This window comes from Pseudopipra pipra, unplaced genomic scaffold (genome assembly GCF_036250125.1).
Source record: "Pseudopipra pipra isolate bDixPip1 unplaced genomic scaffold, bDixPip1.hap1 HAP1_SCAFFOLD_274, whole genome shotgun sequence".
Taxonomy (NCBI): domain Eukaryota; kingdom Metazoa; phylum Chordata; class Aves; order Passeriformes; family Pipridae; genus Pseudopipra; species Pseudopipra pipra.
Genome location: NW_026990753.1, coordinates 1 through 50,535, shown reverse-complemented (window position 1 = coordinate 50,535; position 50,535 = coordinate 1). Strand labels below are relative to the sequence as shown.

The window sequence follows — 50,535 nt, the reverse complement described above, 5'->3', positions numbered from 1 at the left end:
CAGGAGCTTCAAATTAGGTTGTGCATCCCAGGGATGTGCAAGACCTTTAGGAGAAAAGAGTGGGATGCTATGTTCTCAAATCTGCTTTCACTCCCTCTGTTCCTTTCTGCCTGTCTTCTTTTACCATCCTCCTGGGTTTTATTCTATCTGGTAAGGCCAGAATGAACCACAGGGTGTGCAGGGCACAGCCTTGCACTTCAGGCAGCAGGATGATGTCAGATCCAGAAACCCCAACTCCAACGTAACACTGCGGATTAGAAGGAAAATGCCCAAGAAACAGGAAAGGCAGCACACAAAAGTGCCAGCAATAGGGTCACTTCAGCTGTACTGAATAACCCCAAGAAACGGAAAAGGCAATGCACAAAAGTACTAGTAATAAGGTCACTTCAGCTGCATTGAGTAGGCACTGAATGAATGACTGTTCCTTCTGGTTAACCCAAGCTGATGCATTGCCACTTACAACGGAAATGCTTCCCCAAGTCTGTGGGATGAATAGTAAAGGCAAAGTAGTTTCCCTTTGTAAGGCGAAGTAGGAACACATTATTTTTGCATTTTAGACATTGTCTCATTAGAGGGATTTCTGCGTGTGATGAACTTGTCATTTAAACTGGAGCTTCAAACTGCAGGTCTCCTCTAAGGGGAGTGCTTGTAACATATTCAGCAGCTCACACATGTACAGTGTGAGCCAGCAGGAGGAGGAGAGCAGCCTTATTCCCCAGCTGCTTTTCCTGGCTTATTTGGAAGCAGCATCTCCTGGGTCCATGCTCTCAGGATGGCAGCCTGGCTGTTTGCCCAATCTCAGTCATGTCTTGCTAGAAAGATGGAAGAGGAAGCTTTTAGGACCGTGTCTATGTACACTTGAAATTTAAAGCAAGAAGATGACTGTCCTTCCTGAATTGGTGAGAGCTGGGATGCTTTCATAGGTTTGATTTGTCCTTATGGATAAAAGGAGTACTGGCAGGCCTGTAAGTACCTGTAAATTCCACTGAACCTACGGGACACTAAATAGTCACTTAACTGCAGAGGGCTCAGGGAATCAGAGCCCTGGTGTCCTTTCCCTTTCTCCTCACTGTTATAAATAAAGCTTGGCAGGAGCTTAGCCATCCCCTCAGACCTGCATCATGTTACTGTCCCCCTTGCTGAGCACAGCAAGGGGGGCAGTATCTGTCCCCATGGTGACCCGAGGGGCTCAGCAAGAACTTTGCTTCCATGGTGAGGCATCTATGCTGACTGGGCTCCATAAAAAGGAGGAGAGTTTGGGAACAAAATCATGTTGTTGTTGCTAGAGCAAACTTTTAGGCTTGAAATGCACAAAGGGCTATTGAATAAGGGGCTATTTTTGCATAACCCTTTCCCAGGTGTAGCTGCTGCCTGGAGCTAGGCTTGCTGTGGGCTTTGCTGCCTGCCAGAGAGCAGCAGTGATCCTACTTCTCTTCTCCCTTGCTCTTCCTAATTCCTCCTTACGCTCTCTTCCCCCATCAGACAGTCAGCAAACTGGCCATCCAGGAGGCCAACAACTCAGCCATGTACAAGTGTATTGCCTCTAATAAAGTGGGTCGAGATGAGCGGCTGATCTACTTCTACGTGACCAGTGAGTACTGCAAACCTCCCCTCTCCCTGCACCAGCCGAGCTCTCTGCTGGGAAAAGGCAGATCCCTAGAGCTGCTGGGTCCTGCCCTTCACAGTTAGGACCTTCAACAGTGACTGGGAAGCCAGAAGGAAAGCAGGGCTGGCAGCAGATAGCACAGGCAGAGTTTGGCAGGCAGACCTGGGGGCGAGCCGGGGCTGCCTGTGCCTAGGTTCTGGAGCAGCCCTGGCAGGTTCTGGGCAGGTCCTGGGCTGGGGATAGACTGCTGGCTCAGGCCCAGGCAGCTCCCTGGTCTGGGGATGTGCCTGGTCCAAGAGCATCCTCTAGTGGCACCACCCGACCCACTCCCAGGCCATGTCCCGCTGGCCTGAAGCCCTGGCAGAGTCCCCACGGGAGTTTGGTGATGGGAGGAAGATGAGTTCGTAGAAGCCAGAGCCCAGCAGTGTGGACTGGAGTCATGGCCCATATGGGGCTGCATAAGCCTCCTGTCAGCAGTACCCCGTGCTGGCAGGAGTCTGTACCTGTCCATTGGGACAGGGAGTCCAGCAAGGGCACAGCAGAGACTTATCTTATGGACAGACCCCAGAAGGCTGGGCTCATGGCCCTCGTGGTAGTGCCTGTGCTGTCAGATCCACCAGCTGTTGTGGAGCCAGGTGCACATCTTCAGTGGCTGCTCCAGGAATCTCCACACGTGCAGCTGTCCAGGCTGCTGTGTCACTGCCTGCACATGTAAAAGCAGGCATGTGTGCAAACCAAAAGGGTACAGCTGAGCTGAGAGCAGTAACAGCCCAACTGAGACCTCCCCAGGTTGCTTCTTTTGTGACCCCATCTTAATCTGACCCGGGGACTTCAGAATATCCCATAACACTCGCTGGGCTTAAGCTGTGCTTGCCAGCAGTTTGCATGTCACAGTTCTACTCTGCAGTGGTTTTGTTTACCCTGAGGACAGGCGGATCTCAGAGAGCTGAGCCCAAGGAGCCAGTTTCATTGTGTCTGGCAGCTCAGCCATGAAAACTCATTCACATGTTCATTTCCTTCCTGAAAGCCATTCCAGACGGGTTCGAGATTGAGTCCCAGCCCTCAGAAGAGCCCATAGAGGGGCAGGACCTACAGCTGAGCTGCAATGCAGACAACTACACCTATGAGAACCTGCAGTGGTATCGGCTGAACCTCTCCAAGCTCCACGATGAAGAGGGCAATCCCCTTGTGCTGGACTGTAAGAATGTCCACCACTATGCCACCAAGATGCAGGGGGAACTGCGCTTTCAGCCCCACTCCAATGATGCCACTTTGCTGCTCACCATTCCCAACATCTCCCTGAACGAGGAGGGAGACTACGTGTGTGAGGTGCAGAACAGGAAGACCCGGGAGAAACACTGCCACAAGAAATACATCTCTGTGCAGGGTGAGGGTCCACAGGGCTGGTGGGAGTGACAGAGGAGAGCTGGCGCTCTTGCTGCCATGAGCTTCCCCCAGGGGAAGCCACACAAGCAAGCTAAACTCAAGGTGGCAAAGGCAGGGCACCTGGGTTCTCAAGACACCCTTCAGCAGGGGTCCGAGACCCAAAGCCCCCCAGGAACACAGATATTCTTTTGATCAATCAGTTTCCCATTTTCCCCTCCTCCTCTTTGTGCTGCTCCTCCAGCCCTGGAGATCCCCCGCCTCAAGCAGAACCTGACAGACATTTGGGTGAATGTCAGCGACTCCATAGAGATGCGCTGTAAGGTGGACGGCAACCACATTCCTGCAATCAGCTGGTACAAAGACGAGAAACTGGTGGAAGAAGTGTCAGGTACAGTGGGCTGGGGATGAATCAAAGGCAGGGCATAGTGTTCAGCTGTTGGAGATCTGAACACTGCTGAGTTCTGGGAGTTGCTGTGCCCAGGCAAAGGCACTCGTTCTCTGAATTGGCCAGACTTGTTTTAATCAAATTCTGTCCCAGTTTGATGCAGTCTCACTGGCCAAGTCTATGCCCCAGGGCCTGGCTCAGTACTGTCTGTGCATGTGCACGTGCAGCTGGAGAGCAGAGAGATATAAATCATTCATGTTCTTACTCTCAGCCCAGTGCCTGGCATCTCTGCTTAAGCAGAGAGCAACCCAGATCTCATGGAAGGAACCTGGGAAGGATCCAGGCACGTTGCATAGGGAAAAGGACAGATCCTGAAGCTGAAGCAGAACTTGACACAGCAGCTGAACTGCCTGGGCACTGTCCCTATCCAGCATGCTTGGTGTGGGATTTGTCCCCTCCATACATTGCCTGGCAAAAGCCTCTATAGGGTATTTCTGAGGCCATCAGGCCATAGAAGAGCCTCTACCAGCTGGTGTGATTTCATTCTGACATCTAAAATGAATCAGCCAAAAAACAGGAGCCTGATTTTGAGCCTGAGTGAGTCCAGTATACTAATGTTCCCTCCCTGTGAGTGACCACCACAACCCTCTGTGCCTTACAGGGATTGACCTGGCGGACTTCAACCAGAGGCTGAGCATTCAGAGGGTGAGAGAGGAGGATGCTGGGCTCTACCTGTGCAGCGTCTGCAATGCCAAGGGCTGTGTGAACTCCTCAGCCAGCGTCTCCGTAGAAGGTACCAGCAGCCACAACTCCCCTGGGGATGAAGGGACAGAGTAAGAGTTGTGGGCAAGGTCCCACACCTCTTCCCTGTGACAATGGGAGGCAGTGAAAGCCCCTTGGCCTTGCTGGTGGCATGGTGCTCTACTCTGTAGTCCAGAGCATGTTTAGCTCAGGCAAACTCATCCCCAGTCACCTGATGCAGGCCACAAGGGATGGCTGAGCTGGGTCACAGAGTGGGAATCTCTGAAGCTACAATTTCCCTCCCATTCCACAGGCTCTGATGACAGAACCAATGTGGAGATTGTCATCCTGATTGGGACTGGTGTTATTGCTGTTTTCTTCTGGATCCTCCTTATTCTCATCTTCTGCAACATCAAAAGGGTACGTGACTGTCTCTGTGCCAGGCAGGGAAGGTGACATAGCAGGGCTTGGGGCAACACCACTGTGGTGATGTGGAGCTGCATGACATCATCCACTAAAAAAAGAAGGTCACTGAGTGAAGCTTCAAGTGCTCTCACTGCCGAGGAAAGGGTGCATAAGGGCAGTGGTAAAGGAGGTGACAGGGAATGGCCTTTGCTAGGGGGTAGCAAGATAAGGCAGGCAAAGAATACAAATCCCCTCTGGGATTCAGCACCCAGGGCAGGGAGGGCACCTCCTCACCCTTTGTGTTGGCTAATTCCTGCAGCCTGCCCATGCAGACATCAAGACAGGCTACCTCTCCATCATCATGGACCCCGGCGAGGTGCCCTTGGAGGAGCAGTGCGAGTACCTGCCCTATGATTCCAGCAAGTGGGAGTTCCCACGAGATCGCCTGCGCCTGGGTGAGCCAGACCCCTCCCTGCCACTGCATGCTGTGGTCAGGACTTCCCACCAGCCCTTCAAACTCACCCTCCAGGTTTCTTACACACTTCTGTGCATTTAATGCTTTCTCTCTGCCTCAGGCTTCCCATCTTCTTCCCCAGACTGTCCCTAAAGCCCAGCTGTGCCTGGGAAATCTCTTTGGCTCTGACTATGGACAGGTCTGAGCCAGCTGTAAGCCCAGACTCTTTCAAAGTACCCACACAGGAGTCTCTGAGACCAGAAGACCCCTGGGCATGCTTTAAAACACATCCCCATATTCTCCAAGTGGCAGTCTGGACAGAGCAGTCCAGTTCACAGCAGGTACCCGAGTTCGGCACCAGGACTGCATCCTTTATTGTCCTCGTGCTGACACCCACCTGCAGCCCCCGTTCTCTGTCTGGCAGGGTTTAAAGAGCAGCAGACTACCTTTGAGGCACAGAGCAGTGACATTAGCCCTGGCTGCTCTGTTGCAAGGGGTCATGTTTACCTTTCCCACACACAACAACTTGTTGCTTGAGGGCAACAAACAGCCCCTCACTTCTGCAGGGCCATTTCCTTCCTCTGCTTTGTCCATGCCAGCTCTGTCTCAGTTCCTCCCATCATCCTTTCTCTTATTCTCACCAGCACAGCAAGCAGCCACCTGAAAGGGCACATGTTCCATTCCTTCCTTTTCCTTTATGATATTTTTTTCTTTCTTCTTCCCGTGGTTTCCTGTTGGGATTTTTGTTTTCTTTCATTCTATTCTGCCTGTTCTGCACCTGCCTTTCTTCACACTGCCTCTTTCCTTGTCCATAGGTAAAGTCCTGGGTCACGGTGCCTTTGGGAAGGTGGTGGAAGCATCAGCATTTGGGATCAATAAAAGTAACAGCTGTGAGACCGTAGCAGTCAAAATGCTGAAAGGTATGTGGACAGTGAAGCAAAATATGTAGTGTGTGTAGACAGCAACGAATGAAGCACCTGCCAGGAAATGTCCACTCTGCAAATGCCTGTCTTAATTAATGGCTTCTTGGCCTCAACACAGTTGATGCTCATGTCATCCTCTCATGGATGCTTTGTCCCCATTCAGCTGCACTGGGAGGCAAGTGGCAGTACAGACAGTAGAGACTTTGGGAACTCAGCTTTCAAGGAAATTTAGCTGTCTTCAAAGGCAAAGAATGAAATCTGTCTCAAAGGACAAACAGAAATCTGAAGCCCCTCTTTGGCAGATCACTAAAGGAAGTGTTGCTCCCAATTGCCTTCTTCCAAATGTGCTTGTATTTTGTGTTTATGGGACAGATTCAGAGCTGGGTAAGGAAGGAGGTTGCAGCTCTTACCCAGCTCTGAGGGCTAAATTGGCTTTGCACCCAAAGCCTGGTCAATCCAGAGTGAGATTTTAAGATTTTATAGCTATTCTTTCAATCAGGCATCCAAAACATTATTCTGTAATTTGGCACCAAATGAAACACTGAGGCAGTCTCTGGTCAAAAGTGGGCTGTATGTGGAAACCAAGTCATGGCTCATCTGAGCACTACTTACCACTGCAAGTGTACAGATGCTCTGCACAGCAATGCAGGGGGAAGCCTGTCATGCAAGATTGCTTTACAGTCCTTTGAGGCATGGCTCTCACCTGGCCCATCAGCTACAGCTCAAGAGGATGCTTCTGTATCTCAGGCTAAATTTACAAACTCTCAACTAAGACAAAATGCATATGGGGAAGTGAGAAGTATGAAAAGGCACACAAAACCAGAGAACACACCCTGAGGGTAAAACAGAGGGTCAAGAATTGATGTGAATTTGGCGCTTGAGAGAAGATGAAGTACAGAGAGATGGCAGGGGCATGACACTGTGCTTGCTATTGGAATCATAAAAAGATATCTGAGTTTGAGTTGAGACAGCTCCTATCTTCAATTGTGATAAAAAGAATCAGATGTCTTTTGTTCCTAATTGTTTTATGGCTCGTTATTTCTGTTTGGAGGCCGAAAGGGCAGAGATTCAAACGGGTGCATCTGTATGTAAGCCTCAAGTGATCTTTTTCGCTGCACAACTATCACAAGGAAAAATCTGTTGGGCACAGATTGTGTTGTCCTTTGCCCTGGGTCCCTGCACCTGCAGAGAGCATCGTACATGTTACAGCAGGGATCCTGGGATCTCCAGACAAGGCTTGACATTTCATGTGGGAACACACAGTAACAAAATGTACCGAGGCTTTGAGGGCAGAGTCTCCTCAGCAAGACCCATATTAACATGCTGCTAAGAGGAGGGTGGTGAGGGGGAGTGAAAAGCTGTGAGGAGGCATCATGACATGGTCTGTGTGTTTCCAGAGGGAGCTACCGCGAGCGAGCACAAGGCACTGATGTCAGAGCTGAAGATCCTCATTCACATCGGGAATCACCTCAACGTGGTGAATTTGCTGGGTGCCTGTACCAAACCCAATGGTAAGTATCCCAGGGCAACAGGCTGTGCCTGCTCCCAGAGATAAGTGCTTGTCCCATGCCCTTTTTGCTGGCCACATGTGTGATCACAGGGACGTGTGAGGAGGTTATCAGTGTGTTTGTGTGCACTTAGGGCAGATGTCACAGCTCAGTGGGACTGCACATAACATGAGTGGGGGTAAATTCTGACCAGCTCAAGCCCTTACCTCTTGCCCTGACCCCTGGTGTCTTCTCACCAGGTCCACTCATGGTTATTGTTGAGTTCTGCAAATATGGCAACCTCTCCAACTACCTGCGGACCAAGAGGGAAGGATTCAGTCCTTACAGGGTAAGTAGCTTCCTTTGCCCCTAGGGACCTATCCCATGTCTAGGGAAGGAAGATGTGCAGCCTGATGCATGATCTGACAGTGTGACAAAGACACCCTCTGTCCTTTCTGCAATGGAAGATCGATTTAAGAACAGGAAAAGACTGTGCAGAGCGTGGGTGCAGGGGTTACAATGTGTGTTGCCTGCTGAGGGTTTTGATGTGGTCCCCTTGCCAGGAGAAGTCTCCCAGGCTGCGTATCCAGGTGCAGTCCATCGTGGAGGCCGTGAGAGCAGACAGGAGGAGCCGCTCCGGGACCAGCGACAGCGCCATCTTCCACCGCTTCCTCATGCACAAGAGCCAGACAGCACACCCCATCCAGGAAGGTAATGCTCCAGCCTTGGCAGCAGCTCCTCACCTGGGCCACCAAAAAAATGGCAGACTTGGCTAGTTTGGGCAATGGGTAGGGAATATCAGTGGAGAGCTGGGACTCAGCCTTGGAGCTGATCACTGTTGCACGGCGATTCCCTGAACAGGGCTGTGACATCATCTCTTGTCTCTTGTAATAGACTCTATAAACCCAAAAGAGAGTATTAAATTCCTTTGGGGTTTTTTAGCCTAAAAAAAGGAGAATTGAGGGGGATCTCAGTGGGTCCTCCCTAGGACAGGAATGATGAGCTGACCTTCAAAGTCTGTTCCAGTCCTGTTCCCCACAACTCTGTCTGACTGACATGTGCTGGAGGCTGGACTCATTCTCCTCACACTTGAGCAGGTTCCTGCCGTGTGTCTCCTGCCACCTAAGCAGAAAATCTTAGAGGGGAGCTGATTACTCCAGTTACCACTGAGAACTAGCTGTATCTCACTGAGAGACTGGCTGTACCCCACGAGTCCTGGAGAGAGGCAAGCAGGACAACAGATTGCTCACTGTCTAATCATTTTCTTGTACTCCTGGATAGTGGATGACTTGTGGCAAAGTCCCTTGACAATGGAAGACCTGATTTGCTACAGCTTCCAGGTAGCACGTGGCATGGAGTTCCTGGCATCTCGAAAGGTGAGTTCACCCTTTTCTTTGCTCACCTGATCTTTTGTGTGTGCCTGATGAGAGAAGACCTGCTTACAGCTGCTTTACAGGTGACACACGGAGAGATTCCGTGATCTACCTCACACTTCTCAAGAAATCTGAGGTAGTCATGTGTACACAAAGATGGGAAATTAGCCCTCCTGTATTTCAACCTCTCCTTAACCATCCCCTTCTGAAATTTTTATCTTTATCTCCTGCCCACTTCCACCATTTCCCCATTACAGCTCAGGCTCACGGGGGGAGGGAGGTGCTCTGCACTTTCTGATTGTTGTTCCTATCCCTCTGATTTTGCCCCATCCTCTTTGTGTGCCCTCAGTGCATCCACAGAGACCTGGCAGCTCGCAATATCCTGCTGTCAGAGAACAACGTGGTAAAGATCTGTGACTTCGGCCTGGCCCGAGACATCTACAAGGACCCTGACTATGTCAGGAAAGGCAGTGTGAGTGCCATCTTCTCAAACCCTCAACAGATTAGGCCCCTTTGACAAAAAGATGAGAAAGGAGGAGTGGAACCACTTGCGTGGCTGGGACCAGAAGCCATTTGCCCGATGACAGATGTCCTGTCCTCCTCCACCAGTGTCTCCATCCCTCTCTGACCTAACCAAACCTCCATCCCTCCACGGAGAGAGGAGCAAGGCTATCAGCTCTGATTTCCTTTCATCCCTTTCATCCCTTTGCAACAAGAAGGGCTGTCCTACTTCACGTGCCTGACTAAATGCTTGTGCCTCGCTTCTTCCTCCTGCAGGCCCGTCTCCCACTGAAGTGGATGGCTCCAGAAAGCATCTTTGACAAGGTTTACACTACACAGAGTGATGTCTGGTCCTTTGGGGTCCTCCTCTGGGAAATCTTCTCACTAGGTGAGTGCTAATGAGGATATCATGCTGCTGAGGGAAACATCTCTACCCACGTAGTAGTTTGGTGGGTGAGTCTGTGCAGGAGGCCTTGACATTCTGAAGCACATCTAAGGACTTATGGGAAGTGACACCAATGTAGGCAAAAAAAATATGGAGGCCATATCCACCTATGAACAGAGTGATGGGAATGCAGGCGTTCAGAGGTGGCCTCTGCATACCAAGACAGAGAAGCCTGATTCGGGCAGCACCAAGAACTTGGGCTGTGTATGAGAAATGACCACATCTCCCGGTATTTTGGCAGTCTCAGAGGACTGGTTTCTGAGGGTACATTTCATGTTCCCACCCTTCTCTGAACTTTCTTTAGGGGCATCTCCATATCCTGGAGTCCAAATCAACGAGGAGTTCTGCCAGAGGCTCAAAGACGGTACCAGGATGAGAGCCCCAGAGTACGCCACGGCAGAAATGTGAGTCAGAAACCTCATGGATCCCACACTGGTCAGAGCAGAGCCCTCTGTGCAAAGGCAGAAACTTTCCAGATCCCAGCCTAGGGCAAGACAAGCCCCTCTGTGGGATGCAGACCTTTCAGACAGAGTGGGGAATGGGCCAACACATCCTTCACTCTAGTCAGCTGCCTGGAGAGCAAGCCAGATAGGTTAGAATTGGAGCTCTCTAGGTACCTTTGCATGCTGGGATGAGTCTGTAAGTGGGCAATGTGCTTTTCTGCTCCAAAGGGTACCAGAGGTGCCTGAATCAGCTCCTCGTGCCCTCTTATATTCAGTGCATAACAAACCAACACCCTTCCAGCAAGTCCACCTGGCCAGTGTGCTGGGGGTGCCAAGCTTTCCCTCACAGTGAAGCTACTGTGGGAACCATGTGGGTAGGACCTGTGGAGAGAGGTAGGAGGGGGTTTCTGTTGCATAAAACCAGCATCTCTTCTTGCAGCTACCGTATAATGCTAAGCTGCTGGCACGGTGATCCCAAGGAGAGACCGACTTTCTCCGACCTTGTGGAGATACTGGGGAACCTTCTTCAGGAAAACGTCCAGCAGGTGAAAACCTCTCTGTGTCCCTGCTCAGCTTCGGACAGCTCTTTCTTCTCCCATTTCTATCTCTCTCGCTGTGCCCTCTGCTGATTCTGTGGTCAATGCAGTATCTTTGCATAGGCCAACCAATAACACAGGGATACCTGGATCAGAGATCTGTTTCCCAGAGCTGTTGGAGAACTCATTTCTGTGACAGCCCTCTAGCTGCATCCTCATATAACTCCACTCCTTGCAGGGCGGATGCCCTCTTAGTCGTCATTCCAGTATTTCCGTCCTAATCCCCAGATGATTATTTGAAATTCCTCAGCTGAGTCAAGGCCCTGGTACTTCTGCTTCCCACACGCCTGCATAATGAAAACCAGAACTTGACCAGGGTTTCTGAAACTCTGCCCTCAGATTGAAATGTCAGGGCCATGTGAACAAAACAACTGTTACGTTACAGCAGCCAGCTATACAGTTTTCTTTGAAACTGTTGCTAATCACTTCCATGCAGTAGCTCAACAGGACATCTAACTACGACGAGCTTACAGCTCTTTTAACTTTTTCTTGACGTTCCCTTTCAGAAGCTGATAGCTAAATGCTTGAGTACTGTCTCATCCTGACGTCCCTGACTTTAACCTTTCAGCACTGGTTCCCCTCACATGCATGACTAAGCCACAGTGACTAAGCCACAGTTGCCCTGGAGCACAATGCTCTGTCCATGTAAGGCGGAGAACTGTGGTTGTTTTCCTGCTCACACACCTCCATGCATCATTCACAGCTACTTATGCAAAGGGCACAGAAATCTCCAGCCAGATATTTTGTCCCAGAGAAAGAAAATACACAAACCAGAAATTTTCCTTCCCAGCTCTGACAGTTTCTGCTTGTGAAACTCTTTCTTGTGGGAAAGCCTTCCCCTTCTTGCAAGGCCACTCACTGTTCTTCCTACCAGGAAGGGAAGGATTACATCCCGCTGAACGACTCTCACAGCTCAGAAGATGATGGGTTCTCCCAGGTGCCTTCCTCTGCCCAGCAAAACTCAGATGAAGAGGACTTCGACATGAGGATACGCTGCCACAGCCTAGCAGCAAGGTGAATTCCCTCTGAAAAGGGTAGAGAGTGCCCAGCAGGCAGCCAGCAGCCTGAGCTGTAAGGAACCCTGAAGGATAGAGGGAGAACCCAGATGCTGGAAAAATCCCAGGTGATAAGATGTGATCCAAGCATTTAGGCTATAGCATCTTGCTTATAAAAGCAAAATGACTTGATTTCGATAATGAGAAAGAGCCCTTAATGTGTAAGCCTATGACATTCCTTCTTCTGACTCCAGCTATGCTGCCAAAAGACCATGTAAGGAATTTCATCCTATCTGTTGCTAACAAACCCAAACAACAAGGCCTAAGCCTCTTCTCTCTGGAGAGCTGTGATAATGTGATGCCTGGGATCTATATGATGATTTTCTGCTTACCTCAAGTGGAGAGGTCATTAGGGCCTGATTCAATTGGGAAGTCTGGGTGCTCCCCCACAGCAGAAGTAATATGGGATGAAGGGGCCTAAGGTGACCCCATTACCTTCCCAAAATCCACCATTTGGGTCATCCACCTCCCTGCATACTTTGGTTGCACAGTGAGGATGTTGGGTTCAGGTCCTGCTCATTTAGGACATTGAATGCTGGCTTTACTGAACACACTGTGCTTCTGCCTACAGATACTACAACTGTGTCTCGTTCCCTGGTTGTTTGACGGGAGGAAATCAGATCAGATGCCCATCCAGGATAAAGACATTTGAAGAGTTTCCCATGACACACACAATGTACAAGGCACACCCGGTGAGCAGCATCTGGGTGGAGTTGAGAGGGGGGCAAAGAAATGTTCAGCTGTTTTCTGACAACTTTACTGTTAAGACTGTGGAAGGAAGATCAGTCCTATCTCATGTTAGTCTGTCTGTGTCATTCCTGTGAAGTTCATCAAGTCCTGTGCACATTCCTTTCTCCACCTGGCACACAGGGGTTTCTCTGCAGCACAGCTCACACTGCCTGAGTGGGAAATGGGGAGGATAGATCTGCGAACAAGGGGACTATAAAGGACCTCAGAGAAGAGCCTGCTCTTCACCCTTCTCAAATCTGTGAACATAGCCTGGTTAAGCACACTGAAATCCAGCCAGGACTAGGTAAACCCAGAGTGCTTGCCTGCACCCCCCGCATCTTGACCCACATGGCACTGTGCAGTGTGGACGCCTCTGGTCTCTCTGAACTGGACTGGCACTTACATCTCCTGTAGTGGAAAAACTTTGGTCATACCTTTAGTCTCAGAGGAAAACCTCACCTCTCATACACTGGATGGTAATACACCTTCCAAACAGGGGGCACTCCCTTTTTTCCCCAAAAGTGACACTGAACTGCACACAGAAATCCTACCTTTTTATATGCTGCTTTTAGGAAGGTACCTAAGAAAATCAGATGCAGAATGCTGGTAAAGTGTCCCTACCTCTTTTTCCCCATCACACATACACACAATCTCATTTTCTGAATTATTTCTCCTCCCTTCCCACTCTGATCAGTCGACAGGGATGTTACTGATAACTCCTGTTGCTTCCTTCCAGGACAATCAGACAGACAGTGGGATGGTTCTGGCATCTGAGGAATTTGAGAGGATAGAAAACCGACACAGAAAAGAAGGTGGATTCAGGTACTCCTTAAGTCTAGCCACTCAGACCTCCCTGCTGCCAAATGCAGTGAGACCAGGAGGCAGCTTTGGTGTCTCCCCATAGGCTGTACTGCTTGGAGCCCTCAGCTGTGGGCCCTGAGCCAGATAAGTCCATGCACTCATTAATGAGAGGCAAAACACACAAAGAACAGACATGCCTGCTGCTTCCTAGGGTTTAAAAATTTAAGCTGTGCCCATCAATAAGAATATGTCTGTTAAAATAATGAGGCACAGTGGAGTGATGGTGTTAATGAAACTGTTAATGTTTATTGGCATTTTCTGGTGAAATGTGTCGGGGCTTGTACAAGCAGTGGCAGGTGGGATGGACAGAAACTATGTGGCTGCCACCTCCCTCCCTCCCTCAGCCCTGACCCACGGGGTTCAGGGCCCTGATGTGGTGGTGAAGGGATGGTACAGGCCTTAGGACTTCCCACATGCCGATACAGAACCCGGCAGGTTGAGCTGGCACTCCCAGGGCTGAGGAGGTTATGAATGGCTATGTCCTTGTCCCAGGCTTGGAAAGTGGGTGAGAACCTGTCTAGTTTATCTCTGCCTGGTGCCAGAGCAGGCTGGGACCTTGTCTTGGTGACAGTTTGTTGAGCAAGCCATGTCAGCTCATGTGTAGATGAGGCCAGTCCCAAGCTTCTTCCTCACCTCCTCTACCTCCCAACATCAGATCAGACTGGTCATTGTCTTTTTTCTTAGCCACAAACCTGTGGCCTCTCTGCTGTTGTATCAAGCTGTCTCCTACTTCTTGTCCTTTTCCTCTTTTCCCTAAGGCATGTTCCTGTTGTCTCCTACACCTGGTGTCCTGTCTCCTGGAAAACACTGCCCTTAAACCTTTCCTTGAATGTGTCCCTGCCCTTGCCCTTGTGGCTTCCTGCCAGCCACTTGGTATTGGTAGGTGCTGAGATGGGGCTGCCAATTTCCTCCCACATCATCTTCATCATCTTCCTTCATTTCCTTTACCCCATCCTGGCTGTTGGTTTGTACCAGTTTCTGTTATTCTTGCCAGGTCTAGAAGCGATTGAGGCAATGTCTCTTGTCGCTCCCTGCTCATTGGGGCCCCAGCCCTTCCCTGTATCTGGCAGGTATCCCAAAGGTAACTAGAAGAGCTGAAGTAACTCTGTCACCAGGTTATGTGCAGATTTTTCACAAAACATGCAGGCTGTGCTTAGATTTAGAGCAAGGCCTGGCTTCGTGCTTTGAAATGGAGGTATAAGTCTATTCCTGACCCTGTCTCTGACCCGTGCATTAGCAGATGAGATTTCCTGAAGCTGGGATGTCTCTAAGCAGGACAGAGGCTTTCTAGGAGTGCCCAGATTGATTCCCTGTGTCTCTCTCCCTCACAGCAGTAAAGGGCCCAGTCGAACAGGGGAACAGTCAGACCTGCGGGGCAGATGTCGACCGTCGTACGGGTCCCAAGTCGGAGGCCAGACTTTTTACAACAGTGAATACGGGGAGCTGTCAGAACACTCTGAGGACGGCAGCTGCACCCCGCCTGGAGAGGGGGCCAGTCCCCCCACTCTCCACGCTTCCTTCTTCTCCGAGCAGTACTAATGGCACCAGGCCCTGGAGGCGCTTGCCAAGGCGTCCCCTCTTACCTTCCAGGCACGTCATCAGGGTCACTCAGAGCTTCTCCTTCAATCTATGCCCAAACCCAACAGGGAACCTACCCCAAATGGATGGGGAACACTGATGTCCTCGGAACCACAGCACGATGGCTCATACAGCACCTCCAGCTGCAGCTTCCCCGTGCCAGGACTACAGAGAGCACCTCCCTGGTTCCTCGTGTTTCCTTTCTCCCTGCGGCTCGGACAGATGCGTTCTGCCGGCGAGTGGGTGCCTGTATTCAGCACTACGGCACCTTCTGCCTGCCATCCAGCCTCCACTCAGATCAGCTTCCCATTCAGAAAGCCCATTTCAGGTCAGATATAAATAGATCTGTCTTAGTCTCAAGTTTCTTCCTGGTGTGCAGCCTGAATGTTTTTCCTTGGATTGCTTCCTCCTCCCCTCCTCATGATGTCAGCTGCTGAGCTGCAGAGCAGAATCAAAAGGACGAAATCCCTTGTGGTATTAGCAGCAAGAGCAGGACATTTTAAAGAGGTGTACTGAGAGATCCCAAGGGATCTTTGTAAATGCTCGTGCATGCTGCTCATTCTGAGTAGGTGCCAGCCTCTCCATCTCCTCTGCAAGCAACACTCACACCCCTCTCATCTCTGCTGGGGGGAAGCCTGCCAATCCACCTTATCACCAAGGTTATTTTAGCCATCTCAACACAGCTAGTGCTGAGCAGGTCATCAGCTGATGGCTAAAGTGCTCCCACAGTGAGATAAATAGCAACTCTTTTTGCAGGTCCTCTGCAAAACAGGGTTTTTATGATCTGTGGTGGGAGCAGGTTACTCACAGGTCTGCTGCTCTCGCCTTCCCCTTCTCCCAGAGCAGCGCTGAGATCATTTGTTGCTCGAGTGAGAAATTAAAGCAAAGCTGGGTTAATTTCATCTGTCTTCCAAACACAGAGTGAAAATGGGCTGTTTACTGGGAGGAAAAGGATCAAAGGGGTAGGGAGTGAAATGTTTATTTTCAAGCTGCTGCAAGCGTTTTGGAAACAATGGAAGGAACAGAGCTCCAGCAATGAGGTGCCTGGGTTGCATCCCCTTGTGTGTTGGCATCACTGAGCACCTGGCCAAGGCTCAAGCCCTGATTCTCCTGGGTGAACAGTTCTGCACCACGACCTTTCCTGTTGCCCAAATTCCCTGATTCGAAGGAGGCACTCTCTGCCCAGAGAGCTCCTCTCCAGTTTCTGTTGCAGAGCTGCCAGCATACCTGTCTCTGGGGGATTAAGGAACATGTTTGCTGAGGAAACAACTCATCACTTGGGCCTTTTGTTTCTAAAAGATACCATGTGAATTCAGAGCTCTGAGGAACCTCCACAGCCCCTCTCTAGATTTCTGTGCTGCTGCCTCACCACTTCCCACCTACTTCTTTCCATCCTGCTCCCAATCCAAGAGCTCAGCCACAGAGCATGGTTACATCACCGCCACAGGAGTCTGGGTGAAGAGGCTTGTCTGAACAGCTTATCATCATCTCTTCTCCCACATGCCTATGGCTGGCAGAGCTCTGTGCACCAGGGCATCTCAGCACCAGGGAGTTTCTGCTTGCAGGCCATACCTCTGTCACAGAGCCAAGGCTTTGGACTTTTAAAACTGTGTTTCCTGTCAGATGTACAGCTTTCCCAAACTGTATTTCTTTTCCAGCAGAGGGTTTTGCGCGTTTCCCGACGTAAGCCCTGAGAGTCCTTACGGATGATGTTGCCAAGTCTTAATTATAGTTCTCTGCACAAGTGTAATGGGGAGATTTATTTAGCACATGGGAAAAGCACGCCTGTCATTCAGATTCTCTAAGCCTGTGCAGCACGCAGTTCCCCTCCCTTTTTGTGTCAGCAGGATGACATGGCTGCGATTTCCATGGCAAAAAAGAGGCACAAAAGTGGACCAGCTTGAGCCAAACTGGCTCAAGATGTGGAATTGAAAACCGCATGTGACAATGAATTCCCTGACTTCTACTGGTGTCCCCTGAAGTTGCCAGGAATTTAAGCATCTCTAAGTAATTGTTGTGACTCAGTAAGAATCCTCTGGCAGGAGATGCTGGAGAGCCAGGCCAAGGAAGCAGGACAGCCAACGGGGCGTAGGCCAGACCAAATTCTTCTGCCCTCATCTTGCCCTGGTTTTCGAACTGGTGGTTCCCTTGGCAGAAGGAAGGTTGCAAGTGCCCTGTGCTGCTGGAGGTCTCCACTGGCATTCACATGGGTAGAAGGCAGCGGGCTGAGCTAAATTCAGGCTGCTCACTGGATGATGTGCCCAGGCTCTCTTGTTTCCAGTGCTCCACAAGAGTTCTCTGCCTGGAAACACAGTCCCATCTGAGAGATGGCCCAAGAAAGAGGACTACAAAGAAAATAATAGTTGAAAAACAGGATTCCAAAGTAGCTGCAAGTCCTTGTCCATATGTGAGGGATAGATACGTACTAGCAAAGCCCAGCTTGCAGGACAGCAGCAGAATTACTCAGCAGAAAGGGGACAGAGGCATCTGAGCGCCCAGGCTTGTTGTCAGTGTGGCCATCCGGCCAGGACAGCTGCACTTTGTCTCTAGGTTTAGCTGTAAATTGCTCACAAGCATCTTTGTGGAGAAGGGTTACTTCATTAGAGCCATTGTTAACGATCCCCTATTTCACCCTGGGGAAAGCGCTGGTGTGACATCTGATTTTTGAACATTCAAATCCACAGAAGTTTATTTTCTCTGTCTCACACCATCTTGATGGGTGGGGATTGAATCAGATCCTATTGTATCTGTGTCAACAGTGCTGCATGAACAATGCAGCTTGATAGGAGCAAATGCTGGCTCCTCTTCAGACACTCCTGTGATGAAGAACTGTAGTGTGGGATATTGGAGAGCTGTTGAGACAATTGTACTTTTGCTCTCTAAAAGTATACTAAAATTAGATGTACAAACCTGATAACCCTTCCCACTCTCTTGCATTATTTCTGGCTTTTTATTTTTACAGTCTCCAGATAAGCATGAGCATGAAGTGAAGCTGGTCTGTTTTGGTTTTAAGATGTGAGACAACAGTGTTTTCTGTCTTTCCACAGCAACAAGGGAGTATTTCAACTTTTAAAACCCAGGGCTCGGTAATTGTGCCTGCTTGTTCACAATGCACTCTCTGTTTTGTTTTGTTTTGTTTTGTTTGGGCTTTTTACTGGAACTCAACACTGAAGCTAAGCTATTTATCATCATCACCACCTTCCTTTAAAATGACTGTTTCCGCTCTATGCTCAGCCTCATTTTTTCTTACAAAATGTTGGTGTTGAGGACATTCCTCCCTCCTGAAAACAAAATGTTGGGTCCCCTACTTGCGAATACATGTGGGTCTCTGAAGAAAAACCTGTGTATCAAGTAACACTTCATTTATATTGCAATATTTTAACCTGGTACCTGTTGTTGCTCCAGCAGCATTCAGTGTTTCAGTTGGCTGCCTTCGAAGCAAGTAGGTTACAACATGGGTTATGTGCGAGTACAAAGCGTGGTCTGTGTGTATGTGAGTGTGTTATGTGTGAGTGTGTGGGTGTTTGCACGTGAGTTTTCCTACCAGTGAGCATATGTGAGTGTTTATAACTCACGTTGAGTCTCCTCTCTGGAAGTTCACAGTTATATATCAAATCAGTTAGAACACTGCTTCCTTTCCTCTCCTCCTATAGTACTTGTTATCCTTTGTCATTAAGAGTTTTGTTGTAATATCTAAATGTGAAAATGAATAAAGTCATAACTGGCAGCTGCTCTCTGGTTCCTGGGGCCACCACTGCCCCCGCAGCCCTGGGCAGCCCAGCCCTGGTCAAGCCATCAGCACATTTGGGGGTTTATTATTTTTACTTTTGCGCCCGTTTGTATTTCCCCGCATCCTCTCGGAAACAGCTGGCCTTTGTGGTGTTTCCATCCAGGAGGAAACTCCGTCTTTTCTCATGGTGAAGCCGGATACGCTTTGGCCTAGCTCGGTGGCAGGAGCCAGCAGCACAGCACTCAGCACCAGCACTCAGCTTTCACCACTCAGCACTCAGCACCCAGCACCCAGCACTCACCATCCAGCACCCAGCACTCAGCACTTAGCACCCAGCACTCACCATCCAGCACTCACCACCCAGCACCCAGCACCCAGCCCTGAGCCTCGGATCCGTGACCCTTCCCTGTCGCCTCAGCCCTGGGGGTCTGGGACCCTCTGGCCCCCATGGACCCTCCCGCCCTCCTTCACCACGCTGGGGGGCCCAGAAACCCCTGGACCCCCCTTGTCAGAGTACCGACCCCTCCCGGACCCCCCTTTCTCGCCAGGGCACCAAACTCCTCTGGACCCCCTTCTCCTCAGGACCGACCCCCCGGATCCTCCTTCTCTGAGCACCGACTCCCCCTGGACCCCCTCCTCCTCAGGGCACCGGCTCCCCGGACCCTGCTTCTGCTCCAAACATCAACACCCCCCCGGGACCCCCTTCTCCTCGGGACCGGCCCCCCTTCGCCCCCGCCCCCGGTGCCGTTGCCGCCCCTCGCGGTGCCGCCGGCGGCCTGCAGGTGGCGCCCTGTCCCCGGCGGCGGGCGCGGGCCCCGCGCGGGAGGGAAGATGGCGGGCGGTGCGTGGCCTGTCACAGCCGGGAGCGCAGCCAAGGGCGGCTGTGAGGGAGGTGTTCGCTGCCGGAGGGGATATTAATGGAATCATGACCATTTCCCGTAAGATATCACCGTGGGCTGGAAGGAACGCTCAGTCACAGCTCTCTCCTCAGCCCTGGGGTGGCCTGTGAAGGCGTCGGTGCCATTTGTCTCCCTAAAATAACGTCCCGTGAGGAGCGGCCGGTGGCAGAGGCACGGCTGAGGTGATGGGGGTGAGCTTCTCTGCTCCAGCCTCTCCACTGCCATCCCTTCATCCAGCTCCACCATGGGGTGAAAGCAGCCAAAAGGACCTTCTGCCTCTCCCCTCCCCATCCAGGGACCTGTCCCTCTGGGGAACGAGGAGATTGAACCTGCTCTGCTCATGAAATATCCCAGGTTTGCGCATCCTCACGCATTGCTAGGCTGCTCCTCTCCTGAGGCTTCTCTTCTGGAGCCATCAGTGCTTGTCTGCTCCTCTCCCGCCTCCCAGCCTCTGGACATCCTATGGATGGCCTGGGAGGCAGCCAAGGAGCAGCCAAGCACTCGTGGCCCTGCAAATGGCACTGAGCAGCCTCCCAGCTGCGTGAGGAGGGATGGAGATGGGGATGGAACCAAGCAGGAAGCCCTCCCACAGGGACTGGAGCATGGCAGACCATGTCTCCCCAGCAGAAACACAGCCCACAGGGAACCAGACAGAGCAAAATAAAAAGCAGATGCTTGTTGTGCTTAGCGAAGAGAACTGGGAATTTGCTGGCTTGGCCCCTTGTTTTCCTGCTAACACGGCCAACAAATGTTTCATCAGTGCTTTTCAAAAGTGCTCTGAGGTCCTTCTCCAAAGGTCAGTGCAGTAATAGTGAAGAATCCTTCAGGCTCCCAGGACTCCCTGGCCCCTTCTGAGGACATTTCGGCAATAAAGCACATGACTTTGCATCAGAATGATGCAGAGCTCTTAATGCTGAGAAATCAAAGCAAGAACAGCTCCAAAACATGTTCTGCCCAGTGCAGTATCAGTGTGTCTGACACAACTCTTGCCCTCTGGCTGGGGTGAAAGTTTGGGTGAAATGAGAAGGCCATTGATGGCGTGTAGTTCCTCACCCAGCATTTACCAAGAAGAGCAAAATTAAATTTAAAAAAAATGTAAGCAGAACATTCGGCTGCTGCTTCAGAAACATTTCCTGGATTGTATTGACATTTCTATAGAGCTTTGCAAAAACAGCTTCTCAGAGGATTTTACAGAAGCACACATGCCTTTAGCAGAGCCCACAGATCCATTCTGCTCTGAGATTCAGGTTTGCCGGCCTGCTGCTTTCCTTGGGAATGGAACAGGTCTCCCCAAGGGCAGGATTAGACCCACTACTTGCATCTCAGCGAAATAAATAGACTGTGCTTCGATGGTGTTATCTTGTACACATGTGACCAAGTGCATCACAAATGGATAAACTACAAAACCTTCCAGAAGAAAACTGTTCAATAAGATGCACAGGCCAAACACCAGGCTTATCTGAGGGACTCCCTGAGCAGCTGGGGAAGTCACCGAGGAGACCATATCTCAAAAGAACAGCAGGACAGCTATTTGTTCAGAAACAGAAAATATCCTAACTCACAGTCCTGCAGTAGTTGTCCTCTTTGCCATAACTAATTTTCAGGTAGTTTGCCTTTCAAAATACAAGAAGGCAATTACATTATTATGTTACATCTCCAAATAGGCCGAAATCCTTAAAACTAAGTTAGTTAAAGAGAATAATTTATCGAGCCCTGTTTTACAGTATTTCATGGGATTAGTACTTATTAACAACGTTTGAGTGTTTGTACAATTTCCCATTTTCGTACATCAGAAGCAAGTAACTCGAAATTGGGCAGGAGTGACCCAATCCTGACACACAGGCTGTGCTGCTCCTGCCCTGAGAGCCCTTTCAGGGCTACCTGGACAGACTGAACACACCCCACCTCCTTCTCACACAATACAGCCCATTTCAGACATACTTTTAAACTCTCTCTTGTATCTTTTTGATGGTCAGTGCTTCCGAGCTGGAAATATTTTTCTGAAAAGTTGCTGAGGAGCCATGGGAGCCCTTAGATGTCTCTTTGACAAAGGAGGTTTAGGTTGGACATCAGGAAGAATTTCTTCACAGAAAGGCTGATTAGACATCAAACTGGCTGCCCATGGAGGTGGTGGAACCACCATCCCTGGAGGTGTTTAAGGAAAGACTGGACGTGGCACTCAGTGCCATGGCCTTGTTGACATGGTGGTGTTCGGTCACAGGTTGGATTCGACGACCTCAGAGGTCTTTCCCAACCTAACTCATTCTGTGATCTAATCCCTTACGGAACTGTGGGTCTCTGGACTCCAGCCTGGTCCCCCACCACCACCATGGCTACGCCCGCGATGACGTCATACAATAGAGCCCCGCCCGCTTAGCCTCACCCCGCCCCTGTGGGCGTGGCCCCGGCCCCAGCCCCGCCTCTCGCCCTCGTGGCGCGGGGCGGGGCGTGCGGCGCCTGCGCAGAGCGCGGAGCGCGGGGCTGCAGTCGAGGCGCGGGCGCGGGGCCGGTGGCGGAGCCGCGGGACGGAGCGGGGGCCCCGCCGCCCCCGGGCGAGCCGGGCATGGAGCGACGGCCGCGGGCTGCTGCCGCCGGGCTGGGCACCGGGCTGCGCCTCCCGCCGCACTGAGGCAGCGACGAGTCCCGAGGCGAAGCGAGGCGGGCCGAGCCCGAGGCGAGCCCCGCGGTCTGTGCGAGCCCGGCTTAAGCGGCAGCGGCGGCGGCTTCTCCCGGCGGCCTCCCCGGGGCTGCGCTGGGAGGGGGCCGCGGAGCCGCCCCCGCCTCCTCCCCTCCCCTCCGCTTCCCTCCCCTCCCCTCCCCTCGCCCAGCTTGGGCAGCGGTGGGCGGGCGGCATGAGCGCGGCGCCCTGAGGGACCGGCGGAGCCCCGAGGGACCGGCGGAGCGCGGCTGCCCCCGAGCAGCATCCCGTGGGAGCCGCGGCGGCGGATCGCACTCGGCTGGGACCTGCCATGACTCCCCTGGCTCCTCCCATGGCATGAGCCCGAGCTCTCCTCCCCGCTCCGCCTGCTTTTGGTCTCTCCTCGCTCCCGGGCTGTCAGATGGGATAGGACACACCCGGGCGTGCGGGGCTCGGGGGAGCGGCGGTGGCAACCGGTGACGGCCGTCGGCTCGAAGGGAGTCGAAGATGAGCTGGCGGTGGGCTCGCCAGCACTGGAACGGCGGCTCCTCCGTGCTGCTGCTGCTGCCGCTGCTGCTGTGGCACGGCCGCGTCCGGCCGGCCGGCGCCGACAACGCGAGCCAGGCGTACTACACCGCGCTCATCAACGTGACCGTGCTGAGCCCCGAGCGCGGCGGGCCCACGCTGCTGCGGATCGACCGCGGCCGCTACGGGCAGGACTCCCCCAAGGTGGAGGTCAAGGGGCTGCTGGTGGCTCCCGTCCCCATCAACGGAGGTAACGCTTCCCTTCGCTGGCTGCCGGGTGGTTTGGCCTTTGCTTGGGCTGGACAGGCTTTCCTCGAGAGCTCTTGACAGACGGGGAGGAAGAGCCTGCTCAGAGGAAAATAAAATAAATCCATGATCTGAGAGTGCTGGCTTGAATAACGGCTCAGCAAAGCATAATGTGCTTTCCAGCGCGGATCCCAGTAGGCTGGGCGTATTGAGCGGGTGAAGGTGTTATTCCTAAACTAATTACAGACAGTCGGTAGCGATGGTTGGTTGTATTTGGGGACAGCGTTGTCGTGAATCTCAGAACAGCTGCATAGCCATCGCGCTGCGAGACGTGCATCTGGATGGCTTTGGCAGCTGCGTGAAGTCACGATTGTTCAGTGTGCAATTCCTAAAAGCGCTGTTTAAGCTGCCCATCCAGACCAGGAAGGACTGAAGCCATCAAGTTGTTACTCTCATAGCCAGCCCAAAATGCTCTTGTTTGCAGTACTGAGCACTGGGCAGAGCTTCCAAATAAGTTTTCTTTTAATTAAGTGAAGCTGTTGTCAATCAGTTGGAGGTTTTTTTGACAAATATTGGGGTTTATGGAGAACGCTAATTTGAACAACTGAGACTATTGTGATTTCTGCCTGAAATGAAACCAGTTTCTTCAGTGGTGATGGTGTAGTTTTAATAGAATCTTATTTTGAAAATCCTCCTTGACGTTATCTAAACTACCATCTTTAAGAAATAGACCACTTGATGGATCACAGTGGTCCCAACCTGTCTCCTGGACAGTAAACATCTGAATAATGTATTAAGTGAAATATTGTAGTCAGTTAGAGTCTAAGTGGTGAATGTTAAGAGTGGTTTAGAGGAATTGGCACACACAAAACTACTACATTATTAGAAGCTTTAGAGAATTTGCCAAATCATAAGATCAGGAATACTTCGATGCTTCTTCAGAACAAATGCATCCTGGTAGGCAGCCTCTGTAACCTTCTGGTCCGGATGGATCAGGCTGTGCATCAGCAGGTGCTTGCCAGTCTCACTGAAGCTTACTTTCATTAGCTTTACAAAATGTAACTAGGATATATTAATGGGGCAGATTTTTGGGAGGAAGAGTATGGAAGCAGAAATCGTTGAAGAAATATACTGTAAAACGATTTTCATTTGTACTTCATACCTTCACCATGCTCTCTGAGTCAGCTATCATCAACTGTGCTTGGTCTTTTTTCTGCTTCCTGGTATTCCTCACTTGCACTCCCCATGAAATCAGGAATCTATCCTGAAACTTTTAGGCATGTAAACACTGTCATTGCAAGTAGTATTTTTACAGGTTTTAAAACTGCTGCCTTTTAAAGCATTTTATTTTTTGAAGGTATCAAAGCACTTTATTTTTTGAAGTTGCATTATTTGTCAAGGAAAACTTTTAATATTAATTTCTTTTTAGTCTACTTCTGTAACATTTTCTGCTTTCTTCTGATATGATCTTCACTAAGTTGTGATTAAAACATTGAGGGAGGCTGTGACAGCATTTTCACAGGCTGCTAGTAATGGGAGAAGAGCTAAATAAAATTCTGAGCAGTCCATAAACAGTTTTTTTTTACCTACTGTTAAGCATTACGATGAATAACTTCAGTGAGAAAGTGCAGCAGGAGCTGTGAAACTGCAGACCTGAATTGCTGCAGTTTTGACACGGTGCAGTCAGTCGTTAAAACTTTGTCATCAGTTGTTTGGGGGGTTCAGCTTTGGCCTTCTGTTTCACAACAGAAGACTTAAAGCAAGCACAGCAGCAGTTGTCTTCCTTTGAGATATTCTGAATTGTTCTGTGTAGGTTGTTATATAGTGTACATTTTATTTGAATTTTGCTAAGGTGCTTCTTGTGGTTTAAAGATATTTCATGTGGTAAGAAAGATTGGAATATTTTATGCTTTTAGGTAAGCTGTTCTTGAACATCCTCTGCTTTTTTTATATGTAAACTTGATAAAAGATGATGCAGTCTTGCTGAAAGTAATTGCTCTAATGTCTTTTTATCAGCCTGTTTATATTACTGTAGAACTGGTTTACAAAATATTTTTTCTAATAGCTCTAAACACGAGTAGTTTCCAGCCATTGCTGTTAGAGCAGTAAATGCTCTACTCCTGTTCTCACTTATCCTCAGAAGAAAAGGACTCTACAAACGTTGTTAACAACTATGTTTGAAGATACCTTGAGTTTGAAACTGCTTTGATGTCAAGCAGTTCATGGTTCATCTCATTGCAACTCCCTGCCATGGGCAGGGACACCTTCCACTAGACCTGGTTGATCAGAGCTCCATCCAACCTGGCCTTGAACACTTCCAGTATTGGGGCATCTTTTTATGTCCCTTATTCATTGCCTGAAGGGAAATAAATTAATTTATCAATTCAAGATGTAGGGATAATGGTCTGCTGCAGACCATATTACCATTTGTAGCAGCACAACCTGCGATTTTAAGTGTTCCGTTCTGCAGTGTTTTTTAACTTGTATTCTTGAATATGCCCAATATTCTATATACTGCTTTTCAAAGAAGATGCCAGTCCCATGGGATCACCCGTCCTTTATATCTGTGCAGAATGACGCAGTCCATCACTTCTCCCGTTTCTTTAGCAGAATTTCTTTCATGAAATCCAACCTTGTCATGTTAATCCATGTATTAAAACTCTTTCCCTGTTCTTTTTATAGACCCTCATATGAAACCGATAGGGGCTTTCAAAAGCAGCCTTCCCCTGGAAGTGGTGTGGTGGTAATTGGCGTGACCCCTTGTGAATGTGCCTCCTGAAAGTGCAGCTCCAGCGAGCTGCTGGTCACAGTTGGCTGCTGGGTGAACATACAGCACCTGTGTGTGCACATTTTTCCAAGAACATTAAATGCACGATAGCAGCTCAGTTTCTCTATTAGTCTCCCTTCCGTTCTTCCACTTCTAGTTCCTTTTCTTACCTCCTCTAACTTGTTAATCTTTTTTCGTGACTTAATTTCTTATTAGAAGAGCATTTTAAAAAGCTTCCGGATATGAATTCTTGCAGATTATAGACAAAAGTGCTCCTCTGGTTTTGTGTGGAAGGAGAATAGTGAAATGGCTCTTCACAGCCTGATGCAACTCTTCTGATAGTTTAGTTCAGGTTTGTGAGGTTCCTGAGCGCTTCTCCCTCAGTCCCTTGCTCTGTTATTTGTGATTTTGTGCAACCAGGCATTTCATAGTCAGAGAATGGTTTTGGTTGGAAGGGACCTTAAAAATCATCTTCCAACCCCCCTGCCATGGGCAGGGACACCTTCCTGAGACCAGGTTGCTCAAAGCCCCATCCACCCTGACCTTGAACACTTCCAGGTCATTTCAGCCCAATCCTCTCCCAACAGCTGCCTGGGTCCTTGTGGCATTATCTGTACATGTACATTATCTGTACATGCACCATGTAAGTGTTCAGTCCTGTGCCACTCCAGTGACCTCTGCTTTTAAACTTCTTTGGTATCGGGTGCCTGACACCAGTTGTGCAGACCTGGAAGTGTCAGGCATATTCCTCTTGCCATGGCAAACCAATTTAGAAGCCACTGAAAACTCAAATGGTTCTTGGTAGAAACTGCAGTGCTTTTGTGACTTAGCTCCCTCAAAAATGTTCTCCATGGGGAACAGGACTCTTTGTGACTGTTGAGTTTGTGTTATTGCTTGTTTTGTGCTTGGATTCCAGTTGGAGCACTGGAAATGTCAGTCCTGTGTGCTCTGAGTCCCCTCATGGGTGGTCACACCTTGCTGGGGGCTGAGAACTGGGTAGCAGGGAAGCAGGCAGGGTGGTCAGGACTGGAGATGAGGCTGATAGGAAGAGAAATAGCAGCAGATTCAAAGCCAAACTTGAAAATGTTAAGATTCACTGAGCCAATAGGTCAGGAACAAGGGGGTGAAGGGGGTGGAAGGAGAGGAAGTTTGAAGGGTGTGTGGGGACATGATGGTTGTACAAAAGCTGTTTTGGAGAAAGAATTAATAGGAAGGGGAGATCTCCTGAAGGGGTGTTAGTGTTGGGGCTGGGTAAGGAGGCTGAGAATTTGAGGAAAAACATGTTAGAAAAAGGTGAAAGTGGAGAAGAAACAATGTTGGCTCAGTGTTAGGAATGGAGGTTGTGTGGTGCTGTAACTACAGCATTCTGTCGCATCTGACACTTCATAAACATGTTGTGTGAACAAGTTTTAGCTGCAGAAGGTTTAAAATGCCAGTTTCCTGGTAACTGCAGAGCTTTAGGTAACATTAAGGCAGAATTTCTGGCCCAGAATCCAAACCATTAAGGTTTAGGAAAATGCAACAAGTGAATATATCAGTAGAGTAGAGGAAGAAAAATCTTGTGCCATGCATCCATCCTTTGCCACTGGTCTCACTATCCAGCTAGTCATTAATTGATAGAAAAAGTGGGGGTTATGTATTGGAGTTTTTAGCCATAATTGTAATACTTACTGAGCTAACAAGATTAAATCTGAACTATTACAGGACTCTTCTAAGCTTCAGTGATTTTCTTTTGTTTAACTTCTTCCCTGAAACAAGATTACCTCTTATTCCAAGAGTTTCTTTTGGTGCTAAAGCCAGCTTTAGTCAAAGCAATTACCTGAAAGAGCTATTGAAAATAAAATGTCATTGTACATAACTCATTGACACAACTTTTAAAAAGTGAAAATTATGGCTGGCTTGAATAAGGACTGTATTGATAATAAGACAAGTAGTAATAATGCATTGAAAGAAAATATGTCTATTGAACGTATTAAGCCCTAATGGGACTGCAAATAACTAGTACCCTTCCTTGAAATAAGAATCAATCAGCACTGCTGTGTTGCTTCTGTAGATTTCCCAGCTGAATTTGTTTTCTGGAAATTTTATCACAGGATTATAATTAAATTGTTGCACAGAGCTGTCTTATTTTACCAGTCAGGTGTGCTATGGCAGCACCTGCCTGGGCAGTGGTGCTGGAGGAGGGAGTGCTTTGGGATTCAGGCTGCTTGACACTGCACCCTCCCATGTGCTGGTTTTGCTCCCAACAAGCCTCTTGATCTGCTACCCCTCAAAATACCAGTGGTGTCTCTCCAGTTATTGTATTACAGTGATTGAAGGTCAGACTTTAAAATGATTTCTGTATGTGTAGCTGAGACAGACCAGCTCTGGCAACTGGTGCTGGGCTCAGAGAGTACAGAGAGATCTTAGTATTGGCTAAGATCCAATCAATAGCAAGACATCTGACCTTTAAAAAGAAATAAAAAAAGGAAGAGGAAAAGAAACCCCATGGAATTAAATGGTTAATGCCCAGGGAGTGGGATATTTCCATGAAAAGGGGACAAAGTCTGATAACAGCCAGTGCAGCAACCTTGGCTGAAGTCACTGTTGTGTTCTAAGCAGTGCAAGAGCAGCATAAACACACTGTGTATGAGCGGGAGCAAACCCAGTTGTGGTTCAGAACTAGGAGACTGCATTCTGGCAGGTGAGCACTTCTGGCAAAGCCTCTGACAGCTGACCTAATAATTTCATTTTTTTTCCACAAAATGGCTCTCCCTTGTATAGGGAGAAGGCTAAAAACTTGGTAAAGCAATTGGAAAAGAGGAGGAGGAATGTAATGTTGCTGTGCTAATGTGAGCTTGCTACTACTTCTTCAGTAGTTGAGGGAGCTTGGTTGGATCTGTTGCATTATTAACTATTTTTTTCCACACGAATCCCTAAAATGCTGTCACAAACCTTAGTCCTTCAGCATGAAGGGCTCTTGAATTATAAAAAATGGTCCAGGAGAAACAGTTATACAAGTTGAACAGTCCTGTGTGTTCTGCATAAGGAAACCAAAGCTCTCCTGGAGCTGAAAACAAACATGAGCCTAATGGTAGATACTTTAATTGCAGCTGATCCTTCTGTAAAGAGGCTCTTCTGTGGTGCTAGGGCTTACAGAAGAAAGGGAGATGTTTACAACAACATATAGTACATAGCTCTTAAACCCAGCAGGCTGCCACTTCTAACAGAAAATTGGGGTTTTGCTAGCACATGGTACATAGATAGACATGAAGAAAGGAAAGGCAGAGTAAATAGCTTATATTTCAAATAAGCTGGAAGAGTAGCACACCTATAGGGAAGCAGATGGCTTTCTGGACACTTGTATCTTCTGAAATTACACGAGTGACTTCTGATCATGTTTTTTTTCTGTGCAAGTGATTTGTTTTAGAATAATTTAATGTGAAATTGCTTTTTATTCTGGTGAGTAACATTAGCTTTGGGCACCTCACTACAAGAAAGTTGTTGAGGCACTGGAGTGTGTCCAGAGGAAGACAGTGGAGCTGAGGAAGGGTCTGGTGCACAAATCTGATGAGAAGCAGCTGAGGGAGTTAGGGAGGCTCACTCTGGAGAAAAGGAAGCTCGGAGGGACCTTCTCACTCTCTACAGCTCCCTGGAAGGAGGTTGTAGCCAGGTGGGAGTCAGTCTCTTCTCTCGGGTAAGAAGCGACATGATGAGAGGAAACAGCTCAAATTGTGCCAGGGGAAATTTAGGTTCAATATTAGAAAAAATTTCTTCACCAAATGGGTTGTCAAACATTGAACCAGACTGCCCAGGGCAGTGGTGGAGTCACCATCCCTGGAGGGATTTAAAAGACTTGTAGATGTGCCACTTGGGGACATGGGTTAGTAGTGAACACGAGAGTGGACTTGATGATCTTAGTGGTCTTTTCCAACCTGAATGGTTCTAAAATGGTTCTAAATCTAAATGATTCTATGATCATCCAGCTAATACTTGCGAGCCCATGTCTTCTAGATTTTAGTTGGACTAAAATCTAGCTCCAGTTGGCACTGGAGCTCAGATAGCAGGATAACATAGAGCTGTCAGTGATTCTGTTTATCTTTGTCACTTACAATGCCCACTGATGTGCCTGGCACCTCAGCTGTACAGCAGATGTTTTGTTTTAGCCAGCTCACTATTCAAGAAGGGTGAACCTGATGGTAAGACTTTCACTCTGAAAATCATGACAGGCAGAAAATTGAAAAGACAGGCAGAAAATTTCACATTTCACTATTGTTTCTGAATTTTTAGTTTAAAGTGAAAAGATTACTTAACATTTGTGTGGTGTGATAGGATGCTAATGTAAAGAAAAGTGGGTTGTGGCTTTTTACTAAATCTGAAGTGACTTGCAGACACTCAGTTCAGATTTATCTAAACCAACCAGATTTTTTGTACTACTTAAATAGTGCTGAATTAATATTGTCAGCTGTTAAATTTTCATCAGGATATACTGAATACACCTTGTCAGGAATAACATGCTGTGAGCATTTGAGTGGTGTTTGTTGGTCTATATCTGGAAAGCTTTAATCTCTTAATATCTTGTTTCCAAATTCTGTTGCTTTATCCAGTAACATTTCATAGCTCTGTCCACAGCTGAGAGAGACTTTGATCTCTACTGTGGTAGAAAATTTTGTACTTCTTTTCCCACAGATGCAGTTTCTGTTATCTCTTACTGATTTCTCTGTTGCTTTATAAGCTAAAAATTTTCAAACTGTACAGATTTCAAGGTGCCTACGTGAATTTTTGTAAAACTGAACTATATAACAGACTTTGGGCAATGCTGCTTCCTTATTCAAGGTGCCCTTTGTGGCTTTTATAATTTTTCTCTGTAATAGCTTTATTTTTGTGGCCATTTTTGTTTTCACTTCATATCATAGTTTTGAGCATGATTGTGCTGAAGCAAACCCTACATAATCCACAGGATTACTGTTTTTCATAATCTCATATATTTTAAGTAATTTTATGTTGGTCATAGTGTCTACTTTCAGAGTTATCTTTGGCAGTTTGAGGGGATTCTATGGAACTGTGGCCGTTTATTAAATGGCATTTTCAAAAGGATGTACCACACCTGAGAAGGATGGGATTTTTAGCTTTCAGGGCTTGAGAAACTCCCTATCACAGTTTTGCTGGTGCTTTCCACCTACCATGTTTTTAATTGGAAATGTTCAGAACAAGAGGGAAGTGTGCATTAAACTGCTTTTGTCTTAACAGAGGGCATTGAGGTTGGTGGCACATGTGCCATGTTGTGGTTCTGTAACATTTTCAGAAAGGACTATAATTCCTTTTAAAAAAATATGTACTGTTCTCAAATTTAGGATTAGAAAGAGAAGCTGCAAAAGTGCAGTGGGTGTGAACATGCTCTTTTTGTGATTGATGCTGTTTATGATGGCCATCACCAGTGCTCCAAAACAGTGTGTGTGGATCAGTGCTAGCCAGCAATTTCCAAAAGGGATTCAAGTAATGATGTCAGGGTAATGGAAGAAAGTACTCTATAAAATTTGGCTTTGGGCATCTGTATTTCAGATTTTCCCTGATGCCTGCATGAAACAAAAGCAAAAGTGCAAAAATACAGCAAATAGCCCTCCATGTCTGAAATGTCTGATACAGCCTTGAAAAACAATTGTGAAAAGGATGTGCTGGTATCTGGCTCCCCACCCTCCTTCCAGGGGAACAGGGAGAGGCACTTCTTGTCCAAATTAAGAGATGCAACGACTTCCTGTACGTCTGCCACGGTATAGATTCAACTGCACTAGTTTTCTTTAGGCAAGCAGAAGATTGTCTTTCTTGTTTCAGAAAACATCTTCAGCTCTCTGAATCTCCCTCGTTACAGAATTTAACCTCAGCTGTGTTAAGCTGAGGGTGCTTAAAAAGACGTTTTGTTTCCAGCTAATAGGTTGAACGGGGTATTTTTTGTGGTGGATCTTCTGCTGAAATCTCATAGTCTGTGCTCACTGAACTCACTTCTCTAAAAGAAAAAAAATATAGGACACTTCATTTGAATTGCTCTTACGAACTGCAATGTTTTCTGAGCTATTATGCAAATAAATTGTTTGTTTATATCTTGAAAAAATAACTGTTTATCCCAACTATTTTTAGTAGCCAATGATTCTTATACTCTTGGCATTTGAAAGCAAAAATATATTTGCATTATAGATTGCTGTTGGCTCTAGATTTATAAAATCCTTTCATAATATGACCAGTGTATCAGACTAAACTGTTTCCAGTTTTGCAAACAGATCTGTCTTTCATCAGTTTCAGCTGCTGTAGCGTGAAGTTTATCTTCTGCCTTGGGTATTGTGCCTTTTATACGCAGCTCTGTGTGGGTTTGGGCTGTTCCAGGATATGTTACAGCATCAGAAAGGACAAAAGAGCTTTGCATACTGTTGAATTCAGACATCTGGCATTTGCCATTTCTGTTACTCTTCCTTTATACCAGCTATACCTGTTTAGCTGACGAGTGCTTTGTGTTTGCAAAACCATTTGTTTCTCTATGAATTTGAATACGTTTCCTTGTAGACAAAATGTGCATATATAAAAAGCTGATGTTGGCTGCTGGGGTTTTTACAAGATCAGCTTTTAATATAGTCCTTTTTTTACAGTAGCCTGCACACGGCAGATAACTCTGAAATCTTGTTTTCACAATCTGCTTTGTTTGGTTGTACTTCCCACTGCAGTGATATTTATGGCTGCATTAGAAATAAAAAAAAAAGTTGTAATCCCCAGAATGACTGATAAACAGCTGTTTTGTAAATGCCTATAGCAGATGAACCATATTCTAATGTTTTTAAGCCTCTAGGCAGGTATTGATTTGAATGTGAATTCATTGTTCTAGCTGCACTGGAGTTAAAAATAGCATGTGTTAGTGAGCCTAATTCTCGGGCATATAGTCACAGCTTTGAAAGCGTGAGACTTCTTTTTTTAAGTCTTTTTTTGATAAGAATGCAGTTTTCTTTAGGCTTTATTAACAAGAGGATAGTGGCTTTCTAGTGCATGACAGTTAAGTAATTCAGCAAAACTTGGAGTTAGTTTTGTTCTCTTTTTTTTGCCCGTTTGAACAATCTGCCATCCACGTAAATGTATTTCCCACTTCAGTTGCAGATCGTCTGGGCTGTGACCCTCGAACACGTTTCCAGGTTCCACCGAACACCAAGCAGTGGATTGCTCTACTACAGCGAGGAAACTGCACATTTAAAGAGAAAATACTGCGAGCAGCTTCACATAATGCCACAGCTGTGGTCATTTACAACAATATATCCAGTGAAGAACCTGTCACCATGACTCATCAAGGTAAATAAAATGTAATCTCCTTTGCTGTAATTCTTTTGCCTATAAACTATTGCTGAAGAGCCCTTAGCAGTGGGCAGATGCTGTTTGAAATAGCCTGTTCTCTAATGATGTTTACATGTATGCAATGTAGTGAAATAAGCTAATAATTCTGAATAGTTATTTTCCTTTAGCATACATTTTATCCAGTGTAATTGGTTAAATTACTTCCCTCTGCAGTGGAGATGTGGGTGTGTTGGAGTGAGGAAATAGCTATTAGATCTGAGGAGCAATCCTTCAGTCCTTTCTGAAGAAGAGGAGCTAACATATATACATATATAATGAAAGGTCTAGAATTTTACAAAGCATCTGTGCCTGAATAATTTTACAGCAGCATGGTTTCAACTGGCTGTTCTGGTGGGGACCTTCAAATGTTATCAGTTGTATTTTGGCATCTGAGCCTGCACGACAGTTTACAGAGGGTTGTTTTTCTGCAATGTGTCTGAGTGCCATACAGGAATTAACAAAGCAGTGATTTAGAGGGCAGTTGGCTCTTTAAGTTGTCCAGAATAATGCTGGAAATCTGGTTTTCTGTAGAGTTCTACTTCTTTACTGCTACCTATGTGTAAAATTTTACTGCTGCTAGTGACTTACTTTTGCCAGTGGGAACATCGTGTAAACATTTTCCTTGGTTAAAAACTATATTCACAATTATGATAACTACATTTTTCATTTTCTAGAAGGTTTTCTCAATTTGGAATTATTTAGCTTAATCGAAAAAAAGGCATAATTTTGTATTTGGTGGCTGTACTGCTGTCTGAATTTTTAGGTTTTTTTTAAGAATATTTTCAGTCCTTTTACTTTTAAGCATAGGAGGTTGCTTGGAAACTAGAATTTCCTGATTATTGCTCTGTATATTGTCACACAATTAGAACTGAGTTCTTTCTAAAGTGCTATGGTGGGGGTTTTTTCTCTCCTTTTTTTTTTTTTTTTTTTTTTTTTTTACAAGGCAAATGTCTTGTGGCTTCTTCTGGTTTAGTGAGGTTTGACCTTCCCAATTCTGTATACCATAGGAATTTTCCAGGGAGATTTTGACCTCCATGTAGCAATTCAAAGCCTTGACAGTTCATTTTCATCTTAGATACCTTCCTTAGACATTTTTGCAAGTAATCTGCAGGCAAAAAGTTCCATATTTTAGTGAAACACTCTTTGACACCTTCCTCTTTGTTTTGTTTGTTTGTTTGTTTGTTTGCCACTTCTCTCTCTGCAGATGTAATGCCCTCCTAAACCTTTGACTCTGGTCTCTGTTTGAGATACTTGTAAGAATGTAAATTTTGCAGTCTGTTTAGCCATGATTTGTGAGTTTTCCCATGGCCTGGAATACCTCAGTGTGGCAGGAAAAAGATTACTTTTGCGTTGTTGTCTCTATTGCATGTTAAATCAAACAATGGGCTTGGTTATAATTTTAGTACCTTCTTTTTCATAATGCTGTTAGGTTTGGCAGTTGCTTTCATAGCAATGGGATGGGATCTGTCTTTTCTTAGGAAATCCTGGTTCACTCGGTGTTTCAGCTCTGAAAACCAGTGTGTTCCCTTTGAAACTTAATCAATAGGCCCAGTGGTTCTGGTTGGTTGAAATAATATCTCAGGATATAAAATATTAGAGCAGCTGTGGGTAAAATGGTGTCAACCATATCACAGGTTTTATGCTTTTTAGGCGTTGAACAGCCACATCATCTGCTAATTAGATATTCCAGTGCACTGCACCTCTTCTCCTTAGTATATTCTATCCCCAAAAGTCAGGAGGAGTTGACCCTGTGTATTTGACAGCTGTTCTGCACTGATTCAGTTAATAAGTGTTAGAGTTGAGATCAAGTGAAAATGAAAGTGAGCCACCAAGTTGGTCTTACTTCTCTATATGATGTTTAGTGCTGTGCAGTATTCCCCTTAGTATTCCTCGTTTCTTTAGAAATTGTCTACACAAGACAATTTTGCAGCTGTGTTATGATGACCAGGTTCATGGCTCTGCATTTTCTTTCCATAGGCTGGAGAAAGTAGCCCTTGTGTTGTTCTGTATCACTGTAGCATCATTTTTGTACTGCTGCATAACAGCCCCTAGAAATATTCTGTCTTCCTGGTGAAGCAGAGAGGAAAGAGGCAGCTGGACATAATGCATTCTCTGAGCTGCAAGCTTTCCTACTTGGGTATTTGCATGAATTCCAATCACCTGCTTAGACAGTGTCTGTGGTAAAAATAAATAATATATTACAAAGATTTATGTATGTTGCCCACCTGCAGAGAGGTGATTCCCTATGAAAACAGCTTGGGAAGCAGTTCTCACCTGGAGGATTAATATTTTATCCGAGCTATTTTATGCTTGAACACACATTTGAAAATTTTATTCTCATGGAAATTCATTCGTACTCAAGCTATTACTTAGCAGAATAGAAATTCCTTCTGGTGGCTGGATAAAAACTGTCAGTCTGGAATCAGTCTGTCATCACCATGTCAAATGAACAGTTTCTGCTGCTAATATCAGAATTTGCTTTTTCTTGTGTGATAGTCTGCCCCTTTGTCTTCATGTTGAGTTTTAAAGTAGGTATTGGCCTTAAGGAATCGGTGACCTTTTTTTAAAATACCTGTATTTCTGTTAATGTTATTTGCAACATTATTTTCTTTTCTGTGTGCATATCCTTGTATATATTACCATATACATGTGAAATAAACTTTTTACACAATCCTGTAGGTGTCTTCTATCAACCTAAGCAAAGGATGTCTTTCCCAGCATAGGTTATCTTAGACTATGATGTCAGTGGCAGGAAGGCAGTTTTATGAGTGGTTTTTCTTGCTACTTCTGTTAAAGCAAAACTGATACTGTCTAATGTAAAAAAGAGTCTGTGTGGTGGAGAAAATATGTAGCTATCTCCATTATAAGCAATTATGGGAATAGTAAGGAAATGCAGGTTGAAGAGCATTTTAATTCCTTTTTTGTTTGTGTGTGGTGGAAACAGTCCCGTCAAGTACAAAACAGTTAAACTTGGGGAGGTTGGAACCAGATGATCCTTGCAACCCAACCCATTCTATGTTTCTATGATACTGAATTTCTCTATTAAAATCTAGGCTGGTATTTGGATTTATAGAAAAGAATATAAGCCAAAGAAGCCTCTAAAGTTCAAACTTCATTCTCGGAATTTATGGAACAAATATAGACAGAAAAAGAGAAACCCATATAGAAGAGAGTGTCAAACAGAAGTTGCTGGATTCCAATAACTGCTGTTTATCAGCGCCTAAGGAATTTCCTGAGGTACAGAAACAATTTCTAATATAATAGTAGTTTTAGCAGATTTATCTGATACAGGTAAATCTTTTAAGGTCTTTAGAACAAGCTGCAGATGTCTCATCAGGATCAATCCTTGTGGCCCTTCTAAAGGAACAGTGCATCAATTCCCAGGAAGAAGGTACTTCTGTTCCATGGTGTGCACAGGTGACGCTCCCCTGCAGTGGCACTGTGGGAACATCATCCAACATGGGCTTCCAGAAACAGGTTCCTTTCAAGGGGAGAATTTTTCATGGCCCTCTGTTCACTTAAAAAGCACACTGGCATGGGAAGGAAGGTCTGTACTTGCTTTGAACTGTGCTAAAACTGACTGTGGATTATTTTAGGTCAGTGGGTCAGAGGCAGGAGGGACAGGAAGCGATTTGGAGTTGTTGCCATCTAATGGCTATTCCACGCTCTTGCCCTAATTCGGAGTGGATACAGTAGGCTGCAGAGATCCAGCAATGGAAATGTCACTGTCCTCTGTTGTGTCACTGTCCCTGAGAGCAGCACATCTCTAACTCTGCTGCTTGCCTTTCTCACAAGTGTCTCTTTATGTAACTGTGAGCTGAACTGATGCGTGAAGGCTCTGGCAGGGTGCACTGCAGATTATTTTGCACAAATGTGATGAATATTTTAGCTCTGTACCAAATCCACTGTGAAACTTTCCCTGGATTACTGAGACCTACTTTTTAATCCGCAGCTCAAAATTAATTTCATTGTATATTACGATATTGTTATTAACATTTATTATTATTAATTGACCCTGGAATATTAGTGGAAAGGAAAGAGATGAGTCATTAAAGTCAAAGCTTTGAAATGGCAAAACAATTAATAGTCTAACCATAGTTTACATATATTTGATAATTTTTTGTTTATGTTTGTTGATTGAAAGTCTGGAGAGTAAGTGTCAACAGCATTATTGTTCATCCTGTTTCCCACTACATTTCTTGGAGGTGCACCAATCAGAAAAATCTGTCACACAGGAGATAGAAGTGTCTGACACTTAAAGACACGTGGAGAGGAGTGTGTTTAATGCACAGATTCTGGACCATAAGGAAGCACTTGTCTCTTCAAGACAATCCAGGGAAACCCCTTTGCAGAGCCATCATAGCCTCGGTGCCTTGCAGAACTCCTTAGCAGTGTTTCTGTGTCATACATGCCTCATCCACAACTGAAATAACAGCAGTCAGGCTCATTTTAACTCAGCCAGCTGAAAGGGTAATTAGTTCTGTGACTGTGAAAAGGCCCACGGGACTGTTAGTGGCTGTAAGTAATTACATTCTTCTTCTTATCCAAAGTCTGAGCTTCAGCAGCAGAGTAACTTCCTATATCTATGGACTCAGTAGAACCAAATTTATGATATTAATCTATGAATATGCTATTTATAAAGCTCTCAAAATATTTTGTAGTGTCCTTGGGCAAGGCTCTCTTGCCATTTCTCTTTTGTGCTTTGCTGAAATTGTTTAGAATGACTGTCCATGTCCAGATTGATAGAGTTGTACAGAAGTTGTCTGTCTATAGAAGAAAATACATGAGCATGACAGATTGCCCTTCTTAGAAATCCCTGGGTTTCTTAGCTCCACCATCTATTAGAGGGAATACAAACTGCTATCCAGAAAGAACAAAATGAAAGCACTTGATCACATTATAGAATGCAAGAGACTTATAGTTACCGGAATCCGAATGTGTCTTACGTTGATGAATGTACCAGTAAGGTCCCACTACATTAATATTATTGATTAATCAAGATTGTGACACTATAACAGGTTTTGGACATTGTTCAGAAGTATAGAAAGTATGAAAAAAAAAAAAAAGGTGAAAAAAGGTTGTTTTCAAATTAGCAGAAATATCTTTTGAAGATAAATTTAGTATTTCAGAAATCTGTGAAACTGAGATGAGGAACCTTTTTTCAGCAGTGTGTAATGCATTAGGATTACACCATTTCCCTAGTTCAAAACTCAGGGTGATCCTTCAGCTTTTTATTAATTTGCATTTGTTCAAGGTTTGAATATAGAATTTAGTCTACTTTGTTAGCATACTAAAACCTTAACAGTACAAGTATTCCTTAAATAGGACTGCAAATGAGGTTTACTCACTGTAAAACATGGTTAAATGCCTTGTAAAAATATGCAAATAAAAGAAAAAAAAATCTGTGCACAGATTGTGGAAAGGGGATGATAAGTGATACATTTCTTTCTGCCAAGCTTTTTTTATTCTTCCGGCATTATTTAGGTGGAATGTCCATTTCCTTAAAAAAAAAAAAAAAAAACTGTAGTGCAAGTAGATGCAAAGAAACTTTGCTAGGAGAGAAGTGAGTGTGAAACATCTGTAAAATCATTGCAACATCTGTCTGCTTTTCCCTTATCTAGGCTTGGTTTTTCTTAGTGTAAAGAACCCAAAAGGTCACGTGTGTTAAAAAATATATACAAATGGAATTCCCAGAAGATAAAATTCCTCCCACAGAAAGGGAATATGTGATATAAGTAGAAAGATCAAGGCAGTTCAACGGAGGGGAACACAATGAACCCCAAGCCCCTTAACCCAGTGTCCTTACCATTCTGAGTGAGCTCTGCTGCAGTTCTGATTCCAGGGATGTATAAATTCTCCCCCCTTCTCAGCCCGGCCCAGGGGTCTGTCCTCCTGCTGCACAGCAGAAGTGTTGAAGTAGCATATTTTTGCTTTCAAAAATAAAGGTGGGGCAGAGATTCAGGAACTTGTGGGACACTTACAGAAGTGGGTGCATCTTGCAGCTTAGTAGAGGATCTTAATTTTTCCGACGGTGTTTAATGTCATATGACTTGGGATAGGAGGTAAAAAAGAGCTCTCTGGGTGAGGCTGATGGAAAGGAGATGATCTGCAGAGAAGCCAAAGCCCAATACCTCTCTTGTGCATACTGGTACTGTGTTGTGTGTTTGGGAGACTGTGAGTGTTGGTTTTCTAGAGTGGATATGTTGGGTGTAGCAGAGACAGCTTGACCTTGTCCAGCTGGGGGAAGGCCAGGGGCGTAGCTCCACATCTCACGTGTGTCAGCAGGATCTGGACTTGTGAATGAATCAGAGTTTAACTGTGACTACCTGTTTTGATCATATGCTAATTTCTCCTTAAGAAACATCTCCCTGAGTGTCAGCCTAGAGCAACTGGGTTGTGAAATAATGTCAGCAGTTGTCATCTAAATACAACCCAACAGTTTCCTCCACTGATTTTTTGATTTAGCCCTCCTTTTAGGAACTCTTGGTCACAGTAGGTTATAAAGCTTGTCAAAAATAGGGCAAGAACATTGTGCTGAGGCACTGTTTCCTGTTTAATGAAGGAGGACGGGCTTACAAGTTTGTTATTTATCACTTAGGGAATTAATTTAATGCGCTACAGGCTAGCACAACAAGAGTCTGATTAAACTTTAATATTTGGTTTGAAGTTAATTGTGTCACGCCCATCTTTGGAAAGCTGCTCTTGCTGTTTCTGGTTTTCTAATCATGAGCTTCAATCATATGGCTGCTTTTCTTAAAGGAGCAGGACTTAGTGATCGTCCATCACACGTCTCCTAACAGTAGAGCAGTGTGTGACACTTGCAAAACACTGAAGTGTGTGTCATCATGTTTAGAGGGCAGAGACAGGGCCCTCTCTTAGCCTGGCAGGGTGAAATCTGTTGAAGCTCTTTTTGCTACAAAGAAAAGTTTTATGTTCTTCAGACATACGTTGACAGTATTTTGGTTGCAATTCACAGAAGCCCATTCCTCAATGAACTTGAAATATCTGCTTCTTTGTCCTCTTAAGTAGACAGAACTCAAGTTTTAACCTCAGAAGCTTTTTCATTTTTTGGAGGGGGAGGGTAGGTTCTTTTGCATAGGTTTGTGTAGCAAAGAGACTTTCGTAATGTGTGTTTGTGTAATCAAAGAGTAATTTCTGCAAATACCTGCTCTGTGTTTTGGGATAGTTGTTCCACTGGTTGTATTTGATTGATGCATCCTGTGAAAGCCTGTTACTTTTGAGTAACAGTTTCATATACTGCTGTCCTTTAGGATTTTTCTCATGGATTTTTCTCATAAAATCTGTTTTGGTGTCTGACACTTCATAAAATAGGCATCCTAAAGTAAATGTTTACATACAGACAAGAATTCAACATTTTCAATATTGCGAAGGCTACAGGAAGACAAATGTTTTAAAACGCTATCCAGTCTTATTTTAAAATTAATGTATACCCTTGGCATTAAATTCTTGCCTTGTTTAGAACTAAATAACTGTCAAATATTATGGTTTTGTTCTGTTTTCAGAAGTATTTGATTTGGGACATCTCAAACAACATATTTTACTCTTGACATTACTCATGTGTTGACAGCTTGGATGTGCTCCTGTTTACTTTCTGATTAGATCAAAATAAAAATATGTGCAGCTAGACCTGTTTTAATCACTCTGAAGGTATGCCAAGGGTCTTCCTCTTGGTGTCTGCTTTTCCATAAGCCAGTTTTAGAATGTAAGAGTTACTCTTCACAACACAATAGATAGTACAATGTGACAAAGACCCATCAGACCCTTATTCATCACAAATGTTAAGGTACCTGATAAATTTGTGGTTTTCCCCAGTGTTGTTAAGTGCTGTGGAGTTTTTATTTAAAGCTCTGTTCCCCAAGCCCACTTTTTCTAGCAGCACAGCTTTGCATACAGCTCAGTGTGCCTTTTCCCTTTCCTTCACCTCACAGATTCCATGGATTATATCTTCTGTGGCTAAACCCTTCCCTTGTAGGCGTAATCCTTGCTTCCACCTCTGCTCTCTTGCAGCTCAGATGTCTTCTGGTGTTTTCACAGAACTTGTGATCAGTCTCTCAAAATTTCATATAGAACCGTAGCACTTCATTTGTGCTTTCCTGGGTTTTTTGTTGTCATTTTGTGGGCTCCCAAATTCTGTTGGAATGGTTTCACTGTTAGTGTTTTTCCAAGAAAGCTGTTGCTAACAGTAATAAGACAGATCCCTTTCCTGGGCACTGAATAGTGTGTGTTGCTGTCTTTTTATTTCTGATATAATGCCTTCAGAAATGCTTAGCACAGAGTTATAGGATTTTAACAGAAGAATAGGGAAATCTGCTTTGTGAAGATGGGCAGTTTTATTTCCAATTACATTATCATGATGATGTTCCCATTGTTGCAGTTACACAGGCAGTGGCATTTCAACGTCTGAATCGTGCCCTGGATCCATCCTACAAGTAACTGTCTGTGCCATTCTTTACCTTTACCAGGAAATGTAAAATTTGTTTGCATTTTTTAAAGAAACACTGAAATTTCCACCAGCAGGATGTCCTTTAAGTTTAGGTTTTTTTAGAATGAAGTGATGAAAGGATTCAGTTACAATTAAATGTTCTTTGCTATTTAAAGAGAGAACAATATTCTTTCGCAAGCATGACACGAACGTGGTTTATCTGCTTCATGCTGTGTCTGCAGCATCAGCAGCCACTGTCAGAGACTTAGGAAATTACAAGGACTTTAGCTGAAAATATCAGCCATTAGCAAGCTGCTGACCTTTGTTATGAGTATCTGGCTCAGTTCTCAGTTCTCCCCAAACCTTGTTACAAAAACTCGAAATAGCTCAGTGCCTCTTACAGGTGGTCCAATATTTCCCGTGCTCAAGGTGGGATCTAAGGTTTTGCCCTCCCCATTTGCAAGGAGGTGGTTGAAGCATTGCAGCAGTAGTAGCAGTTCAGTGCCAGGTTGCTGATATGCCCAGGAGGAATTGTCTCACCTGTCCTTCTCCCCGAGCATTGACCAAACAGCTGCTTGTGTTGTTCACAAGCTCAAGGAAAAATAAAACCACCACCTGTTTGGCAGTTGCACTTTGCCAGGCTGCCGTTCCCTACGACCTCCAAGGGACTGTAGTTGGAAGGAAGCTGCTCTTTGAGCCATGCCTGTCTTTAGCTTGGTATCCTGAACATAGCTGTCCATAACTTGAGTTTCAGACAAACAGTTGGTAGTCAAGAATCACCAAAAAAAAAAGCCAAACAACAAAGCCACCACAGATATTTGCTTGTGGTGAGACTAGTAACTTTTCTTTGAGATGACTTTCTCTTGACTTTCTAAGCATGGTCTTTTAGAATTGCTAGGAGATATGGACAGGTTAGTGAGAGAGCAAAGCAGTTTCCTTAGGGACTCTACAGGAAACTTCTGGATGTTGCTGTTTTTCCCATATTCTTGTTTTTAGTGTCTTCTCAGCTTTTTAAGTTCTTCTGTCTTCTCCTCTCACAATGTAACATTACAGAGATTTAATGATTAATCACAACTTCATCCCTTTTCATACGCAGAGTTGTATAACTATCTTAATTAAACATGCACAGGGTAAAATTGCAAACTAGAAAGAGCTGCCTGGGCTTGGATGATAGCAATTAAATGATTTATATTTACAGGCATCAATATTTATCTTATGCCTACCGTCTGTCCTAGCTTGTCATCTATGGTTCAGTGTGTAGTTCATTGGCTTTAGTTAGCATTCCAGCTTCTTTTCTCTGGACACTGTGTTCTTGGCTGAGGAGAATATTGCTTTTCGTAAGATTATGAAGTAAGACCATAGTCTAAGTTTCACAAACAGTTAGTCTTTCTGTCTTCACCTGAGGATTTTTTTTCTGCTAAACTTTCAGAAACACCAGGTTTCAAGGTGCTTAAAATAAATGAGTCACTGTCTCCTCCTGCCCCCGATTGTTCTCAAACATGGAGCTCTTGCTAAAATTATTTAGGGTGATGCCCCTGACAAAAATACGGATGAACCAAGTCCCAGTTTCCACTGAGCTTCAGTATGTTAAACAGGCACAATTTATTTTTCTTTTCTGCAGTTCTCCTTGGCTTTTGCGAGGTCAGAAGCAGCAGTAGCACTTTGGCTGTTCCCAGTTGAGTCATTTGGAATGCAAATCACTTTGCAGTGATGCCAGAGGTTCCCATTGTGCTGGGCTTTATATAAAACGTGTGACAGATTGTCAGCTTTGTCACATTCCCTGGGCAGCAAGGAATAGGTAGAGGCTTCAGCTTTGGATTCAGATAGAACTGGACTAGTATCAGAAGATCTTAGTCATCTTTGCTCTGCAGATAACTATAAATCATGTTAGAATATTATTACATTGAGTGCTTCTGCCTGATATTTTGATATTAACATAATTTCCTGGTGCAAATAAATTCCTGCTGGGGAAGCATAGCAGAACAGTCCCCCCACAGCCTTCCCTGCTTTTCCTCAGTATCCAAACTAGATATGAAGAACAGAAGTGAAGTCTGGGGAAAATATCAAGCAGTATAAATTACCTGCTCTTGGTTGATCCTGCACTCTCAGAGCTGCAGGGATTTGAAGTTGCAGGAGCACAACATGCAGTATGTACATACAGAATCTTGCAGGAAAGTTGTCTCTTTTCCTGTAAAAATGTGCTACAAGTCTGGGCAGGGACTGTCTTCCCAACTGGACAAATGGGAATCTGAGTAAATTTCCATGAAAATAAAGTAAGTGGTGGATTTTTACTCTGAGCTTTGCTGCCTATTAAATATCTTTGTTACTTTGCATGAAACCAGACTTGGTACTGAAGTGTCTATGGAGAGCTGGACTAAAGTTGATCTTGTGTGAATCTGTGCTGTGCTAGAGATTAAATACATTGTATCCATAAATTGTGCTGGATTTTGGTTGCTATTCAAAGCTTTTGAGTGACTGTGACACTTGTTTTAAAAATATTCAGAAGGAAACACTGAACTTTCTTTTCCTACTTAGACCCATATAGTAGGATGAGGCCTGAATGTCTTTTTCATTTCAATTTTGAAATTTCTTGAGGAAAACAATTTGAGGGCTGTGGAATGTCTTCAATTTTTGGGCAAATCCTAATTTCTGAAATTAGCAGCTTTGATTCTTTTGAGTAGTTGTGTCGGCACAATCCACAACATCAACATCAGTGAACTTACTCTGAAAACTGATGATGGTGACTGTAAAAGTTACTATTTGGCATGGTGAATGGAAAGAGTAATGAGATAACATTTAACACTGTTGCACAACTCAATATTAAGTCCCCACTTTGGAAAATTAGGTAGCTGAGTTATTGTGCCCTGGGTTTTAAAAATGCTGCTCTTTTGGCTCATTTTGTGGATACAGTAGCTTCTTAAAAATTAGTTTTTTATTAAAAGACTTTGAACAAATGCCTTGTGTTAAAATAGGACCTCATGTTCTCTACTGTCACAGTAGGTCCTCTATAACTTAAATCCACTCTAAATCCAGAATCTTGGTTCTGAAGTCACCTTATACAGCTCCTCTCTGAGAGAATGTGAATTGGAGCAAACAGATGGAGCAAGCAGATGAGCAGACTTCACAAGCATTTTGAAAATAGGTCTTGAAAGGGTTTTTAGTATAGGAAGCAAATAAATCTGGATGAATAAGAAAGACACTCGTAGGGGTTTTTTCTTTCTGCTTTGGTTTTTCTGAAACTTATTTTTCTTTGAACTTAGGTCAGAATTATCCTGAGTTCAAGATTCTCTTTTTTTTTAATTGCTTTAAAATATAGGAGCACTCTCTGGTCTACAGGTGATTTTGTTCTTTTTCAGCAAATCTTGTGGTTCTCTTATTATCCTTGTACCAATAATTTTCCCTTTGGGGACAGGAAGTAGTCTAGAGGCAAGACACTATGAAAACAGATGGGCTCCACATTCAAAATGGAGCTGATGGAGCTGACAGCCTCTTTGCAATCTTATCAAGCGTGTCTTTGTATGGGAGATAAAATCAGCACTCACATTTCTGCCAAGTTTTTCCATTTCTTTTTTATTTTGCGGCCACACAAGCACACAGGGGAGCTTGCATAACTCCCCACAGCAACATCCGCAGCACTGGGTCTGCTGAGACCACTCCAGCAATATTCTCATACTCTCACTCATCTTCAGAATGTTTTTCTGAGAGTTGCCTGTTTAGGTATCCATGGCTTCAAATATGGAACAAATGTACTCTTGAAAGCTGGTTCAGACTGCACACAGTAATTACAATGTGGGAAGTACTGTGTAACCAGCAGAGATCTGTTACTGCATGTGGAGCTGCAGACAGTTTGCATGTTAATGCCCTGATCTGAAAATCTGGGTTTGAAGGACAAGCCAGGAGTTTGAGTGGCCAGTAGCATGTTCCATGTGCCATGGATGGCTTAGATTAAAATCTCTTGAGTTGTCAAGTGGCTTTGCATTTGGAAAATCTTTTGAGTAGCATGCCAGGTTAATTTTAAATGTAAATTAAATATTTTTCCCTTTTTTATAGGAACTGGAGACATTGTTGCTGTGATGATTACAGAATCGAAGGTTAAGGAGATCCTGAATTACTTGGAAAAGAATATCTCTGTCCTGATGGGAATAGCAGTGGGGTCCCGTGTTCCTCCGAAAAACTTCAGTCGGGGCTCTCTAGTCTTTGTGTCAATATCATTCATTGTTTTGATGATAATTTCTTCAGCATGGTTAATATTTTACTTCATCCAGAAGATCAGGTACACAAGTGCACGTGACAGAAATCAGGTAAGGGGTCTCCTTTTTATTCCCTAAGTTTGGAGGGGATATTTCTGTATACAATAGTCAATGGGGAACAAATAGTTTCTAAGGAATGTCCCATCAAACTAGTGTTCAGAGCCTCTTTGTTCCAAGGCAGAGCCTTTTGCCAGACAAGGATTTTTATATAGCAGTGTTTTCATCCTGAGAAGCACCAGTATAAGATCTTCTTACATGACAGGAAAGAATAGAACTGAAACAAAATATTTGGGTTTTGGTGAGTATAAGACCATGAGTAAGATAGATTCTGTGCTGGCTGAGTAATACATACTGTATTTATGTTGGGAATGGGGAGGAAAGTTAAATTGTGAATGAAATTATGTAGTGTAGGGGAACACAGAGCTAATGTTATGAGTTCTGTCTATATTCTTAAGGATACCTTCAGTAACAGTTAAGGGAATTCAAAAGTTGTATAAAAATATTTCCCAGATGTAATCTGTCATGAATGTTAGGGTAAGAAAGCTAAGGTGTAGAGCTGCTTAGTGATCTGTGTTAACTTTCAAATTTACTTAAGATCACACTTGGTATGGAGTGCCTAATTCTCCCATTCATATATTTTAACAAAAATTTTGTCCAATATGCCTTTCTTACATTCTTTTTCAACTCTTAATTTAAGAACTGAGTTATGTACAACCATACTCAGAGATCATGACTAAATCAAGTTGTCAACTCAAATACAGCTTAAACTTTAGAAGTAAATGTTTTACTAGTGTGGACTTAATGACCCACTGCCTCCATAGTCTGTCTTGGCTTTTATTGAGGAGGGTCCATAAACCTTGAGAAATCCACTGTGCTCTCTTTGCTGTATCTCTCTGTCAAGGCTAGCTTAGGAAGCTGCTGACCTCTAGCCACTGCTCCCCCTTTCCCCCAAATTATGGCTCATACACAGCACCTCACTGTGAGGCTGGTGTTCTGTCAGACCTGAAACAAATGCAAACTTACAAAGCCTCGGTTGTGGCACAGGATTTCCTTTTCAGTTACTATAAATAGTGTCTGATGCTGCAGGTCCCATGGGCGTCCTGTAGATTTTCCTAAGGATGTCATTCTTAAATGACCACACTGTAACCAGTATTTAGTGTGGTCCCTTGGGATGGTGAAAGTTTAAATATAACTGTAACTTAATGAATGTCTGTGGAATACTAAATTGTGCCTTCTCTATCCCCTACATGGCTCTAGGCTTCTTCCAAATGTCCACGTTTCAAAACAGTTGCTCCATGGGGAAAGAGCTCTTATGACCTTTTTTCTTTCTTTAGATTTTTACAAAGGTCAGGAGAAACTTGATGAAAATTTTATGTGGTTTAAAAAGCTGAGCTTATTAAACTTTAATAAGAAGGTGGCGACAGCTACAGCTTAGTTTTAAAGAGCTTTGAGAGCTTTCACAAAGGCTGTACTGTTAGTGATGAAGTAACTTGGTTTAGGCTATGATCTTGTTTTTAAGTTATGTCAAGGCATGCATTTTTACTTTTTTTTTTTTAATCAAAGCCATCAAAAACATGCTGTGTTTTGTAGATAGCAGGAGTAGATACCGTTGTTTCCCATCGTTACTGTTGCACACTTCCTCCGGAGGTGTGAAACTCTGTTGCATGTGGTAGTGGCCTTTTCCATCCAGACACTTCTGGGTTTCAAAGGCAAGCATGTGCTGAGTGCCTGTGCCCTGACTTCAGCAAAACAGCAAATCCTGAGCATTTCCAGTGTTAGCATAAAACAGTATTTGTTAAAATTAGAAAATGGAAGAGATTGACCTCTTAAATGGAAGAGATGAAAGTTATTATTTAGCAAATTTATTTACGTAAGGGAACTTGAATATGCTGGAAGAATTCTGCTGGAATATTATGCTTCCAATAGGAAAATAATCTCTTTAAGATTTCTTGTAGTGCATATACAATCACATGCAGTAGAACGAAATGTAAATACTACCCACAATTACTTAGTTGGTAGTGTTGAGCATTTAAGTTAAATACCTTTTCAGCCTCATTCCTCTCTTAGTAATCACACTTTTGGTTATGCAATGGTTATCAGCTCCAGCAATGTGCCAGTGTGTTCTGTGTCATTAAGTACTCAGGTCAATATGCTTGTTCCAGGGCATATAATTTAGATTTGCTTAAATTGACCAATTTCTCACATATTGAAGTCTGGGTGAGATTCCTGACTTTAGGAGGCATATAATTTCCCCAGCCCAGCTCTGATTCTGATGCTGCCTTTCCTCTTTGGATGTAATTCAGTAGCTGGGATTGAGTATCTGATTTTTTCAAAACCGTGCTCTAAAAAATTTAAAACGAGAGCTGCTGTTCTGTGAAAACCACAAGGAAAAAAAAAAGCACTTATGCAATGCTAGAATAAGTGGTACAGTTGGTTGTGGTAGACTTCTGTGTTTCTCAAGTAAAAGCAACTTTCGGTTTGTATGCAGGAAAATGTGTGATGCAGGGGGTACACCTTGTGAAGGATTTGGGTTTCAGCTTCATAGAGGGTGGGCACAAAACCCCCCCACATTTGTTGGAGGCTGCAATGAGAGGTTTTGATATTCTCAGAAGCAGCAGTTTGAATTCTCAGAAGCAGCCCTTTCAAATGCAGAATATAGGATGGAGGGGAAGGAGGAAATACATGAACTTCCCTTTTTCCAGTCAGTGTAAACCAAGCCTGATGTCTCATGTTCCTGAGGGGAGGCGACAAGATCTTTGTTCCTCTTGGTGCCACATCTCTGGGATCCCAGGGACCAGCTGGCAAACAGTTCTCTGTTGGCTGGGAACTGGGCATCACAGTAGGAATCAGCACTTGAATTGCAGAAATGGCTCCTTCCATCCAACAGCAGTGGTCATAAAGCAGCATAAACAGCAAAAAAATAGCCTGGCCTCTGCATTCAGATTGAGGTTATCTTCAAACCAGTATTAATTTCAGCTTTATTTAAGTCTGTACTGGCTTATTTAGATTTCGTGACCCATATTTTTTTCTTTTATGAGATCCTGGTGGTTTCGGGTAATAGCGAGAGCAAAACTAGGTTACACTGAGAGGATCTCTTGCATCTCAGAATAAAATCAGCCTGCTCGGTGGGGAAATATAAAAATAATTCAAGCTTAAGAGAACAGGCAGTATATTACAGCACACTGAATAAAAACCCAATATCAGCAGAATATAACAGAAATCATCAGGAGGGCACGTTCCTTCAGCTTTTTATCCTGCAACCCAGATTTGATTAGTTTTGCACACAAATGTTGGGTCACTTCTCTGGACTTCTGTACAGCCCATGAGGTTTGTGCCCATGGAAGTGCCTTTGGGGATTCAACTGTTGAATTTTTTTTCCTTCTTGACAAATCTCTGTGCTTTGCTGTGTGTGCATTTTGTCTTATGTGCTGGCCTGCTGCCACAGTGTGTATTGCAATGGTATCACTGAGCCCAAATAAGTCATTATAAAGGACACTAATGAAGCTTGTTTAACAGGGTTAATTTGTGTTCTCTTCTTTGTCACTTTATTAGCGTCGTCTTGGAGATGCTGCCAAGAAAGCCATTGGTAAATTGACAACCAGGACAGTAAAGAAAGGTGATAAGGTATAATAATAAGATTTCAACACAATAAACTTTAGCATCATGTTTCATTCTTGCTGGGGAAACAATCTCAGTTTTTTCTTTCTGCTTCTGATTTATGACCTTGCCTTCCTTGTCGGAGGCTGACTTTGTCCTGTGGCACAGTATTTTGTATAACTTAGTATATGTTCAATGTATGCTGTAAGTCTGTGCATTTCAAATAAGATTTTCGTGCTTAAATACTACTTGCACTCCGTCTGGCAGCTGTGACTGAGGGTGGTTTTGCGTGCTGGCTGGAGGGGGTGGGGTGCTGGCATGAGTACATGGGGTTAGCATTGTTTGTGTGGAATTCTGTAGGCTTAGAGTCATTCCATATGTAAGTTGTATAAAGTAAAGATAAATTTACAAGACAGATAATAGAAGAGAATCTCTTATGTAAAATACAAATAACCAGTAAGCTGAGGGAAGCATAAACAGGTATTTCATGAAAGATAGTAAATGTTACTCCAAGAATATTTCTTGCCAGTATACAAACTAAAATGTATGTCTTAAGTCCTAAATGTTTCCCATTTTTATGAGCAGTACTGCTTTGTCTTTGATTCTGAAAGGAAAAAATAGTAACTTAATCTTGCTTAATTTTTGATCTTTAATTTTGAAAGAAACAAAACTCCCATATATTTATTGGAGGCTGCATGGGAGGTTTTTGGTTTGATTTTTAAAATATTATTTCCTTGGGCTTTTTTATTGTGATTCCTTTTTATCTTTCTTATCAACACGCTCAGCAGTGGAAGATTAGGAAGTGATAGGAAAATTTGCTTCCAGAGAGAAGGCAGAAAAAGTGTCTTTCTGTTCTTCCTCCCTCTCTATATAGTTTTATTTCAAGACAGCCCATTGCACTAAATCTTTTCTGTGGGTATGGAAAAACATATAGATAAGGAGAACTTTTCTTGGTTAAAAGATGCTGTTGTCTTGACATAAATAAAAAAGTGGTGAGTGATATGTAGGTTGCAGAGACAGCACATGCAGGTGAACAGAGTAGGAAAAACCTGTCCTTTCCTAAAGCAGCCATTGGGATTTTCTGTGTGCATCCCTGGCTGGTGCTGACCAGCAGTGCCTTGGTCT

At 45.0% G+C, this 50,535-nt stretch overlaps 2 protein-coding genes across 2 annotated transcripts; both read left to right on the top strand.

Moving 5' to 3' along the window:
- Positions 1 to 1,422: 1,422 nt before the first annotated feature.
- Positions 1,423 to 18,695, top strand: LOC135408263 (vascular endothelial growth factor receptor 3-like; the record flags this gene model as incomplete). Its single annotated transcript, XM_064643517.1, has 19 exons — positions 1,423 to 1,591; positions 2,634 to 2,993; positions 3,234 to 3,380; positions 4,039 to 4,170; positions 4,432 to 4,538; positions 4,843 to 4,978; positions 5,793 to 5,897; positions 7,298 to 7,411; positions 7,648 to 7,736; positions 7,951 to 8,098; positions 8,669 to 8,763; positions 9,110 to 9,232; positions 9,538 to 9,649; positions 10,011 to 10,110; positions 10,589 to 10,694; positions 11,620 to 11,759; positions 12,372 to 12,492; positions 13,266 to 13,351; positions 14,722 to 18,695. Coding segments are annotated over 19 exons (2,598 nt in total), but the record flags the coding sequence as incomplete, so codon positions are not given.
- Positions 18,696 to 22,094: 3,399 nt separating this feature from the next.
- Positions 22,095 to 49,470, top strand: LOC135408264 (E3 ubiquitin-protein ligase RNF130-like). Its single transcript, XM_064643518.1, has 4 exons — positions 22,095 to 23,010; positions 32,884 to 33,078; positions 45,614 to 45,864; positions 49,366 to 49,470. Exons 1-4 carry the CDS (start codon positions 22,743 to 22,745, stop codon positions 49,441 to 49,443), a joined length of 792 nt encoding a protein of 263 aa, XP_064499588.1. The 5' UTR covers positions 22,095 to 22,742; the 3' UTR covers positions 49,444 to 49,470.
- The last annotated feature ends 1,065 nt before the right edge of the window (positions 49,471 to 50,535 follow it).

Coding starts and splice junctions, on each gene's coding strand:
- LOC135408264 (XM_064643518.1), top strand. CDS start 22,743: ATGAGCTGGCGGTGGGCTCGCCAGCACTGGAACGGCGGCTCCTCCGTG. Junction 33,079..45,613: donor TGTCACCATGACTCATCAAG/GTAAATAAAATG, acceptor CCTTTTTTATAG/GAACTGGAGACATTGTTGCT. Junction 45,865..49,365: donor GTGCACGTGACAGAAATCAG/GTAAGGGGTCTC, acceptor TCACTTTATTAG/CGTCGTCTTGGAGATGCTGC.